Consider the following 72,089-nt stretch of genomic DNA (forward strand, 5'->3'; position numbering starts at 1 on the left):
AAAATGATTAATTTTGTTACTGTTGATTATATATAACAAACTTAAGCTTCAGATCAGCAAATAGAACACAACTATGTGCATAAACTTTCGCGTGGGAATTTTAAAATTTTGCTAAAATTTTGCTTATTTTGTTATATATTTTTTTTTTTAATTTTTGTTTGTTTATAAGCTCTGCAAATTAGTGGTCGTAATTTTGTAAGTTATTAATTTCACTTAATTTAAATTATAGAAGCTTCAATAAATTTGCTAATATTTTTATAATGTCTATGGGATGCCTGAAAGTAAAACCGAATGTTCAAAAAGCTAACGAGAAAATCGCTTGTACTTAGAGCTTGTCCAAGAGCAGCTTGAGAAATGCTGCACACAAAAACTTTTTGCTAATTGCAAAACTTTGAAACATTTTCCATCTTATGCATAATTTGTCCCCAATCTTGCTGTGTTGGCCATTTAATCATTTCATCAAGCACAAGCCAGGCAACCACAACAGCGAGAACAAACAGCGCAAAAAAAATGGCGGCTGGGCATAAAAAGCGTAGCATAATTTTGTGCGCATTAATAAGAAAATGAAGTGAAATTAATTTTGTCAGGCAGTTAGGGGAGGGAAATGGGCTGTGTGGGGCGTGGCTGAGCTTACAACATAATGAAAACATATTATTTGACGTTAATTCTGCAGCAGCGACAAGCATATTAAAAATATGAATAACTAAATGCTAAAGATGATGACAATAATCATTAGCATATGCACCCAATGGTTGCCCCCAAGAACGAGAGAGCTCATTAAAAATGCCAGCCGGAGCGGGAACTGCAGCCGCGTAGGCAGTGCCAGTGCCACGCCTACAAGCTGCGCCTTAGCTGCGGCACGTCAAATGAAGAGCTTAGTTTTAATTAAATTCACAAGCAAACGCGCAGATTTATTAGAAAGCTCGCTCGTTCGCTCGCTCGTCTGTCTGGCAAACTTTAGGTACAGCTGCCACGCCCCTACACTCGCCAAACGCCCAAGTTGTTCTCATCATCAGCAGCAGCAGCAGCCCTTTGTCAATGTCAATTGTTGCGTTCGGCATCGTTATTCTTCATATGGCTGGCACTGTTATTGTTATGGGCGACTGTGTTTTAATGAATTTGTTTGCTGTCATTCACCAAAAAGGAAAATATTTTGCGCGCTTCTCTTGCTGCTCTGGCAAATTATAAAAAATTGCCAGTGCGTTGACAGTTTATTGTTTTGTCAACAGACACACAAAATGATGGAAAAGCGTGAGAACAATTTTTTAAATAAGCAAACAGGCTGGGAAGAACAGAGAGAGTTCAAATGAGTTCAGTTGGCAGTTCACAATAATAAAGTTTGCTTCAATAAAGTTTATATTGTAGATTTTTATTAGCATAATATATTTAATGTTTAATCAGATTATGGTAATCTGCACTAAACAAATTGCTTAAGCTTATTTTTATAAAAAAAAACAGTCAAAATGTTTTTCAAGTTTCTGCCCGAGTTTATTTTATATTTTCCAAGCAGCTTACACTTTTTAAAGTATTTTAATTGTCTTAATAAATTAAAAAAAAATAAATGCAATGCAAAAAATGGTTCAATTTGCAATTTAATAAATATTTTTACATTTTGTCATAGCATTTTAAATTTGTAAATTAATTTTAATAAAAACAAATGCTTTTGCTTATAAAGTTGACTAAGTAAAATTATTATTTCTAGTGTCGCTAGTACAAAAGTTCAAGCTACAAAATGTATGCGAAATAATTCTTAAAACTGAGCAAGTTCGAAAATTCATAAATTCAAATATAAAATTTACAATTATTGTATAAATTTAGTACAAAAGTGTTGGATTGTATTTAGCTCACTTTGTTTGATATTTTTGGCTCATATTGCTTTAGCTTGATTAAGTTTGGATTAATATAAGTTGAATGGCCACACACTTGTAAATTAGCTGCTATTAATATAAATTGAAATTAGATTGTATTTTACTTTTTCTATTAATAATATAAATATTATATCTCACGTTACAATTCGCACAAATGAATGAGCTGCACTCAATTTATTTTCCACATTCCCTTAGCTCTCAGTCCTTTCATTCTCCATCATCATCAGCATATCATATTGCAACATATTTGACATTTTTTGCAGCAGTGAACTAGAAACAATCCACTAGCCAAATTCAAATTAGTCAAATATTAGAAACTCGACATTTTTGCCAAAGCGATATCTCATGTAAGCTAACAAAAAATAAAAAAAAAAGGACACGTAAGTGAAGCTCAGTCAACCGCAAAGCAGCAGCAGCAGCAGCAAAAATATCAGGCAACTTTTTGCATGCCACATGTGTGCTGTGCGGCACGAGAGCGAGAGAGAGACAACACAACTTGCAACAACTGTCAAAAATGCAGTTGAATTGCATTGGCATGCAACAATTTGTATTCATGCACTCTTCGGAGCTGTAGACATTTCCATACGACATTTGCATACTTGCCTATGCATTTTTATTGGTTAAGCTGACCGAGCACACACATACATATGTATATAGAATAGAATTTTAGAATGCCATTTAACAGTTTTACTTGCTACAGCCGCAGAACTGTCAAAAAAAAAAAAGAAGGCAAGGCGTGGCTAAAGTAAAAACCTTTTTGCATTTAGCAGCAAATTATTAGACATACAAAAAAGGGTCTTATAAGTAAGTCAAAGTATAGTATTTTTTGTCTGTATGAACGAAAAGATCTCAGCAACTATAAGAGCTATACCTAGCAAACTTGCAATGCAGCTACGTCTATATTCTAGGCTAATCATTATTAATTTAGTATTTTCATATTTGCTTCAATTCGCAAACTAAAACTCGAATTATAATATAATTATTTATTATACAACATTTCAACGCTAAAATTTTAATTTTATTGCTAAGTATATCATTTGCTTAGCTTCAGCATAAGTATCAAGTCTTATAATGTCGACTGTGCTCATAATGCTTTGTGCATATTTTATTGTTGAGAGTTGTGAGGGGGGGATTAGTTGCGCCTGAATTTGCTGCCACGCCCACACCTCACTCAAAAGAGTTTTACCTTTTTTTTTTTAGTTGTTTTGCTGGTCAATTTGAAACAATTGCAACTTAGCTTCGATTATTTCGAAAACGAAAATAATTTGCTATCACTTTACTATATGCATATAGCTATTGATCTGGGCAATGATTTTTTATAAACTATGCTTGCTTTGTAATAAAAATTAATGTGCGACTTTAATTTTATTTATTTACAAGAAGTTTGCCTCGTTGCTAAAGCTTCAAGTTTATGTTTTGGCCTCATTGACAAAAAGTATAAATTTAATTAGAATTTCATCTCAAATAACAAACAACAAGTTTCTAAATAAATACAATATATTAGTTTTCAGCACTTGCTTGTCAGAAATTTCGCACTTGTTATCAACTTGAAATTGCCAAAATGATCTTTCATACAAATAATGAATATTTTGTAGTTTCTGGGAGACAAAATAAGAGTATTGCTATAAAATAAACATGAAATTTTGTTTCATCTCAATAATATATGTTTTCGAAGAATTTTTATTTAATAGCCCTTGGGTCTTATCATCATCTGTACGAATGTCAAGTCTAAAGTGTAGAAATCATAAACTACATCGAGATTACTATAGAAATAAATAGAATTTAGCAGTTTGTTATAATTTTTTAAAGTCATTTATACTTACGACCGAAGAACAGTTAAGTAAACCACCAACCACTCGCGTAAAAATCAGCAGCACAATTATCATAATAATCCATTCTATCATTATCACCGATCTGTGGGTAGAGAATTTCATATTCTATAGCGCTTATTTTTATCTTTAGCATCAAACATGCGTTTCCAGCCATTTCCAGAGTAATTCACCGACACCTTAATACTTCGTAAGATTGCGATTCATTCCCAATTGTGAAAATTGGTATAACGTTGCATAGGCGCGTTATCGTTTCTTGAAAATCCTTCCAGTATGTATGTAGAGTTCGTGTGGCTGATATTTGATCATCTGGTGCAGCCTCTCCAGGCCGAGCCAAAAGCTACCGCGCAGGTCACCAAATCCATTTCTGTACTCCTCCCATGTTCGATTGAAGTTCACAGAGCCATCCACTCTGCGTTGAATGACTGCCCATCCCGGGCCAGCGAACTTTGAATCACAGGGCACCTGGAAGGCTTCCGCACCAGGTACGCGTATCGTTTGAATATCACTTGAATTACCAAAGGCTAGACAGCTAGTCGGCTCAGCTGGTTCGGTAATGCACTTGGCTAGCTTAGCTTCCAGTGTCGTAAGAGTCCTTTCCTGTGCATCACAATCAACTGCCGAATTAAATTCCACATAAAGCAGCAAGAGCACAAATGATAGGAAACACTTTACTAAATTCATGTTGAATTAATCAAATGAACTATTCAAGAGCACTACTTAAAAGAAACTCAATTTTAATATTGATGATCAGTCATTGAAAGCATAAACGTATTATCAGCATTATTTTATAATACATTTTATATATTTTGGAATATGACAATCTATGCGCGTGTTTGGCATTAAGTGATCTTTGACATGAGATACTTTGCAAAGATTTGAAAACTAACGAATTTATGATTCTGTTGCTATGTATGAAGTAAGCAATATACTTTATACAAATTGGTATGTATATTTTATATTTGCCTAATAACATAATAATACGCAATATGTTGCAATCATAATAAATATTAATAAATAATAAATAATTGTTTTCCAGTAAATTAAAACTTTTTTTCTGCTGTAGGTTTCTTCTTGATATTATATCATATTATTTTTAGCTATGAACTTGAATTAAAATAATTTATAAATATATATAAAGCACTTAGAAAAGAATGATGCTCTAAATTAAGGCAGCTTGACGCGGCAGATTGAGCAAAGTTAAAGTTACGTTTGTTATGTATTTTTGTTTAATACATATATACACACACACACATGCAAGCTACAGACATTTGCGCATAAATATTTAAACCGAATGCGTTTTCATTCCGCACAACGGTGCAGACATTGCCAAATAAAACAAACTGCCAATGAAATTCATGCACACACATACACTTAACACACACACACACGTTAAAGTGTGTGTGTATATTTGTTGAAAAAAAAACAGTAAAACAAAGCGACGGCCGCCAGTCGCCATTTTGCCGGCACACGTTGCGTATGAATAATTTATTTAATGAACTTGCACCGTTCGCCAGGCTCAAACAGTCATTGTATAAAATACACACATGCATACATATCTTATGTGTGTGTGTGTGTGTGAAGCTACAGACGTGCTATAAAGTACGCTTGTTTGTCTTTGTTTTCGGGCGATTTGTTGCCGCCATCGAGCGATAGTTCTTTAAGCTTTATTTGCCAGAGCGTTGCCTCAACAGTTGTAGACAAAAGTCAAGACTGTATATAAAATATATATAAAACAGTTAGCTTTCATATATAGCAATTTAGTTGAATATATAATATATATATATAAGTTACTTAGCATTATTGTAATTTTTTTCATGCTTAAAGTTTGCAATGATCTCGCGCTCTAAATTTAATTTAATTTTAGTTTATAGCTTATAAAAAATCTAGCTAGCCTATGAATTGAATATATAATATATAAGTTAGTTAGTTGACTATATAAAGTATTTTTGTTTTAATTTAATTTAAATTGTTGTATGCTTTAATTTTACAAATAACTCTCGCTAGGAAATATGTTGAATATATAAGTTAATTGACTTACTATGTAAAAAAATATTTTTTGTTTTTATTTAATTTAATTTCTTATATGCTTTAGTTTACTTTAGTTTTTCTTAGTAAACATTAGTCACTACTATATATAATTGCTTATAAGGAAATATTATTTTAATTTTTATTTAATTAAAAATTTTTTTTTTTGCTTAAAGTTTACAAATATCATTTGTTGAATATATAAATTAGTCTTATTAATTATATTACTTAGTTATTTATTTCTTACAAAGAAAACTTGCAAACTTATTTTCTGTTTTCACTGTTTTAATTTATTTAATTGCTTAGCTTACTATATAAAGAAATATTATTTTAATTTATATTTAATTTAATTTATTTAGAACTCTCGCTAGCAAACTTGTTATCCGCTTTCTTTGCAGACACAAGTCAAGACTATATATAAATCGTTTAGTTTGCTATATAAATAAATATTGTTTTGAATTTTATTGTATTAAATGTAATTTAATTGTAGCTTAAAGCTTACAAACAACTCTCGCTGAAATGTTTTTGTTATCTGCTCGCTTTTCGTTACCATTGTGGCCATTGAAATTATTTATTTAGACTTCATTTTGGCGAACGTACGTGTAGTTGCTACACGTTTTAATTTATGTACTTGCAACCAATTGACTTTGGTCAATGTGGGGTGGGGTGGGGGGACAGCCAAGCAATTAGCACACTCATTTAGCAGCTAACTAAGCATTGAGCACATTCCTCTATGCAGGCTTGACCGCAGTACTAAGGCTTTGAGAAAAGCAGTGCACTTAATTTGAAATTTTTCCAATTGCCCAGAGACCGCAACCGCACAGATGCTGGCCTGGCCCCCCCTTTTGGTTAATAGGCGACTTGCTATGACAGCTATAGATACTTTTGTATAGCCCAACAATATGTTGTCACATTTAAATATGCTTCAGCAACTACTCAAGCACACACACACACACACACAGACGCTTAAGATATGCCAAAGATATCTTTTGTCTCTGGCAGCTGCTTATTTGTTTTCGAGCTTTTGCTCCTGTCACAGGCTATTCAAGCATGCATTTATGTGTGTGTGTGAGCAGCTGCAGCACTTCATTATCATCCATTTTATAGCATTTCTGCATTTGTATCTGTAGCTGTAGCTGTAGCTGTATCTGTATCAATTTCAGCATCTCTCATGTGACTTGTGCCAATGACAGCCTCAAGTGTCCGGCAATATTTTGTCATATTGAATTTCATTTTGCATATGCAGCAACTCTCAACTCAACTCAACTCAACTCTTGACTCACTTTTGTGTCCTTGCTAACGAATGATACTCCAAGGACAATTAATCAAGTGTGCGCATTGTGAAAAGGATTCATCCTTGACTTGCATCAAAGTTACCTAAGCATTTTGCAAATTAATTAAATTTACATAGACGTAACAAATAAATATTGTAAATATTTATTTGACAAAAACTTGGGCGCAGATTTTAAAAATAGTAAAACTAAAACAAACAAATAAATTAATTTAATTAATATATTAAATAATGATACGCTATTATTTTTCACATATTTAGTTTTAATTTAATTAATTTTTAATTAAGAAAGAAAAACTAAACTAATATTTTCTTATTAACAAAGCTCTTAATTTGATTTCTAGTTATCAAGCATAGGCTAGCTAATTGGCTCTAGAAATTGTTTATTAAAATCTGAAACAAATAAATATAAAAAAAACTAAATGCAGCCCCTATAAATTCAAATTCTTTAACAAATAAAACTGCTTTCATTTAGTTTGTAATTTAAGCTAAAAATAATAAAAAATACAAAAGTTTATTTTAAACGAAGAAAGCTTAGAAATTGCTAAAGCTTAAACTTGAGATTTCAATGAAAATTTTTGATCGTTCAGCATATGGCAAATATAGCGTATTATATTAAATGTATTTACTTCAGTTGCTCCACTTAAGCAATATCATAAATAATGCTAAACTTGCTCCCATTGGGCATTGTGTTTAATTCCCCGAATTGCGCGTCCCTTTGCGTGTTGCACAGATGACTCAGCGAGAAAGAGATATCCATGTGTGCGCTTTGGTCATTCACCGCGCATTGAATCTTCAAGCCACATCAGTTCATCAATTGATGCCAGTGGCCGTGATATTTTCACATGCTGTTGCCAGCACACGAAGCAACAAATCATTAAAAATGCATTTTCAATTTCGTTGCAAGCACCACCACGAGATGAGGCAACAACTGCAACAAAGCAACAAAGGCGCAACTTAAAACAAACTCGTTTCAGTTGTAATTCTCGTGGCTCTGCCAGTGTCACCGACGCTGCTGACGCTTTGTCTTTTGTTGCGAATATAACAAAAAAAAAAAGAAGAAAATAACGTCGCTACAACTTTGGGTAACCCACAGACTATGAGACTATGACTGCCAACTGCCAACTGCAACATTTCCATTCTCTCCCTATCACTAGTGTCAAGTGTCAAACTGGAAACTTCCTCGAGAGCTGCACACACTTGAGGATTTGTTGCCAGCGAGCAAACAAACAAACAAATATTGCAACTGACAAAGTAAACTTTAAGCAATTACAAAATTATTAATTAAATTAATAAGTGCATAAGGTTATTTATTGCGTTTAGTTGAGCTTTGAATACTTAAGCTCAATTTATTATACGAAAAGGTAACAAATATTACTCAGACTAAGGATCAATATGGTATTATTTCTTCAGTAGGCCCATTGTTGACTTTGTTGATGAAAAGTATTCATTAAATTCACTAACATTAGTTATTGCAGCTTTGTAGTTTAAGCAAAGCGTCAATGCTTTTAAGCATTTAATATGTAGGTTGCTATTTTAGATTTAAAAACAAAGTAAGCGGTTGTTGGTAAATTTACTGGTGATTGATAATTGAATGATCAACTTTAAGAATATTTCAACAATTGCCAAGGCCCAAGTCCCAAAGCATTTGCTCCATGATTGGAGCATATCGTGGGGTAGCAACCAGCAGCAATGAGTGCCAGACTGTGGCCTTAAGTGTCTGCCAAAAAGCAATTGAAGAGCCTCCGTAGCTGGACCTGCTTAGCCGAAGCGCTGAAGCTTGAAGCATTGAACAGGTGCTTAACATAGCCCAAAAAAAAATTGAATATGCTGCGTTTTGTTTGTTGTTTGTTTGATAAATTTGATTTTAAGCTGTAAATAGTCAAAATGGGAAATGTTCGAGGCGTAATTATAGTTTTTTTTTTTGTGGGTGCAGCAGTGCTGGGCGGTTGGTTGACTTCTTCTAATGCCAGTAATTAGTTGGGCTAAGCAAAGTTGGTAATGCGTAAATAGTAAGCAGTTCTGAAAGAATTCTTTTATATGTATATACTTTTAAGCAAAACAAAATGGCTGTTAATTGAAATGAGCTCTCAAGTTGTTGTTTGAAAGCGATGAGATCTGTTCTTCTTGTAATTAACCAAAGACTTGCTCTGACATTGATATTAACAATAAGTGCTATATGATCTGAGTCTAGGTTCCAGCTTTTGACAGAATTTACTACAGTATCCCATAATATAATGCGAAATCAATGCAAGTTGCTGTGTGGCTTGATACAATCGCAAGGATTTATCGCAAAAGTATTTTAATTTATATGCCATTATCCATTGGCTTCATAATTCGCATTTATCACTGCTTAGCTGCTGCTTACATATGTTCAAAAAAATTCTTTCAAAACATTAATTGTTTAGCTAACAGTTTGTCAAATTCAATTTTACATGCTATAGACCAAAGCCTGTTTAGAAAAAACAGTTCAAGTCCCAACTGCATTTGATTTTAGGGCTTGTCTCTTTGTTGCACGATTTACTTTAAATTACTTTTATTTGCAGCTCGTGTTGTCATTTTTTTTTTTATTTTTCTGTTTTTATTATACAATTTTAATAAGGCTGCAATGCAGCTGCGCAGACGCAGACGCAATCAAATTAACAAACTTACAAACATGTGTTTGGTAAGTGCAGCAGATTCTGCGAAATGTTGACAGGAAACTGGTTTAATTGGCTGGGAACGAACGTGGGGAGCTGCACTTGCTGCCTGCCTGCCTCTCTCTTTTTTTTTTATCTGTTTATGATGACACTATGCCCACTTGGCATGTGTGGGCGTCTACTTGCTCCACCCGCATCGCATAAATCACGCAGCTCATCGAACTGAAGTTCAATTCTCAATTCAATGCAATTCAATTAGCAGCAGATATTTTAGCAAGCTGTACATTTTTGTCGCAGGCAATCAGATAGAAGACGCAGATAGCAGTAAATTTATGAGCATAGCCATCGCCACTCCAAGTGCAGTTCGCCAAGCTTATTTTGACAGCACCAAACAAAAGCAAACAGACTCGTTGCCCCAAGAGCCAACGCGTCGCCCGCTGTTCACACTTTGCAAGCTTTCGAAAGCTTGCTTTAATAAATTTATAAATAAAAACTCGCTGATGATGATATGATGTAATAAACGCTATTTTAGCGCTTCATACCATAAACAAGCATTAAAACTCAAAATACATATTTCAATACAATAAAATACAGTGATCAGAGATGTATAGGACTACTGACATCTAATATTTCGGATCTTGCGTCCCCGCATCTTACGAAGAAGCTCCTGTGCTCGATGTAAGATTTGAGTATTATTTAATTATTACATTTAGCTATTTTATGTGTAAAAATTAACAATGAAATATGCAATTTTATATACAAATCGTTTTAAATTCTCAATAAATTTATTGACAATGCGCAGCAACTGACTGAATTTAATATTTTGTGCATTTGCCAAACACTTCAACTTGTGTTTTAACTAAGTTTGTGTTTTATATAAGCAGACACGCGTTCTTATGCCAATTCACTCAGCTGACTGCACGTGCGAGTTGACAGCAGCACTTCAAAGTAGCAACTTGCAATTTATCTATTTTTAGTGAAGCCGAGAAGATCAAAGCCTCACAGTTGCCTTTGCCAATGAGCTAAAGAGCCGTTTGCCTCTCGCTCTCTCGTCGTCAAAAAAAAAATCAAATTAATTGCAGTGGCAAGTTGCAAGTTGGGTGTGGCAGGAAATCGATGCGCAGAGGCCAACGCTTGCCACTGATCGTGTGACGTGGCATGCAGCGAGAGGTGTTAGAACTCAGCTGTGCAGCAAATGCAGCGAGCTGTGGCACGTTCCCGTTGGATGCTGTATGCCAAATTGTGTGGCACGCTGCACATGCCACACAATGCGGCTGCGGCTGCGGCGGCGGCTGCTGCTTGTCACGCGACTTTCAAAATCAATTTCAGTCGACAATAAATAATTTCTTAATAAATTGCACATTCAAAATGCAACTTCCTGCAATTAAAGGCGGCCTGGCACTGCACAGCAACTTGCAACTGCCACAGCGCGCAAGCGAGCAATAAAAAATAATTGAAAATTCAGTCACGTAAACGTTTTTCCAGCCGCCGCCGCTGCCAGATCCACGACTCATTAATCCAAGCGGAGCAAACTCGTCAGCGTCTCCGCCGCCGCTTATCGCTGGCCAACAATCAACAAGCTGAGTGTGGGTAGGGGAGCCGTAGCCGTAGCCCCTGGGACCTTGATGAAGGGGCGTCGAGGGCGGGCACATATCATATTTGGGTTAAAAAGGCGTGCATGCAATTTACTATGAAAGATCAGCGTGATTACAAGACAAGTCTCCTGCCTGACGCCGGGGCTACGGCTTGTTGCTTATTGCCTGTTGCACGTTTGATGGGGGGCATGCGGCAAGTTCAGGGCTTCAAGCTCATTAAGCAGCAGTTGCTGCAGACTGCAACAAGTGGGCGTGGCATGTACTAAGACAGCTTCAAAGTCGAGCAGACAAGTGTAATTGGCCAGCGGCAGAAAATACAGAAAATATTTATAATATAAAATAAAAATAAATAATAAAGAAAAAAAACTTATTAATAATAATTCAACTGATAGCTTTGTTAACTGTTTTCACTCTTATCGATTTAACTTACTATTTTTATTTAATATAATTTCATTATTTGTATTAATATTATTATTTACTTGCATATTTTAATGAAACTCAATAGCAGACAATTGTTTTAAAAATCTTTTACCTTTTTGTTGAACAATATTTTGCACTTAGCGATAACAAAAAATAATTACCGATGTCAAAAATTAACTATCAATAGATATAACGATTGCTTTTTACTTATTACTTACTTATTTTCACTCAAATAGTTTTAAATTAATATTATTATTAGCAATATTATAGTTATTATTATTGTGATTAGTATTATTTGGATGTTTCAATGAAACCCAACAACAGACAAAGGCTTTAAAACCCTTTCGTTCATCAACAGTTGCAGTTATCGATAACAAAAACTATTTATAATTAATTATAATTATAATAGTGCTAACTATAGCTTTGTTAGCTATTTTCACTCTCATCGTTTTAACTTATTATTTTATTTGTATTAATTTCATTATTAGTATTAATAATCGTATTATTTATTTGCGCAGCTTAATAAAACTCAACTGCAGACAATCGTTTTAAAAATCTTTTACTTTTTTGTTGAACAATATTTGCAGTTATCGATAACAATAAGTAATTACCCATATAAAAAATTAACCATCGATAGCTTCCTTTGTTAGCTATTTTCACGCTCATAATTCCAAGTTAATATTATTATTAACATTATAATTATTGGTATTATTATTATGTATAGTATTATTTATTTGAATATTTCAATGATGCTCAACTGCAAATGGTTTAATGGTTTAATGGTTTTAGTCTTTTAACTTTTAGTTCAACAACATTTGCAGTTATCGATGATCTATATATCGATTGGGTTTAACGCTAAGCTAAGCAGCTCAATTACTCTTAGCTGCTTTACTCTTAGCTTTTGGTGCTCTCTTTGTGGCAACTTCAGTTTTGTTTTGATATTTTCCTTTGCATATTTCAATCAAATTCAGCTGCAGACTTTGTTGCTGAACCGAGCAGCGGAACTTGCATGAAAATTACACGCACCAAACACACAAACTAATTTTCCAACAAATTAGACGCGCAAGTAGATGTGCCCACTCCCACCCAAACCAGCCAAGCACATTTAGCCAAATTCTACTGCTCATAATTTATTTGCTGTGCTTTTTTATTTCTGCTTCGTGTATTTTTTTTGCTCTATTGTCCAGCACAGTTCGTGTGCGTAATTTGCTTTGTTAAGTTCTGTTATTTTTTTTCTTTCGGCTAAAAGTTTACTTCAGCCATGGGTGGAGCATGATAATTGCTTAAGTGGGGGGGCCGCAACGCTCGTCTGTGTGCAAGTGTGCGTAAGGGCATGCGTTAGATTTTTTTTTATGACAAGCAGCCAGCAAGGTTGAGCTGCATTTGATGTGCGCACATTTTCCAGGCGCCTGCATTGCTGAGCAGCTGTTTGCCCAACCCACCCACAAGCTTAGTCAAGCGCAGGTCACGTGACCTTAATTAGCCAAAAAATATATCTACACATGTTGCTAAAAGTAAAGTAAGACCCTTTTTAGTATTTAAGTCTTTGTGTTGTTGCTTTTTGTTGCTCAGCAGACTGGCAACGGCCTTTGCTTAAGTCTGGAAGCACTTGAAAGCGCTTTCAATTGCATTTAGCACTTTAAATCACTTTGCCCAAGCGGACAATCATTTAATTGAGTTGCACATCTCGTGTTCAACTCTTAAATGCCATAAATTTCAATTATTTACTTAAAAACACATTAACATTGAATTTGTTGCCGCTGCAAAGTTTGCCATAAGTAAATAAGCGTCTTAAGCTTAGCTATGGCAACTATTAATCAACAAGCAAAAAATTTATTTATTTATTAAAAATTTTTTTTATTAAATTATAGTTTTGCTTAAGCATTTTTAATTAAAAAATATGTTTAAGCAAGCTTAGTGTAAATTGAATTAACTTTTTAAACATTGTAATTAATATAAACTTATTTTTGTGCATTTTTCAGTATTCAAATTATATAAAAAAAAATGGTAAGTTGCCAAATTAGGCATTTAATATATACAGTGATTTATACAATTTTTCCAAGATTTTTTACTTAAAACGTTTGAGTTTAAAAATAATTATTTACTCCTTATGCCAAATGCATGAATAATTTTTTTTTGTTTAATGTCAACAAAAAAATATACAAGCTCTAAAATTAAACATTTACAATAATTTTGGCAATTTTTCAAAGCCCAAATTATTATTATTTTAAAAGTTTAATTAAAAAAATAATTAAATAATCATTTTTTGCGACATTTAATTTAGCTAAAATAAAATCGACAAGTTCTCAACTTAAGCATATAATGTCTATCATTACTTTGGAATTTTTACAACACCAATTATATTTTAATTAACTTGATGAGGTTCTTTACTGCTATTATTTAATATGCTATTTTACTAACACTAAGATACTCGTAGTGCTTGCTAAAGATTAACTCTAAACTGTTAGTTTCACTATTTTTCAATGCTGTGATGTGGTCGCTTCTCTGCGATTCTCACAAGGTTAATGTGCATGTTTCTGCTGCTGCTTGGAATACAAAAATGCATTTACGCTTAATCACACACGAAGGATGCATATTTTACTTTACTGTGTGGGTGTGTGTGTGTGTGTACCTGAGTTTTCTTCCTCGGGCAACATACTGGTTCATTAGAAGCTGCAGAGAGACGAGCTCGCTGCTTAACCTCTGCCGCTTCAGCTCAGAGTCTTTCTCGCTCTCTCTTCATCAGCAGCAGCAGCTGCTTATGGCGCTGCTTGTTGTTTTCAGTTCATTTTGCCAGTCGAGTGTTTTTTCATTTCATTTCACACACACACACACACATTTTGTTTTTGCTGCTGCTTTCATGGACAAAGAGAACCGCACGCTGTGAGCAGCTTTAGCTGAGCTTGTGGCACTTGCAGCTTTCACCAATGCCAAAAACATGTGTATGTGTGTATCTCTGTGTGTGTGTGTGTGTGCTACTCCCATTAGCCAAAGGATTTATATTACAAGCGTACGGTATAAAAAGCGCCACAGGATATTTTGTTTTATGCGAATTTAATTGTACTTTTAATCCACAGTTGGGAGTCCAGTCCGCCACTCGCACTCGTTTGTCGTTTTCTTAAATAGCAGCGCTTCATTTATTCATAAAAAAATTGTACATGCTGCGTTTGCATCGATTTTAAGAAATAATTTAATTTATTTATTATTAAAAGGTTCTTTACAAAGTCGAAACTAAATAAGTTTGCTCTAGTTTTGAGTTAAGTTATTTTTTTTTAATTTTATAGCTTATTGCAAACTTAAAAAAATTATAAATTTAGCCTTTTTAATATTTGTAATAATCCAAAAATATTTTTGTAATTTATTTTTAATGTCAACATGCATGCTGATATAAAAAAGAGCATTAAAAGTTTTAAAATTACATTTTTTTAATGCTAAATTACTTGCCTACATTACTTTCATTTAAGACAAGGCGAAATTATTATTACAAAAACTATTAGTATTATTATTAAAAATTATACATGCTGCGTTTGCTTCGATTTTGAGATATAATTTAATTTATTTATTATTACGAAGCTCTTAAATAAGTCAAAACTAAATAAACTTGCTCAGGTTTTGTGTCGATGTCGCCAAATAATTTTTTTTAATTTTTTGCTTATTACAAACTAAAAAGATCGATCCAATTAAGAAAACCTTTTTTTTAAATTAATTTTCTTATTTAAAAGGCGAATTTATTATTACATTAAATAATATTCTTATTATTAAAAATTGCACATGGCTGCATTTGCTTCGATTTTGAGTAAAAATTTAATTTATTTTAACTTTAAGTTTACGCTTGGCCAAGTTAGCAAGTAAACCTTTTAAAAACTCTAAACTAAATAAACTTGGTCAAGTTTTGAGTAGAAATATCAACGGAAATATGGCAACACACACAAACACAAGCACACACACACATACATACACGTGATGGCAAACACGAGCTCAAAGTGCGCATATCCTGCTTAGCCGGGTTTTTCTAATGTGCTTTTCTAGCTGTGGTTTCTCCACTGAGCTTTTTCCTCTGCAAAAAGGGACAATTTGTTTAAAGGTAACACAAAGTTTTGGCGCTCTTATTTATATATATATATGTTATATTTTTTTGTCGAGGGGAAAAACTTGAAATGCTTTGCATATAAAGTTAGGCGGCAAAAGTTGAAAATGTTTGTATGAGCGGCAAGGCAAAACAACAAAGATAAAGTTCAAAGGAAATGTGGCACAGGAAACGCAACAAAAGATACAGCATATGAAAAAGAAAGAGAAAGAGTGTGTGGAGGGGGGAGCAGAGAAATATGCGCAAGGCAAACAACGTAGTGGAAGTTACAAAATATAAAACAAAATATTAAGAAAGTTATTTCAGCAAAATGAAAGTTGTGTGTTGCGAATGCATAAATTTTGAATTATTTCATTTGCTCAATTATTTAATTACAAATAATTCGCTATAATTTGCGCTAAATTAAATAAATTAACTACGCATAATTCAATTTACTGCAGTTACTTAAATAGATTTTATTTTGTTGTTGTTACATTTTCATTGTTTGTTATTTTGGCACCCGCAATACGCAAAAGAAAAAAAAAACATTTGCATAATTTAAGGCGTAATTTTTAGCGCGTTACTTTAAATTGATATTACAAGCGCAATTTGTGTATATAGCTCTATCTCTCTCGCACACACGCTCAGCTTCTCTTTCTCCCTGCTCTGTGCCTGTGCCTGTGCCTGGGCGTTAAGTACATGGAAAAACTGTGCCATGGCAACTCACATTTTCGTTTCGTTTCGCCTTTGTTTTGTTTCGTTTCGTTGTGTGTGTGGGAGTGTGTGGGGGTGTGTGTTCATTTATTTCCTGTTGCGCCTTAAGTTATGCAAAGCGTATGGCAAAATGAACAAGAATAATGCGGCTGACAGTACAATGTTCTGTTCTGTGGCAATGATGATGTTGCTAAGACAAACTACATCCAATCGTCTCAGTTGCGAGCAGCGACAAACCCAAATGGCAATAACAACAAAAGCTTAAGAGCGCAAACAAAGGCAAACAATAGGCAAATTGCTTAACGAAATTGATAAAATACTTACATAAAATGATGGAATATTTTTTAAAGTCTCCTAAGAAAATAATGATTATTAGCAGGCAAAACTTCAGCACAAATTTACAATTTGCTTTTAATTTTAATGTATTATGTTTTAGGCTTAATATTTTTTTATTTTTTTACTAAAAATTGTATATTGATTTTTTTTTTTTATTTTGTAGCAATCTTACAAGACTTAAACTTTAAGCTGCATATTCTGTAAATATTTAAACAACGAATTTTATGGGTTTCATTTGTATTAAAAATTTTAGTTTACTTTTTGTTCTTTATTTTAAATTTACAATTTTTCTGAACATCTTAAAAGTGCTTTAAGAATAATTATTTTTATTTTATTAATGGAGATTTATTTTTAAAAGATATTGCACTTTTTATGAAATACAAAATAATTTTACTTTTCGCTCTTTACATTTTTTGGAAATTAAATTCTAGTTAAATTCATTAAAATTGTGAAAAGCTAATAAATCTTTAAAATTATTACTAGCTTCTGAAGCTGAAATATTTAATGATGTGGCAAGCCTAAATAAAATGTTATGCTGCCATTTTACCAGATACTTATCTACAATTTTATTGCGCGTAGTTAAAGCAATAAACTTGGCTAATTAAAAGAAATGTTGGTTTGCTTGATTTGTTCACTGGAAATTAAAATAGATTAAAAGGCGCCCCATAATAATAATTCAAAAGCCAAACAAGCTGAGAGCTTGGCACAGAATTTGAATAAAAATGTAAAACGCCCTCGTCAGCTCATATTGTGGCCCATTGTTGATTAACATTCAGCGGAATCGTAATGAAAGTAATTATTTTGATTACATTTCTAACGTATGCGGTAGTCAAGCTGAAAGCCAAAAGGCAGTGCTGGTATCTATAGTATGTGGCTTAATGGGCGTGGCACACACCACACACCACACACACATCAACATTAAAAATGTATTTTAATGTGTGTGCCGCCATTTTGACTGTCTGTTGTCATTTTTAATGGGGCGTGCGCCCCACCTGACTAAGCCAACATTGTAGTATGTATAAGAAGAAGAAGCAGAAGAGAGCGGAGCGGGGGGCAAGGGCAAAAAACAATAACATTAACTTAACCATGGCAATAGCTACATATGTAATGTAATATATTACTTATGCTGAAAATGCTTAGCTAATTACTTGTGATTTAATTTGAATTTGTAATTAGCCATGGCCAAATGTCATTTTTCTGACAGTCAGAGCTTCAACTTTTGCTGCAGCTTTTAGATTGATAAGCGTGGTATATTCAATTGATTGCCAACTGTTTGCAAAAAAATCACTTAAAATCTTACGCTCGAGGCAACAAAAGCACAGCTGATCAAAAGTGGGAAGCTCTGTACTCGAGTTTCTAACAAATGGCTGCAAGCCAAAGCTGTTGATAAAGCGCACATTAAAATATATATGTATATATAGATACGTATCTAAGTATCTTGCAGATACAGCGCTACACAGGTGAGCGCAGGATGAGCGCATTCAAATGAAAACCGTGAGAATCAAAGCAGCAGCCAAGTGGACCGTAAAGCTTTCAGCTCTCCATGCTGTCCAAACCAACAAAAAAAAAAAAAGAAAGAAAAGAAAAAACTGTCCGCCCTCGCCGCTCAAGTTGTTAAGTTTCTTTTTTTTTTTCGCCTTTACGTTTCATTTATTACGCAGAGGTTTCTTTTTCAATATATAGTATATACATATATATTTTTTGTAAATTAAGAATTTTCTTGCTGCTGCTTTAGAGCTGCTCAATGACTGTCTGCGTGGCAACTTAACTGACTGTTGGCGTTATAAAAGCCAAAACGCTTCATTGCACAAACATAGTGAAGCTCCGGGCATTTCTAAAGGCCCCGTTGTTTAGCATTCCCGCCAAAGCAACGGCATGCCGTTATGTAACGGGAACCGTTCCCTCACCACACACACACACACACACACACAGATAACTTTGTTTGCGGCTTCAACACTACAAAATTTCTACCTTGCACTATGGGCAAAGTGCCGTAAATTTTTCCATTATTATTTTTATTAAATATTTTAAGTCGTTTATCGATTATAATAGCATAGAATAGAAATAATTTGAATACATTTTTACGCTGCACTATGCAAAAAAATCTATAATTTTGGCAATGCAATTGTTTTCATTAAATATTGCAATTCGGTTTTACTTTTTTGCACAACTGAATAAAAATAAAGAATAAAAATAGCTTTAAAACATGCACTGTGCTTAAAAAAAACGAAATGTTTGCCATTTATTCAATTGTTTTTATTAAATAATCTTTACTTTATTAGATTCTTTTTTATCAACATAAAATAATAATAATTTTAAAACATTTTTACGCGCTTTCAAAATTAGGTATTTCACATTTGCTTTAAATTTTACATCAAATTGTGAAATTTTAACATTTTTTAGTTTTTCAAAATTTAATATGAACTTAATTTGACTAAATTGCTTCACATACTGCAAATAACTTAAGTAATAAACATTATTTTAAGCAATTTATCAAATATTTTGTTGTACTACTTTAAAGAATAAAAGTAGTGTGGTCTGAAAAATATTTAATTATATAAAAATAGACAATGAAATTGTATTGTAAATAAGTTAAGTACACAAAATAACAAAATTCTGTATTAATCTTATTAACAACTGTTTCAATTTTTGTCTCTCTATCTTTAAACTTAGACTGCATGTCAACATTTTCAACGCTTTGCCCATTGTACCTTGGCTCAAAGCAATATCATTTCTGCCTACATGAGCATAAACTCTAAGCAGGTGCGTATGAGCAGGTGGGTTAGGATGCGTGCAGCTCTCGAAATGAAATTAATTAAAACAATATAAACAAGACAAACTCTCTGACAAAAATGGAGCATGAATATTTGACTAAAGTGAACTGTGGGTAGAGTAAACGCTTTCACTTAATTTGTTTCAAAACAATTTTTCATTTTAAATTATAACTTTATTTTTGGCTATCATTGATATTTTGGCTTTCCTTATTGCTGCTAAGCTAAAGATAAAAAAAACAATTTTATTTACTGCCATTGATTTTTTATTTAATTTAGAAAAAACAAACTATTACATTATTTTACAATTTTTATAAATGAAGTCATTATTAGCTTTCAAAGTTTTTGCTATAATTTTTTTTTTAGTTATGATTAAATGTTTGCTATAAAATTTAAGCATTTCTTTACCTTATTTTTATAAAAAGTTTTATTTTTGAACTGGCCTTATCATCATTTGAACAAACTTTAGTGGCTTATGATGCCAGGCCAGCCAATTTATTGTATTCTCCTGATTTTCGCCAGTTTTTGTATGTACATACAATCCATTTAGATTGCTGAAAATATGAATATTATTTAGTTGGCTATTCAATTCAACACAATTATATTGCATACCAAGAATAACACTTCCTTATAACCACCAGCCAGATGAGTTCGCCTTGTTCCGCAGTTTTCAACCATCCTTAATAATCATTATCACGATCTGGGGTAGTGAACTTCATGTTTAAATGTCCCGCATGATGACGTTTTCTTATTCCTAGTGGAGACAGCGAATTCCCAGTACTTTCCAGAATAAGTCACCCACAAGATCAATAAGTTCGTATAATTGCGACTCACTACCAACCGAAAAATTACTATAGCGTGCATAACGTTTCTCGCCGCTAAAATCCTCCAGTTGTATATAAAGCTCTTGTGGCTGAAATTTGGTTATTAGATGCAGTTTTTCTAAGCCAAGCCACAGCTCGCCGTCCAATTCGCCAAAGCCTTGCTTATACTTATTCCATGTTCTATTGAAGCTCACCGACCCATCCATTCTACGTTGGATCACGGTCCAACCGTTGCCAGCGAATCTTGAATCACAGGACACCTGAAAGGCTTCCGTGCCAGGTAAACGTATTGTGTGAATATCACTAGAATTACCAAAGGGTAGACAACTAGTCGCTTCAGCTGGATAGGCAATGGACTCATCCTTGCCAGCTCCTGCATTTGTTCCTTGATTCTTAATTTTAAGCTTCAGTTGCTCAATTTGATTTTCATATTCCACTAAGTCTTTCAGCATCTGATCAGTTTGATTTTGAAAATATCCATAGCAATCCTATAAAAAAAGCAAACAAATGTATTAAAACAAATTAAACGAATTATTTTAGTGCACTTGTTTACCACATCGCAATTAATTGCTGAATTAAATTCCACATAAAGCAGCAAAAACATAAACGATAACACACACTTTAATATATTCATGTTGAATTAATTAAAAGAACTCTTCAAGTGCAGGGCTTGAAGTAAACTGAATTTTAATATGGAAAACTATCGAGCTTATATACTTGATGTGGTGAAAGTACACGTCAGAATTTGCGCAAATGATCTCTGACCCGGAACATATAATCATTAGCTTAATGAAATGATAACCTTAATTATCAATTTAATTATTAAATAAGAAATGATCTTTGACTTGCACCTGTGACAAAGCAATAAATGTTAAGAGATTTATTAGTTCAAGGAATTTTCGAATAATAAATTATATAATACATTAGGGTGGTTCTTTATATTAATTTTATAAATTTTATTATTTATTTCTTTAATTTTATTTCACAATTTTTTCAAGTGAAGTCATTATTAGCTTTTAAAGTTTTTGATTATACATAAAGAAAAAATGTTTATAGCTTTTTTTCAGTTTTCATTAAATGTATTGCAATAAAATGTTAGACAATATTATTTAATTAAAATGTCAGCATTCCAATTTCCTTTACAATTATAATAAAGTTTTATTTTTAAACTGGTCTTATCATCATTTGAACAAATTTTAGCTGCATCAGATGCCAAGTTCCCCAGAGTATTGTAAAGTACTGTTTTTCGTTAGTTTTTGGATACACCTCCATTTAGATTGCTGGAAATATATAAATTATTTAGTTGGCTATTCCATTCAACACAATTATAATGCATACCAAGAGTAACAGTTATGATACCACCAACCAGCTGAGTAATCTCTTGCGCAATTCCCATTACTAATATCATTATCACGATCTGGTGTACTGAACTTCATATTTAAATGGGCGGTATTTCTGTTGGGTATTTCACTGAGTGCGGGTCCATCAGTTCCAGTAAAGTCACCCAAAGATAATAATTCGTATAATTGCGACTCACTTCCAACTGAAAAATTGCTATAGCGCGCATAGCGTATTTCATTATTAAAATCCTCCAGTTGTACATAAAGCTCATGTGGCTGAAATTTGGTTATTAGATGCAGTTTTTCTAAGCCAAGCCACAGCTCGCCTCTTAAATCGCCAAAGCCTTGTCTGTACTCATCCCATGTTCTATTAAAGCTTACACTGCCATCGATCCTGCGATGAATAACGATCCAACCGTTGCCAGCGAATCTTGAATCACAGGGCACCTGGAAGGCTTCCGTGCCTGGTAAACGTATTGTGTGAATATCACTAGAATTACCAAAGGGTAGACAGCTAGTCGGTTCAGTTGGATCAGCAATGGACTCATCCTTGGCTAGCTTAGCTTCTAGTGTCGCTATAGTTGTCGCCATCTCACGAATTTTAGCCTGCAGCTTTTGCTCTTTTGTTTCTTGATTCTTAATTTTGAGCTGCAGTTGCTCAATCTTATTTTCATATTCCACCAAGTGCTTGAGCATGTGATCAGTTTGAAATTGTAAATATGCATGGCAATCCTATAAAAACGCAAACATATGACTTAAAACAAATGAAATGAACTATTTTTGGTGCACTTGCTTACCACATCGCAATCAATTGCTGAATTAAATTCCACAAGCAAAAACATCAATGATAACACACACTTTAATATATACATGTTGAATTAATAAAAAGAACTTTTCAAGTGCAAGGTTTAAAATAAACTGAATTTAAATATTAAAAGCCAACAAGCTTATATACTTGATGTGGTGACTTCAGAATTTGCGCAAATGATCTTTGACCCGCATATAAATTCTTAGCTTAATTAAATGATAACCGTTTTATCAATTTAGTTATCAAGAAAGAAATGACCACTGACTTTGAGTAATAAATTTACGAGATTTATTAGTTCAAGGAATTTTTGAATATTAAATTATATAGCAACATTAAGTGCATTATGGATGTTTGATATGATTGGCAAAATGGTAATGCAATTGACAGTGTAAAAATAAAATAATGTATATAAATTTATGAGGTATTTTAGAATTTTTATAGCATTTTCTTTCATTTGCATAAATTTATAATTTAATTGTTATATATTTCTGCTATATTCTATAATAATGTCCGAAGCTGTGTTTGCTATATTTGTTGATTACTGTAGCAGCTGCAGCTCGAACTCAAAAGCTTTGCAGCTTTACGAATGACATAACCCATTGAAATATCTAACTGACTCTCTAGCTAGAGTTTACAATTTAAGCTCATTGTCTGCCAAGGCGCATATCAAATAAAATGTATAAAGAATGTATATATAAATATATATATATATATAAAGCTCAGTCGGCAAGGCAAACAGTGCTTGGGGTTGCTGCTTGGCAAAAAGTGAATCAAAGCAAATAAAATAAGCAAATTATGAAAAGCAGTGGAAGCCAAATAAATTCATCTCATGTCGGCGTGGCATGCCGCCTGCCTTGGCTTGGCTTGGCTTGGCTTGGGAGTCGGCCAAGATTGGACATTGATAGCGTACGTGGTCAGGCATATGAAGAAGCTCAACAAGCAGCCCGAGCCCGAGCCATTGTTTTAAATATTTATATGCAACTTCGCAGAGTAGTGACAGTTGTTGTTGTTGTTGCTCTCAACTATTATTGTGGCGGCAGTTAATCTTTTGTTTTGACAAAAAGCCACAAGCGCTACCACTTTGTACTGCATCTTTGGCTCACGTTTTGGCAATGAACATGGCTGAGAACACACACGTGTGTTTATTTTTATTTGTTGCCAGGTGTCTGTGTCTCTGCTTGGTGATTTTGCTACAAATTTATGCTGCCACACACACATAAATGTCAAGATTGTCTGCTTCATTTCGTTGATTGAAACTTTGCAATGTAATTGAAGACAAAAAAAGAACTGCTGAATTTTATTATATAAATAGTAATTTAAGATATTTACTCAATCAAAATCCAATTGCAATTTTCTCAGCTGTGCTGCATTTTAATTAACTCAAGAAAATTGTTGAGTTTTTAATTAATTTTTTATATGTCAGCTTGGCATATGTTTGACAATCTTTTTTATTTCATTTATTTTCTCATTTCTATTGCTTAGCATTCTTTTTCTTTTATTCTCTTTAGCTAAGTAAACAGCATTACAGCTTCTTGGCAAATCTATTTGGCAAGCAAATTATCTATATAATTTCTTAATATTTTTTATCTAAATTGAAATATTTTTGAGTCTATTAATTTTTAAAATTTATTTTCATCATTTTTAATATTAATTTGTTTAATTTACATGCATATATTTTTTTATTCTAAATTCTTATTTTTAAATCAGCTTTTCAATATTCCAAATATTTTACTAATTCATTTTAAATTAGCAACTTATTTAAGCAAATTATAATTTTTTTTATAGTTTTTATCTAAACTCAACAATTTTTGCGTTTATTATTTTTTTTAAATTTATTTTCATTTATTTTATCTTAATTTGTTGCATATATTATTTTTATATTTATTAAATCTGCTTTTAAATATTCCAAATATTTTACTACTTCAATTAAAATTATTTTCTTTGGCCATATTATATATCAGAACATAGTTCGCTGTATTTGCTGCATTTGTTTGAGTTTTTAATTAATTTTTTATATGTCATCTGGCATATGTTTGACAGTCTTTTATTTTTTCTTGTTAGCTTGATTATAATTCTTTTCCCTGGAGGGCTCACTGGCTGTCACATCAAATGCTAAGTAAACAGCATCATTAAAAGGCGGCGTATTCTTGTATGTGCGCCTTTTGCCTAACACCACGGTTGTTGGCACTTCATTCAAATTAAGCATACGCCGTGTGGAACGGCCAGGCAAACCGCACGTTGGGCACGTGAGCGTCGCTGCCTTAAATGTTAATCGCATTTCTTGGTAGCGCGCTCGCTTGTCCTGCGACTTCGACAGCGTCAGAAACTCAAGCAAAAGGGTTTCCTTTTCTATTTGTGTATTTTGTTACTTTTGCCTTTTCATCCGTCCGTCCGTCCGTTCGTCCCGCACGTCAGCCACTCATTTGTTTTGTCTGCTGTGTGCGCTGCGTTTGGCCACAAAATGAAAATGGAAATTGGTTTTCTCGCTTGTGCGTTGTCCAACCAGCAACTTTGGCATAACAAACAGCAACAACAACATTAATTTAAAATGTAAATAAAGTGACAAATTACCTGAATTAGTGACACAGCATTCAGCGCGTTTTCACGCTTTGTTTTCCAGCAGCCCCATGACTCATTTTTTGCCTTTTCTCACTTTTTTTCTTGTTATTATTTGTTTTTCTATAGAAATGAGCAATGCTTACTTTTTGTTGTTGTTTACTTTGGTAAGGTGAGTGCTTAGAGCGCTGTCAGGCTAATTGAAGTGTCTTTAAAAATTCTAATTCGATATTAAATTAATTTCAAAATAAATATGCCATACCCAAGGCTTTAAAAAGTATAAAAATTGCTATGATTTATCTAATGAATGAAAGTTAAATATTATGCAAATTATTAAAGCTTAGTTCAGTAGAAAATATTTAAATAAAAGAGAATTTTTACATTATTATTTTCTTATTATATTTTATATTGTCGTTGACGCATAAAAAATATTTTAAAAAACTTTTAGTATATTGAAAAAATAAGCTTAATAATTTTGAAAAGTGAATCAACAATTTTAAGATAAAATAAATTGAAACAATTGCTTTGATGCTATTTTTAATAATATCTAACACCAAAGAAAAGTTTGCTAAGCTGTAAAATTCATGACGCTTCGAAAATTTTGTAGCAAAAAAATATTTAAATTTTAAACTAATCAAATATTGAGGGTTATTGCTAATAAGCATTCAAAATATGCAATCCAATTTATTGTCAACTAAGCTATGATATAGATTTCTATATGTTAAAGCACTAAAGCAGCCAACTATTAAATTAAATTATATGCAAACGCAATATTGAATCAAGGGCATTCAAAGTTCCTACGCACACAGCTGTCGTGTAAATATTTAATTTACAAAATTCCATAATAAAATTGTTGCCTGGTATGATGTCTGGGCTGTTGCTGTTGTTGTTGTTACTTTAAGACAGCTGGGGTTTCATTTTCGCATGCCAATTGTTTGGCAAGTGTCAAAATAATAACAAGCCAACCCCGCTCTGATAAACAAGCAACTTTCACCCCCACACTCTGCTGCCACCCTCAAGCAGCAGTCAGGACTGGCAATGCCAAGTGTCAAAATATTTCGGCAATTTTTTTATGTTAATTTTCTATTAATAAAATAAATATTAAATCAGTGAGGCGGGCTAAGGGTGAAAAATGTCGCAAGACAGCGACAAAACTTGACGATGACTATATTAGAGCAGCAGCGGCAAAACCACTAATTTATCCCCAGAGAAAGGGAGAGAGAGAGAGAGAGCTAGAGAGAGGGAGAGGGAGAGAATCTGCTGGGCACAGCTGTTGCCTGAGCTGCCCTTAAGCTGCAAACACCCTCTGCAGCTGAGTGGGTGGGTGGGTGGTTGGCTGTATTCTTGTCTTTGATTTGAGCCAACGCGACAATTTAAATTTCATAAATTTTTGCTTCAGCCTAGACCCAGAGCCAATTTGCTGTTGCTACTGCTATTGCTATTGCTATTGCCATTGTTATTAAATTTTATGCTGCAAGTCGTTGGATTTTCATAGCTCTGCGGCATTTTGTTTTATAATTGTTATGTTGCTGCTACTTCTAGTTACGAGTACTGTTAACCCTTTGGCGTTTTATTTGCCACGCGGCTGCTGCTTAGCGGCTCATTAGCCAAGTTTTATATTACAGGCCATAATTTGTGTAGGCGTTGTGCTTGTAAAACTTTTGGCCATAAACACACACACACACACACACACACACACACACACACACAGGGCACAGAGATGAGCTCGCGGGCTTGAACAACGTTGCGTGTTAAATTTCCTGAATATGCAACAACAACAAATTATTAACGCTTCGAACTTGGCAAATATGTTTTTGCTGCTTAAATTTAAATTGTTGAACTCATCGTTAAATGGCAACAAAATTTCGTCTGGCCCCAAAACAATTTTGCCTGCAGCTATTTGGCATTTCATATTTGCAGGCGCATAACTGTGTCCTAAAGCTTTTGCAGTTGCAACTAACCCGTTGCTGCAACGGAAGCTACTTGTTGGGTTAATGACGTCGTAAAAATTGCTCCTGCAGCTGCTGCTGCTGCCATGAGATCCTGACACCGTTAGCTGCCTGTCCTGGCTCTCAGGTATAATAATTACGACTGCCAAACGGCGCCACCTAACTGCTGCTGCTGCTGCTAGGGGCATATAACTGAACTCAACTGCTGAGCAATCCAATCTATATGGCAATGAGACTCACTAGATTTTCAAATCTTCATCAAAGTAGACTACATTCAGCTTTTATGCTATTTAAAATGTATTTACAACAGCATTACTTGTAGGACTTTCAGCTTGAACACACCGTACTGAAAGTTTTACTAACAAAAAATTTCCCCAGTTACAAATTTCAGCAATATTCGGTTTATTTTCCTATTTCTGTGAAGCTAAGGTAACTCTAAAGCAATGAAAAAACTACTTGATAAATAATTAGAACTTTTTTATAAAGCGCTAAAGAAAACTATACACAATGTGCGGTGGTTGTGGAGGCTGCGGACCCTGCGGTGGTTGCGGACCCTGCGGAGGTTGCGGACCTTGCGGAGGTTGCGGACCTTGCGGAGGTTGCGGACCTTGCGGAGGCTGCGGACCTTGCGGGGGTTGCGGACCCTGCGGTGGGTGCGGACCTTGTGGTGGGTGCGGCCCATGCGGGGGCTGTGGACCCTGCGGAGGCTGTGGACCCTGCGGCGGTTGTGGACCCTGCGGAGGCTGTGGACCCTGCGGAGGCTGTGGACCCTGTGGGGGATGCTGGTGTTAGCGGCCCAGACAAGATCTAAATGTATATGTGCTAAATTTCAGAACGAAATAAGGAGAAAAATATTTGCAGATGCCATTACACCTTGTTGCAATAGAATTTTCGGAAATATTATTTTAATAAAATGACCAATTTGTGGACCTTATGTTCAAAATATTTCTGTTGGGTTTTAATTTTTAGACAAAGCTGGCTTTTTCAAGCTCAAATTCAAACTAAACAAGTCTTCTGAAATTTCATAGTCATTACCTGTAAGACTTTCAGTGAATTCATTCCGTACTGAAAGTTTTTGTAAGCAAAATTTAACATCTTAAAATTTAAACATCGTTTGTTTTTCAATTTCTGTGAAGCTTGGGTAATATTTTAATAAATTTGTATAAATATAATTATTTATTATATGTCATTCAGTTCAAAACTCTACGCAAGATGTGCAATGGTTGTGGTAGCTATGGCTATGGACCCTTTGGTCCCTGTGGTCCTTGGACGGGTGGATGTGGAAGCGGATGCGGAGCATGGAGCTGCTGTGGACCTCCATGTGGAGGTTGTGGACCCTTTGGTGGCTATGGTGGTTGCTGGTGTTAACTGAACAGATCAAAGCTGCTAAGTTTCAGAATGAAATTAGAAAACAAATGTTGCAAACAATTTTTTAACTAAAATGCCAGGTTTTCGATTTATTAAATTTTCTTTGCAATTACTTTACATTTACAAAAGTTTTATTTTTGAATTGGTCTTATCATCATTTGAACAAATTTTAGTGGCTTCCAATGCCAAGCCAGCCAATTTATTGTATTCTCCTGTCTTTCGTCAGTTTTTGTATTAACATACAGTCCATTTAGATTGCTGAAAATATAAATGTAATTTAGTTCTATTCAATTCAACACAATTATATTGCATACCAAGAATAACACTTCTTAAACCACCAGCCAGATGAGTTCGCTTTTCCGCAGTTAAAACCATCCTTATAATCATTATCACGATCTGGGGTAGTGAACTTCATGTTTAAATGTCCCGCATGATGTGTTTTCTTATTCCTAGTGAGTGCGGTTTCAGTATTTCCAGAAAAGTCACCCAAAGATAATAACTCGTATAATTGCGACTCACTACCAACCGAAAAATTACTATAGCGTGCATAACGTTTCTCGCCGCTAAAATCCTCCAGTTGTATATAAAGCTCTTGTGGCTGAAATTTGGTTATTAGATGCAATTTTTCTAAGCCAAGCCACAGCTCTCCGTCCAATTCGCCAAAGCCTTGCTTATACTTATTCCATGTTCTATTAAAGCTCACCGACCCATCCATCCTACGTTGGATCACGGTCCAACCGTTGCCAGCGAATCTTGAATCACAGGACACCTGAAAGGCTTCCGTGCCAGGTAAACGTATCGTGTGAATATCACTAGAATTACCAAAGGGTAGACAACTAGTCGCTTCAGCTGGATCGGCAATGGAATCATCCTTGAATGAATTATTTGTGGTGCACTTGTTTACCACATCGCAATCAATTGCTGAATTAAATTCCACATAAAGCAGCAAAATTATAAATGATAACACACATTTTAATATATTCATGATGAATTAATAAAGTGCAAGGTTTATAATGCTCTGAATTTAAATATTGAAAGCTAACAAGCTTATATACTTGATGTGGTGAAAGTACACGACAGAATTTGCGCAAATGATCTTTGACCCGAACATATAATCTTAGCTTAATGAAGTGATAACCTTATTATCAATTTAATTATTAAATAAGAAATGATCTTTGACTTGCACCTGTGATAAAGCAATAAATTTAAAGAGATTTATTAGTTCAGAGGAATTTTTGAAATCAATAAAAAATGTTTTTGTATCCTGAATGCTGTAATAATTTAAACTTTTATTATTTATTTTCTTTTTTTATTTCAACAATTTTTTTGAATGAATAGTATGTGCTGCTTAAGCTTAAGTTTTTGAATTATACATAAAAAATTGTTTATAGCTTTTTTTCAGTTTTCATTAAATGTATGCAATAAAATGTTAGACAATATTATTTAATTAAAGTGTCAGCATTCCAATTTCCTTTCAATTATAAAAAAGTTTTTCATTGTTGCAATGCTAATCATTTGAACAAATTTTATCTGCCATCAGATGCCAAGTTCCCCATGTAAAGTACTGTTTTTCGTTAGTTTTTGGATACCCTCCATTTAGATTGCTGAAAATATAAATGTAATTTAGTTTGCTATTCAATTCAAAACAATTATAATGCATACCAAGCGTAACACCGCCTATACCACCAACCAGCTGAGTAATCTCTTGCGCAATTCCCATTACTAATATCATTATCACGATCTGGTGTACTGAACTTCATATTTAAATGGGCGGTATTTCTGTTGGGTATTTCACTGAGTGCGGGTCCATCAGTTCCAGTAAAGTCACCCAAAGATAATAATTCGTATAATTGCGACTCACTTCCAACTGAAAAATTGCTATAGCGCGCATAGCGTATTTCATTATTAAAATCCTCCAGTTGTACACATAAAGCTCATGTGGCTGAAATTTGGTTATTAGATGCAGTTTTTCTAAGCCAAGCCACAGCTCGCCTCTTAAATCGCCAAAGCCTTGTCTGTACTCATCCCATGTTCTATTAAAGCTTACACTGCCATCGATCCTGCGATGAATAACGATCCAACCGTTGCCAGCGAATCTTGAATCACAGGGCACCTGGAAGGCTTCTGTGCCTGGTAGAATTATCACTTGAAATATCACTAGAATTACCAAAGGGTAGACAGCTAGTCGGTTCAGTTGGATCAGCAATGGACTCATCCTTGGCTAGCTTAGCTTCTAGTGTCGCTATAGTTGTCGCCATCTCACGAATTTTAGCCTGCAGCTTTTGCTCTTTTGTTTCTTGATTCTTAATTTTGAGCTGCAGTTGCTCAATCTTATTTTCATATTCCACCAAGTGCTTGAGCATGTGATCAGTTTGAAATTGTAAATATGCATGGCAATCCTATAAAAACGCAAACATATGACTTAAAACAAATGAAATGTTGCATGTAAATTATAAATGATAACACACACTTTAATATATTCATGTTGAATTAATAAAAAGAACTTTTCAAGTGCAAGGTTTAAAATAAACTGAATTTAAATATTAAAAGCCAACAAGCTTATATACTTGATGTGGTGACTTCAGAATTTGCGCAAATGATCTTTGACCCGCATATAAATTCTTAGCTTAATTAAATGATAACCGTTTTATCAATTTAGCTATCAAGTAAGAAATGACCACTGACTGAGTAATAAATTTACGAGATTTATTAGTTCAAGGAATTTTTGAATATTAAACTATATAGTAAATAAGGGTGGTTTTTATTTAATTTTATAAATCAAACTATTTTTTTATATTTTTTTTATTATTTTAGTAGTATCCATGTAGGTTTTTTCGTGCCCACAAATTTTATCTCAGGTTGCATAATAAATAATTTTGAACTACAGTACTATGTGCATATATATTATGTTTGTTTATAAGTAATCATATATATAATTGTGCATTTCAATTCACAATAGCTTATTTATTTTATTTATATTTGTGTATTTAATATATTTAAATATGCCCGCTTATCGCCCAAAATTGACCCCAAGCAAAAAGCAAATGCACATATTTTTTTATAAACAATACATTTTTATTGTCGAGAGTGTCAAGCAATTTTAACAGCACTTATTGTTTATAGCTTAGTTCAACCATTCGCTAGATTACAGTGGGAGCGATCAAGCTGCAAAGAAATAATTAAATTTATTAATAAGTTTTGCAGTAACAATAAACGTTGTATATTTATATATATTCTTATATAAGAGAGACAGCTAACATGCTGTGATCAATGCAAATTTTGATAGCTCAGGTACTTTGAATCGGCCGCCTACTGGGCGTGCAAATTGCTGTTGCGACAAGGACAGCAATATGGGCATAAAGCAAAGGCGCAATTGCTGCTCACTGCAGGCGGTCGCAGCCCCCCCAGTCAGAGCAGAGGGGAGCGAACATATAAACAATGAAGAAAAGGGCACGAGAAATTTTGTAATAAAAATCTTACAGACGGCACACATAACATCACATGATAGTTAGAGTGGGTGGGAGTGGGCGGACTGGTTGGTTGGCCGTGCTATTTTTAGATTTTACTCTAGCAGCTTTTTCTTTGACGCGTTTCGCATGCGTTGGCAACAGTAACCAACGAAGTTGGGGGCTGTAGGCGGGGACAAAATGAAATCCGGCTTACCGTTAGCACCTACAGCCCACACAGCTGGCAAGGAATTCAAATTACGAGCTTTGTTTACAAACGACCGGAGCGACGTCAACTCTTTGCATGCGAGTTATTGAATTGCCCCAGCACAGCTGCCATGTCAAATTTTTATTGGCTGAAAGCGCGTTGCCGCTTTTGCTTGTTGTTGCCTTACCTTTTGGATTTTGTAACTATTTTGTGCATTTAAAAATAAAACACATTCTGCCTCCTGATTTCATTCCAAAGCGCTTAGCACGTATATAATCCGAATGGCCAGCTAGCTGGACCGCTAGGTCCGCAGCCTATGGGACCGCAGCCGCTGGGTCCGCAGCCACCGCATGGACCACCACAGCCGCCATATGGACTGCACATGCAGCCGCCATTTTGTCCACAGCTGCCGCCAGCAGCTGTCCAGGGACCCCAGCAGCCAAAAGGTCCATAGCCACAGTGTCCACGGCACATTCTTAAGTTTTTAGTGCTGCGAACACAAAAAAAAAATTTTAAATAAAATCTATATTACTATAAAATTTTGGTTTTATATAAAGAATTTTAATGAATTATTTTGTGTGCATATATTTTTTATAAACTGTAGACTTACCTTTAGGCTTTGCAGAAATAGGCGCACAAACAATTTAATTGTTTTTACTTTTTCAAGCGCAAAACTTTGTTGTAGTTGTTGAAATTAAATTGTAAAACTTTCAGTTTTTTGATGTATGCAAGCCGAAAGTTCTACAAGTTATGCTTATATTTTTTTAAATTTGAAATAAACTCAGTTTTTCTCAATTCCAAGGCCTGCCAATCAGCTCATAATAATTTTTCTCTAAGCTCGTGCACACATTTATTACAAATTTTATGCCCAAGCAACATGTCGCGGCAAATGGCAACTGGGAATGTCTTAAGGAAACTGAAAGTCATGTCAGCTTATATGTATGTGTGTGTGTTTGTTTATGTGTGTGTTGGTTTTACTTTTTGGCCTCGCATTCCTGTTGCGCTTACTCCATTTGGCTGTTCATGTCATGCTGTGTCACGTTATTTATATTTCTTGTAATTTTTCGACGCCTTCGAAACCCTTTTACAGAAAAGTTTTCGCTTGCAAAATTAAACATAAAAGCCAGCGTAAAACATTAAGTGCGCATATGTGTGTGTGTGTGTGTGTGTATGTGTTGTTTAATTATTTTGTTAAACACAGTCGCAAATTTACATTAGCGCCTTTGTCTGCGCCTCTTTGGCTTTTGGCTGCCACATTTTGTGCTTAAAGCAGTTTGACTAAGCCACTAAGCCAGCTAACAAAAAAATAAGCGTATATACAAGCTTACCCTTCAATACAAAAAGCTGCCAACTAAGCCTCAAAGCGTCTTGTGGTCAGTTTTTGTGACCAAATCTCCCCTATGTCCTTGACTTTAATGTTCGCTCTGACAGTTCATGGGGCTGTGACAGTAAGCTTAAGTGTCAGCCCATATATATATATTTTGATCCTATCTTCCAAGTGCTTAAATAAAAGTGACAACAATTGCTTTGTTTGCATTTTTATGGCCTTTTTACTAGCGTTTTGCAATATTGTTGAAATTAGTTATAATATATATATCGATACCACATGTAGTATCTGGTTATAGCTCTTTAGTGCATGGTGGTCGCTTCATTGTGGGCATCTCTCTCACTTTTACAGCTGCGGCTGCACACAGCGCGTATTCTCGGGCAGATCGCAGATGCCCTTGAGTGCGTTGAAGTACTTGTCGCCACAGCTCACCAGCAATGGCTTGCCGAAGCGGCAGATGTAGTACTTGTTGCAGCTGCTCAGCGAGGCCATCATGAAGCCATCGGGTTTGCTGCGGCACACGTATTCCGTGTACATATTCATGCTGTTGCTGTCCGAAGGATTGGCTGTCAATACGGCCTCGGGCAGAATCATGTTGCCGGGTCTAACGGAGGGTCGCTTATGAACAGATGAGGGTCGCACATTCACGGAGGCACCGTTGGCCATTGATCCAGTGCTGCAAACGGTCGTTGGCTCGCAGGGAGGAGTTGTCGTCTCACAGGGAGGAGTTGTCGTCTCACAGGGAGGAGTTGTGCAGGTTGTGGTTGTGCATGTTGTTGTCTTTGGAGTAGTGCAAGTTGTTGTTGTTGGTGTGCATGTTGTTGTCTTTGGTGTAGTGCACGTTGTGGTTGTTGGTGTGGTGCATGTTGTAGTCTTTGGTGTAGTGCAAGTTGTGGTTGTTGGTGTAGTGCATGTTGTAGTCTTTGGTGTTGTGCAAGTTGTGGTTGTTGGTGTAGTGCATGTTGTTGTCTTTGGTGTTGTGCAAGTTGTGGTTGTTGGTGTAGTGCATGTTGTTGTCTTTGGTGTAGTGCAAGTTGTGGTTGTTGGTGTGGTGCATGTTGTAGTCTTTGGTGTAGTGCAAGTTGTGGTTGTTGGTGTAGTGCACGTTGTTGTTGTTGGTGTAGTGTTTGGTGTAGTGCACGTTGTGGTTGTTGGTGTGGTGCATGTTGTAGTCTTTGGTGTAGTGCAAGTTGTGGTTGTTGGTGTAGTGCATGTTGTAGTCTTTGGTGTAGTGCAAGTTGTGGTTGTTGGTGTAGTGCATGTTGTAGTCTTTGGTGTTGTGCAAGTTGTGGTTGTTGGTGTAGTGCATGTTGTTGTCTTTGGTGTAGTGCAAGTTGTGGTTGTTGGTGTGGTGCATGTTGTAGTCTTTGGTGTAGTGCAAGTTGTGGTTGTTGGTGTAGTGCACGTTGTTGTTGTTGGTGTAGTGCACGTTGTTGTCTTCGGTGTTGTGCAAGTTGTGGTTGTTGGTGTAGTGCATGTTGTTGTCTTTGGAGTAGTGCAAGTTGTTGTTGTTGTGTGTATGCATGTTGTAGTCTTTGGTGTAGTGCAAGTTGTGGTTGTTGGTGTACTGCATGTTGTTGTAATTGTCTCACATGGTGGTGTTGTCGTTTCACATGGTGGTGTTGTCGTTTCACATGGTGGTGTGGTAGTTTCACAGGGTGGTGTGGTCGTTTCACAGGGTGGAGTGGTGTAACAATCGGTACTGGATGAGCCAGCATTGACAGATCCAGCACTTGCAACAAATGCTGACGTTTGCTTAACCTCAACGCATCCGGTGTTGTAGTTCACACAGCCCTGCACCTTGGGATCGTAGAAACGAGAGCAAGTGGTCTCAATGGCAACGCTATTCTGACACTCGTAGAACTTGGAGCAACTGCCGGGCACAAGAGCTCGGAAGCCATTGGAGCGGTTCACACAAACAAAGCGACGATACAGTTGATTATTGACCGCGGTGACCGAGGGTCTGACAATAGCAGCTCCGGCGCTGGCGACGACAAGGGCCAAACAGGCAAGGACTGAACAAGATTGAAATGTTAAAGTAAAGAGATAAGTCCATTGATTTTAGCGCCAGTCAGTTTTGATTATTACCGTAAGAAGCTCTCATTTCCAAGTGATTGGAGAGCGGGCAGCTATTCCTTATGTAGAGAGAGAGGTAGAGGCTACCAGAAGACTCTGAACTGAAATGACAATGTTGCCGCTGGCAGTCGCTTTTATATGGTAGCCATAGCCAAGAAGCTTTCGGTCACATTCTCGACATAATCTTATCTATCAAAACTTGTACCAACCTTGATATTGACTGCTAGTCGGGATGCTGTAAGCTTGTTTTTGATGTCTAGTTGATAACTTATCGATAAAATAGTCTGCGCAATGATAACGATTATATTTTTAATTTATTTAATTGTTTTGCATACTCGAGCCGACAAGCGGAACTTGCTTTAACAACTTACGTGCTTCCTGCTATAAATGTCAATGGAAATCAACTTGAATTTCTGAGTTCAATCTGTATGATATAACAATGAGTATACGCAGATGATGCCAGCTGCCCCTACTGCGACCCATACGACGGCAAAGTGTCTGCAATATGCCTTTGTGTATTCTTGCACGGGCGTTTATGCGTTCATGTGGTCAACGGTTAGCGACGTTAATTTATCAAAGGAATTTACAATTGTTTAATTAATTAGATGCATGCACACACACACACACCACAGGCAGCCACACACAAACACGCACACACACAAATGCATGGCATGGCATTTGTACAATAAGCAGAACAAATGAGCATCACAATCATGATTTGCAGATTGTTCCTTTATGAAAGCTTAATGCAAATGTTTGAATTTTCATATAAGTATTTAAAGCACTTAGACTTGAAATTTGTGTTCTTAGATTAACAGAATTTTTATTGAATTTTCTTCTTTGTAAAACACTTCAAGTAATTACCTAAATAATGCTTATAAAAGCATAATGCATATATATATTTAATTGTTTTTGTATTTTGTTTTATCTGAAGTTAGAATTGTAAATTTATGGACTTTTCTGTTTAAAATATTCCGCAATCTTAACATTTCCGATACAATTTTCATTTCCTAATTTCTTTAAAACTATACTATAATACACTGAATAAAACTTATACTAGAAAATAAACTGTAAAGAATATTCATGATTATTTAATTTTTATAATGAAACTTATGCTGATTGTAGTTCCGACAAAAAATATTTCTGTCACAACTAAGAAATCATATTTTTAACTACTATGTAAGTTATTTTTAGACATGATTTTAATCAGCATATCAAAGGAAAACCTATTACATACTTTTTTGAAATTGATAACTAAGTGCTGAGGCACGTGGGCACGTGGACACCAGAACTATGAAAGTAAAGTTGTAAGACTTTGTTTATACCCATTGAAATAGAAATTATGCTAGCGAATTTTAAATCGAACTAAAACCAACCCTTAGCAAGCTTTGAGTTGGTCTCGTTAAAAGGCAAGACATTTCTTAACAAAATATTTCCAACACTAAAACCTTAGGAACTTAAGCGAATTTTTAGAGTAAAATAAAGATTTCTCTGGCAATGCTGTTAAATACATTTTTAAAGCATTGACTTATTAAATTCACAATCTACAATTGGGCATTTGTAGCTTTTGTTTATAGTATAACACATGCAAATTAAATTTAAATTAGAATTCAATTTGGTAAAACTAAAAATGCCATGCGACAAATTATCAAATAAACATTAAGCGTGGCCAACAACAACATCCTATGACAACATCAACAGCAGCAGCAATGGTAACAACAACAACTTGTTAGCCCATAAAAAGTGTTTGCTATTACCGGCAATTACATTAAAATCAGGCATAACAACAACACAACAACAACAGCAGCAACAACAAAATCCATATAATAAAACATTTCAACGAAATTGAATTGAATTTTCTGTAACGACAACCCTTTCAAGGTGGTCGCTCTCCGGCTCCGGCTATGGCCACATACAGTGGCGTTGAGGGCATTTTTTACTTTGGAGGGTAGGAGTTGGTGTAGGTGGAAGCCTGACCCAGCTGAAGGCAACAACTGTGCAAACATTTTGGGTCAACAATTTTCTATACCGTAGTATATATATATATAGTTCTTTTCTGTTGATATCGTTGACCGCCCGCAGCGCATTAGCCGAGTTCTTTACTCTTGGTTTGAGTTAGCCCAAAATCAATAGTTAGGTAGGTGTATATTTAAATTTTGGTTGGGCTTTAAATATTTCATGTTGCACTTTATTTATGCGACTTTATTTTACAGCTGACTAAATGCGTAGCGCATGGGGCAAGTGGCAAAAGCAAAAGCAAAAGCAAAGCAGCAACAAAGCAAGCCGAGTGTAAGAAACAAAAGAAATCACTTAACCCTTGAGCGAACTCGACACATGCGAAATTGACTTGAATTATCGAATTTCGTATTGCAGCACCCAGCAAGCAAAAAGTGGGCATGGTCTTGGGCGCATGTCGGGCGACCCTTTTATCAAACTTGAACTCAAGTTCAGACGACGCCAAAACAGGCAACAAAATAAACGTAAGCTGCATGCTCTGCCAATAAAAAAGAGCAAGAGCATAAACTATATAGCTGAGCAACTTTTAGTTAGAGTAGCGCACACACATGAAACATTTTTCAAGGGAAACGAGAGAATCAAACGGAATATAAATCAGTTTAATGATTTTCATGCCAGTAAAAAAAAACAAAATAAAGAAGGCAACGTTAAAAGCTGAGACAGAGAGCAAGAGAGAGAGAGAGAGTGAGAGCGCGTGGGTGCTGTTTGCATTGCATTGCTTTGCTTGCCGCCGGAAGCGGAAGTTGGCAAAGTGTGCGTTGCAAAAAAATATACAAAATGGACGCCTGACTTTAAAAAAATGTTTGTAGCTGCAGACTTAAGGCATGTGCGCTTGCAATTTCCTTATAAATTGATTGACGAATTGAATAACTGACCCAATTTATGCAGCAGCTAAATGAAGTGCAATTGAATTTTCGCCTCGCATTGCAACTGCAATTGCATTATCAGCTGCAGTTTGCTTTAAGGCCCAAGCAGCCAACCACCCAACCACCCAACCACCCACTCAATGGGGCGTCACTGTCGCCACCTGGTGTAGCGCATACCGCTAACCAGCTGCTGTTGCCATATCTCAACATTTAATTAATGTCACTGACATTTGTCAACTTGAATTTCATAATTTGCGCCTACCCCAGCAGCAGACTCGCTCTCTCTCTCTCTCTCTCTCTCTCTCTCACACACAGCCAAACCGGCGGCGTCAGCATGTGGCAGCCCCTTTTAACATTAGTTTCAATAATAAATTAACCTGTAACTCAAACTCTCGACTGCTTATCTGGCCATAAGTCAAGTCAACTCCAAGACTCAAGTCCAAGTCCAAGACTCTCAAGTCAGTCCAATGCCTTTTGCACTTCACTGAGTCGCGTACGCAGCGCAAAATTTAGTTAGCAAAGTGCAATCGACTGCATATGTGTGGTGTGACGTGTGTAACTGACATAAATTTATTTCATCTAAGCGCAAACTCATGCGTTTGCCTCTCAGCATCATCTTCCGGTGTCTGTCTGTCTGTCTGTCGCTCTGCTTTAGCTTTAGTTTTTGCTTTCTTTTCAATTATTTATCAGCATGTCGGACCAATGCGCTCTGCCTGACGATACAACAATAACCCCAATGTGTGTGTCTAACTTAAATTAGACACAGATACATAGCAACTGTCAGATAAACTAAACAATGATAAACTGCAAAAACTGCTTAAGCTTACTTAAACCTCAGGTAATAAGATTTACTTTATTGACAACGAAAATTAAAGCAAGACGTTTATGCTTAAATATATATTTGTACTCCTTATAAACATTAAAAGCAATAATAAAATAGCATATCTTATATATTAATAATAATAAATAATAATAATGTAGCACTTCAATAATAAATATACGCACTATTGTTTTATAAAAATATAAAAAAAACTCGCGAGCTACTCACAAAATTCAACCCAATGTTATATAAATAAACAAATAAAAAGAAATTTAATTACATTTATGTATATAAACTTTCCATGCTTCTTCTTCTATTCCTCAATAGAAAATTCGTAATTTATAAATAATCCAAGCCATAAGTTGTTGAATAAATATCTTTAACAAGTCGAAATAAAATATTTATTTATGCCGTGATATATTTTATATATAGAGAAAACTATATTCTTTAGCAGTAGCCCTGAGAAATTACATCGAAGCTTTTATTATAAATTTTAATATAAATTTTCTAATTATTATAAAGTAGATTTTGTTACAACTAATAATATAATTACTTTTATAAAATTGCTCTGCTCACAAAATCCAAACGATTTATTTAAATTGTTTTTTATATATACCAAACTTATTTGGCTTGAATATTGCTCAGCTAATATAATACGCGTAACTTTATTTTAAATTATAAAAAATGCTTAACGATTTATTATATAATATGCTTATGCATAAATGATGTGCTGCCTTTAATATTATATTATTGTATCAAAATTCCATGAATCGAAATCAATCAAACAGAGAAACGAAATTTATTGCGAATTGCATGAGCAACTTTAGTTCGTTAGAATTCCGTTGCCCACAAAATGTTTTTTCAACGAAAATGCGTTTGATATGTATTTTTGCACTTATTCCCATAGATAATATTTCTGTAGAATTTTAGTGATTTCATCTGTCGACAGCTCAGCGAAGCCCGCACAGTTGGCATAACCAATTTGCAGCATTGGTGCAGTCAAGATGCCATTGTAATCCTTTTGCAGAGCATCCAATGCCAGATTCATGCAGCCGTCCAAATCCAGTGACCATTTATGTTTATTTATCATAAACTGGCGGCGCTTCTCGGCAGCTTTGCCAATGGCAGCGCATTGATAAGTGCGAAAATCGCCACCAGGCAGCGTTTCATAGAGCTGAGCAGCGCCACGCTGATGGCCACAGGTGAGCAAGGAGACAGCAAAGGGACGAGTGCCAACTGTTTGGGTGTTCTCCTGCATAAGTTGGCTAACTGAGGTGACCAGCTTTTGAATAGATATGATCTCATGATGAGCAGCATCAAAAGCGGCCACAGTCTTGAGCGCATAATTGCCCATCACGCGATAGTCCGGCTCATGTCCGGCGTATACTATGCCCAACTTCTTGTTTAGACATTGCATATTCAGCAGCGTTTCGGGCTCCATCAGCGGCGTGCAGTCGCGTTTAATCGAAGCCAGCAAAACGCTATCGCAGCCAACAATTCCCACACTAGGCGCATTGCGATTCACCATCGCCAAAGCATAATCCACCTGCCGCAAACGCCCATTGCAATCGAACGTCGTCAACGAATAATCACAGAATTCAGCATTAGACATTTTAGCAAAGCATAAAATCAGTTACAAAAGTTTGTGCTTGGGATAGTTTCGACTGGCAAAGCAATGTAAACTCTTTCAAATTGATTATTACTTCTCTTTTCGACATTGTTGTCGTGACAACAATTAGCTAATGTGCGCTAGCAATTATGTAAACAGTTGACTGATAAGCTACAGTTGATGGTTAACATTGATAGCAGCAGCAGCCTCAGCAGCAATAATTTATAAAAATAGCAGCAAAGCTAAATGACGCAACTGACTAGCAGAGCTGTAAAAGATTTAAATTATTTTGTATGAATTTGAATTAAGCTTCAGTTAGTGCAATAACTCCATTCAACCTGATTAAATTCCAAACTTAATTCATTCTATATATATATATATATATATTCAATTGCTTTTCTGTAACGAAATGCATGCGAACGACAGAGCTTGTAATGTGTTATAGCGTTTAATACATAAACAATAAATTAAAATTATATATTTAGCATTATATTGAATAAAATGAAACGCAAGTGTATAAAAATGATATAAAAATAAAATTAACGTACAATATGTTATTTTTATATACATATAATGTATAAATTTAGCTTTAAAATTAAATTAAAATTTTATTATTATATAGATATTTTTCTGTATTTTTGATTAAATACAAATACCATAAAGCATAAAATAATAAAATTAGAATTTTTTTATGATTTAAAAAAAGTAATTAAATTTTAACTCTTGCTGGAATAAAAAAATTATTAAATACAAATTAGCGTACAATTTTTTTTATAGAAATCAGTAATAAATAAGTTTAGCTTTAAACAATGAAATTAAATTTATTATATATATATATTTTTTTTTAGTATTTTTTGACTTAATTCAAATTTTAAAGCGCTAATGGCAACAAACTGTTTGAATTACGTCAATACGTTTGAAAATATGCTACCATATTAATAAATGAAGGTGTCAATGCGTAACTAGATAAATGCAGCTGTAATAACTAACAAATATTGTTATTGATTTATGCGCTAAATTGCGCATACGCATAGTGATCATCAGCAGCAAGCAAATCCCTTAACAATACAAACAAAAAAGTTAGAGAAAGAGTGAAAGCAACTTAAGCACTGCAGTCAGCACATCGAACGTTCCGAAAATACAAGAAAAACATAAAAAGCGACAAACGAAACGTGCTCATATGCATGTGAGTGTGTGTGTGTCTGTGTGTGTGTGTGTGACGCTGGCATAAAAATGACTGAAATATGCACACACGCACACCTTTACGACTGCTGAAGGAGTAAAAAAAAAGTAACGGTGCAAATGTACAGTGAAATTTACACGCTAAATGCGTCCCCAAAGAGAACAAGCCAAAGTCATTAAATGTTGGCCAGCTACACACACATAACTGCACATATGAGTGTGTGTGTGTCTGTGTAGGCACCAAAAAGGTTTTACATGTCATTGCGGCAACACATGCCTAAAGAGCCAGAGCCAGAGCCAGAAATTGACATAAATACATAATGAGCAGCAATTTCATGTGCTATAAGCCTTGCCCTGCCTCGCTCACCGCTCTCCCCGCACTTTTCCAAGAAAGTCCTCACCCACTTAAGCATTGGGCGTGGCCACAGTGCGTATGCGTTTGATGCTTGTGGCAAAGAAATCAACAAACGGTAAACTCTTACTTTAATTTCCCGCTGGAATTGGCCCCAAGAAAATGTTTTGGGCTAAGCGCTAAGGCAAGGCAGCAAAGCAGCGTCTGCTGTAGCGCCTAGTTGTATGCAATTAATGTGGTTCTACCTAAAAAAAAACCAAAACTACTTAAGAGTAGCATATGAAATTGCAACCGACTAACCTATACACTATTAATTAATAAATTTAATTCAATATGAGCTTGCATTTATTTTTTTTACAATTACAGTTTTTAATTGTACTCCAATTACATTTAAATTTTATATTGCTCCCATACAGCATTTTATTAGAAAATACAATTTATTCAATTACTAATTTATTAGTATTATTTTTATTTCATTTTCATATTATACATTCATGTTAACTCCACTTAGAAATTCGTTAGAAGCTACAATGTATTTTCTTTAGAATTAAATTTAAATTTATACATATATATGAATATGTAATAGAAATAATACTTAGCTTGCATTTATTTTCTTTACAATTAAGTACTTCAAATGCTAAATTAAATATACTACAAATGCTATTAATACTAGATTTATTTTTTTAATTTTTTAAACTGCACCTTAATTCATTCATTCGTTAGAAGCTAAACTGTATTTTCTTTAGAATTAAATTAAAATTAATAAACTTTTTCTTGCAATACTTTCATATATTTATTAAAATTTATTTTTATGATTTGCATTTCACTCATAAGTTTATTACATACTAAACTATATTTTGTTTATAATTAAATGCTTATTACTTTTTTTTAAAATTATAAATTTTCTATTTTTATTTAAGTTATTTTTTTCATTGAACTTTCGTATTTTTGCCGCTCACTCATTAATATATTTAAAGTCAATTCTTTTCATACAGTTAACATACCCGCAGCTAGTTTAAGCCAAGCAGCCTGCTCTGCTCTAATATTAAGGCCAAATTGTTGGCTGACAGAGTTCACACGAAGCGAAGACGTAGCGCAAAATTCCCGTGAGACATTATTTCAATTATTTATTATTTATGTCGGAGTTGAGGGGGGGAGCACATCATAGCGCACACTAGCCATATGTGTGTGTGTGTCTCGCTCTATGTGTGTGTATGTGTGTCTTGTCCTGCCGCTTGACAAATTTGCGACATATCCTGGGCTGAACTTTAATGTGGTCGAGGCCAGCGTGAAGTGAAGCCAAAGGCAGCGAGTGAGCGAGAAATTTCGTTAAGAAAATTATTTACATTTGCAAATTTTATGAGCTTTGTTTGGGAGCGTTAAGGCAACTCTCAGATGGCTGCATGTTTAATGTAATGCAGCACACACACATGTCTCTCTCTCTCTCTATGTGTGTGTGTGTGTAGGTGCTACACCCACTTTAGTTGAAGCTGCCGCCTGTCTTGCTCTTTGGATTCCACGTGTCGTACTTTTTAACCGTATTAAATTACATCCCTGTTGGCGTTTATTAATGGCGCAAACTTTTAATGAGAATGTGCATATTTAATTGCAAAGCCAAGTGAGTGAGACAGCGCAAAAGAGCGAGAGAGAGAGAGAGAGAGAGCGATGAGCGAGCGCGACTTCATTTTCAGCTCGCTAGCAACCGCTAAGCATTTTTTTTTTCTGTTTTTGTTGCTGTTTGTTTAATTTTTTTGCGTTCCTCACTTTTCTCACTCGCTCTCTCGCATCTAGTGAAGCCATATTTGTTTACCTGGGTATACGACGGAGTGCTACTTAGCGGCAACATCATCAGCATTAATGCGACCGGGTCGGGTCGGGTCGTCATCATCATAATCAGCGTTAGGTCGACCCCCACGCAAATTGTCCGTTTGTTGCTTTGTTGTTGTTCGACGCAGAGCTGAGCACATTTCAAATGTGTACTAATTCCAGCAAGGTCATTAAAACCTAGTGAAAATAGCTGCAAAATTGCTGTGTGTGCGAAAATGTGGTTACTTTATGCCAAAAGGACACCGGCTACGGGTTAGACAGCATCAAATGTTGAGTAGTTAAGCGCCATGGCCATGAGAACTAAACTCAAAAACTTTAATTTGAAATTAACAAATACTCTATATGCTAAAGTTTAAAGTAAAATTGCTTGCAAGTTTAAGCTTAGTATCAATTATTAGGCATTGCAAATAAGAGTTGTGAATTTAGAAAGAAACAAGTGCGAGCAAAGTGAATTAGAAAAATTCGAAAGCAGCAGATATTATGTTTTTATTACTATAACAAACTTTTAAGCTATTAAAATCTTAAAAAAATTATGGTTGACTATTAACATTAAATAAACTATTAGTTTTGGATAAACTTACAGAAATGATTCATATATCTAATGATTCATATCTCTTTTGAATATGTAAGCTTAAAATAAAACTTAATTATTTATGCCAAATAAATGTAAAATTATTTTAATTTTTATAATTAGTTATAAAAATAATAATGCCTGATTATAACTATAGGCTAACTATAGATTGAAATTTATTCTTTTGCGCTATTTTTTGTTTAGAAAAAAATACTTATAAAATTGAGCAAGTAGTTTCAATTATAAAATCAAAGTTATAGCATTAACTTAAATATTTGTTACTTTAAAAATAAACTTTTCATTTCTATGACAAAAATTTAAGCAAAAATACTGTGTCAAATTGAATTATGTTCCAACTACTACTACTGCTTATTATATTTATTTTATTTCAATGCTCATTTTAAATGCTTAAGCTAAACATAAAAAATTATTGAATGTATTTGCAATTGCGACAACATTGTATTTGTTTGCTAATAATTTGGCTAAAAGTGCGCGCAGCTAAATATAAACAAATCTATCGAGAGATACGCAATTGAAATAAAATATCATTGTGGCCGTGTGGCGCAGCCAAATGAGCAACCAAATTGCATACAGCAACTGTGTGTGGCATTGAGAGGTTTGTTGCACATTGAATGTTTAGACCAGGCAAACAATTAAGAGAGAGAGAGAGAGAGCGACTGGAGAGCTGCGAGCGCAGCCAACCGAACCGAATGGTTGCCAAAAGAAATGTGCATATGCCAGAAATGTTGGCGTACCGGATGTCAGAGGCGCCAATATAGCTCTATTTCCGTTTTGTTGTTGTTACCCAACTAAAAAACACAATATATATATATATGTGTGTGTGTGTGTGTGTGTGTGTGTGTGTGAGCATTGCATATGCTGCGCACGGGGCGTATACGTTATGTGCTTTGGGTTCAGTGCTCGGGTGTACGCTCATAACAGTAAACCAAAAATTGTCAAATAAATGTATTCAGAAAAGCGTCGACGTCTCTGCTCGCTCGCAAAGTGTGCAATGGTAATGGACTTTTAATGTTAGTACTTTTACCCCGTGTGTTAGTATGTGTGTGTGTTTTGTTAAGAATAACGTTGGCTGCCAAATGCGTTAGCAATATTGTTGCTTTATAAATATAAATTGTGGTGTAATGGTGCCGCTTGAATTTAAAACGCAAGCATTCATTTCATTTGCTATAATTCTAGTTAGCAAATTAATTGAGCCTAAGCCATTTACTGATTTTAGTAATTCCAATTAAACTACAATTGAAAGCTAAGCTATTAATAACATAAGCTGCCATTGTGTTATGATATAACAAATATTTTAATGCAAGTAGTCAGCTGTCAATGCGAATAAAAATTAAACTATATAAATGAGTAGCAAATATTTGAATAACAATGCAATTTTAAGCTCAAATTTAATCAATTTTTAAGACTCAAATTACGGTCATTTTCATTTTAATGCTATTTAATTAAAGTAGCTTATGTATCAAATTAATTTATTGTAAAAGCTTTGCAAGTCAATTTTTTTTATATAAATAAATATATTTAAAAGTGAGCAATACTTTGTTGATTTTTGTAACATGACAGTGAACTGAATTTTGAGCTTAACAGCATCGTAGCTTAACAGCAGCAGCTTAACATAGAAAAAGTAGCAGCAGTTTAACAGCGACGATCGTTTACATTAATAATAAGCAAAATGTAGAATAATTATAATTAGAAGCCAGCATAATATAAGAAATAATATCAGCTTATAATACACATATATAAAATAATAAGTCGATGGCCTTAGTAGCAGCACTCACCACTTTTAGTTATTATATTAGCTTGTATAATATTTAATCTTGTAAATAAATATTAAATAATATTTTGCTTTCCATTTTTACACCATGCACACTTAAAAATTATTTAATTAATAACTTTGCTAATCAAATATCTTATTATTATTTTACAAAGTGCGCAAAACTTTGCTGCTTTTCTTTATAATCTTACACTAGCTGCAGTATGTTTTGTTATACATTTGATTATACATATAAATTGCTGCCACACTGTCTAGCTTATGATTGCTGTCATATAATAAAATCACACTCACACCAGCAAGCGGTGGCTTTCATGAGAGACTAACACTATTTAAATGTTGCTGCTGCTGCTGCTGCTCTGTTCTCTTTTTTTTTCTGTGGTCCTTTTATAATGCATGGCCACCACAGCATTAGCAGGACAAACTGTCTGCGACTGTCTGCGCATTTAACTCGAACTGTCTGAGTGACTTGGCCAGGCGACGCTGATGGCTTCTGCCGTTTGCCACCCACTCCCACCGTCGCTGTGGACGGGCTTAATAAATGGCTGACATTTAAGGCACATTCCCCTGGCTTACATTTTTTTCTCCAGCGCTCAGCTTTTTGTTTTACATTACATGGCAGCACCCACACACACACACACACACACACTGCGTCCTTTCTCTGTCAGACTCAAGCGTTAAAAATACTTTGCAACTTCCGGTCGCTGGCTGCGCTTTGACTGCCAGCCCAGCCAAAAAAGCACGCTCATATATCTGCTGCTCGTCGTCTGTTAATAACCAAACACGCAGCGCAATAGAATACGTAGCAGGAGCAAAAAAAACTGTACAAAGCGTAGCCGTATCCTTCGTCGTCAGTCGCTGTCCGCGCAGTTAAAAATGTTGCATACTTCATGGCGGCTATTGGGGATTTCTTTTATTTATAGCTTGACGCGACGCTTGCTCTCACTCTTTCTCGGCTATATATCGCGCATATATATGTATGCTTTGCCCTCTCATATCCGTCGTGTACGGTCGCATTTCCGTTTCAACTTTTTCGGCCGCTCATGAAAAATGTTAAGCGTGTGGCAATAGCAACAGCAACAGCAACAATAATCATAATATGGCAGCACAAAAAATTGGCCACTAAGGTCTACAGCGGGCACGGGCACGGGCACGGGCACTTGCAAAATATGCTCGAGTGGTTTATAATTTTTGCTCCATAGTTTTTGTCTGCGTGGGTTTTTGTCTTTCGTTCTGGTATCCTGGGGTTAATGCCACGCTAGATGAGTTGACAATTGGCGAGTTGGCAAGGGCCATCATTTGTTTGCCATTTCACGGTTCGGCATTTACATTATTTTCAGCAAGCAGCGACATTTATGAGCATATGTAAATTTTAAGTGCTCTTAATTGAAGGGAGCGAGTGAGTTCAGCTTAAAGTTGTTTAAATTGCTTAAAAGCAACTTTATATAATTCTTAAAATATTTAATTTATTTTCTTGTTAATTGATAAACAAGCTGCGGTACACACAAAAGAATTTTATGCATAATTTTTAAATACTGTGCAAGATAAAAATTCGTAGGAAGAGAACATAATTCTCCACTCCATATGTCTTTTTATTTGACGTATAAAAAAAGCAAAAATAAATCGAATTAAAAACACTCATGGCCAAATTATAAATCTCTTTTGCTTTTGTTTTCATTTCAGAATCGAAATTTCCAGTTTTCAGTCAAATGGTAAGTACAAATTCCATGAAATTATAATAAATACTGAACAAACATGTGCGAAAGTTAAAACTTGGCTAAATATTGTTTATGGCAAGCTGAGATGTTCAATATTTGTATTTAAAATGTGAATCAATGATTAATAAACAATTCTTTTGGGTTTTGCTCAATTATTTAATGATTATGACTTTAAGAAATTTAATACTAAGGCGAGAGTTTTTTTAAATAATTACAAATAATACGGCATTATTTGAGTTATTTTTTTATATAAAACACAAAAAATGAAGCTGACTATTTAGCAAAAAAATAATTCACGCATTTCAAAAAATACTAAGCTATTTATCGATTAAGCTGCTTTTAAATTGCAATCAATTAAATTGCAATAATATAAAATTCTTCAACTAATTAAAGCGCAAAGTAATTAGTAATTAAAACTATGCCTGACATATATTCAATTGCTAAATTACTTATTTAAATCGCTTGAGCATAAACTTCATCAAATGCTACGTTGCCAACGAACAAAAGAAAAAGTTGTATAGAAAATTGATACAAAGCTTGCCTAAGGCAAGTGCAGCTTTGTACATGTCTGTGCTTGTCTGTGCATGTCTGTGTGTGTCTGTGTGCTTAACTAATGAGCATAAATATTGACTGTTTGCCGAGGCACTTGACAAACTCGAATGTGTATTGAATGCATTTGAAAATGTTGTAATGCAGATTTGCGAATGCGCTTAATTCAATTAAATAGTTTAAACGGCTAATTTATGTAAACCACTCGACAGCCGCTGCCAATAGCTAGAAGCTTTGGACTTTGTACAACAAATTTTGCCGCATTGTTTTAATTGAATTCAAGTTTGACTCTCCACATACAGTGAATGCTCTCGCATAACTGATAAATAGACAGGCAATTCAAAATGCATTTTTGGTATATTATTGCATAACAAATTATCAAGCACACACACACAGTGGCATTTATAAATGCCAAATAAAATGGCATTATAATAAATTGTGTATGCGCAAATTGTCAATTCTGTATTATATTACGGCCATAAGAGCTCTCATGCGTGTGTGTGTGTGTGTGTATTGCATTTTAATGCCATATCAATTGATATTTCAATTAATTTTCAATTAAAAATGGTTTCAATAACTTATAATGCCCAATCGTAGCAATGGAAAAGGGCGGAAGCAAAGGATTCACAGCCACTGATTTGTGCTGAGAGCTTAAAGCATACAATTTGTCAAGCGTGTATACTTAATATGTATGTATGTGTGTGTGTGTGTAAATTGGTTATTATATATCCCTGCGGTTTCATCGACCAGACATTGGCTATTGCTGCTCGACTAATTCATTTCTATGTAAATCGATTATAACATATTTCTATAGCTGGATTATTAATTCGTCTATATGGTCTAGTATAAGGCTTAGTCAAGACCTAGTACAATTTTGATTCTGACGCACTTCGATTGAGTAAATTTTGCTGCTTGTTAAAAGATATAAATAGATCGCTTACTAATTGATGCTAAGATATGTAAAAAAATTCATTCAGTGCTAAAAGATTTTTGCTGGATTAATTATATATCAATTTGAATTTATGTTAGGCTTAGATTGCATTTATTGTTTTCGTATGGTGAACATATTTCTATTTGAATTTTATTGTATTTATTATTCAAACTAAATTCATACTTTAAATTGGAAGCTAAATCGAATTTATTCGTTGAATGAAACTTCTTGGAATTCTATTATCAGCAGCTAACTTATGCTCTAGTCTTGGAACTATTTCAGTATATCCTTTTTAGCTCACGCTTATACATAAATTTAGTAAAGTGCTTAACTAGTTTAAACATCGAACATGTGAATTAGTCGCTGGCTATTCCCTAGACTCGTTCACATTGCACTAGTTGCTGCTATCACAAGCAAAAATCGCAGGGTAATCGTAGCTAAAAAAAATATAGCAATATTTATTTTCAAGTCTTTTATTATGCGTTGCGTGATTATTAAATACAAGTAAAAATTGTATTTTTTGGCAAACAGCAATTTCCGCTTAACAAATATGCATAAAACGCATGTAGTTAATTTTTAGCAATAATAATAAACAATTAATGTGCACGCTTTGCATATGCAAAGGCTTTAAATAATTATTTTTGCAATAACCCAACAACAATTAGGCAAATTAAATATTTATTTTTACACTTGGCATTCACTACATCAATTTATGTTTGTTTAAATGCAATTGCAATTGTCTGCTCTAACACTCACTGCTGTTGTTGTTATAGGGAGTAAATTGTATACCGCAACAACAACTAGTGTAAAATTTCAGTAGACTAAAATAAACAAACAACTGCCACTTTGTCAGCTTCACACAAAACAACAATTTGGTCAACCAAATGCACAACAGCGCGAACTACAATTAAAATACAAACCACTAAAATAAATTAGTACCAATAACTAAACTATATTAATTAATCGCTAAAGCTATGGCATTGATTCTTTTGTAAAATTACGCAGCCAATGCTGCGTATGATGAATAATCGAGACAAATTCGTACGCTTCACTTGCATTTCAATAATCAAGAGCTTAAAGCGCTTAAGCCGGAATCCTTTGTAGGTTATTTTACTCGCATTTGCCATTTGGTTGTTGTCTGTTTGAACATTTCCGCTTAATGTGACTGCACTTCCGTGAAAATTTAATTAAAAACTGACATTTTCTTTTCGCCTGTGTGTGGTCTCTGATGCCAGCATATGAATATAATGAATATTTTTTTTATACATATAACAACAACAATACAAATCGAAACAATATTAAATATACATATGCATATGCGTAAGTACTTGTATTTACGTATACGCAATATTTTTATTTAATTAAGAACAATTGCAATTGTGTGTATGCTGGCGAACTGACATATGTTGAAATACCGAAAAATTTACAGAGAGGTTAAAAAAATGCATACAAAAAAATATTTATGCTTCGCAAGAATTTATTTATTTATTTTTTAACGTATGTGCAGGCAAAATAAATCTAAAGAAAATATTTAAAAATGTAACAAAATGTATTAAATAAATATTAACATGTTAATGTTGTTGCCATGAAAATAATTATGAATAATTAAGCATATTTATTAATTAAATATTTATGTTGCATCGAAAGTTAGCACAAAGTTATGATATAAGTTATGATTAAAGTTATGATATTTATATTGTTATTGTAACACGCCACATTTTTTTATTAAATATACGCGTGTTTTAAATATGCCACAAAGGAAACGTTGACCGTTGGCCACACCCCCAACCAAAATAAAAATTAAAATTGAAGTGCAGCGACACACGAAGCCAAACTGCAAGCGCATGAAAAGAGCTAAAGTAAAATTAAATAAAATTCAACACGTAAACGCGAAAAAAATATTCAAGTAGCTCCGGCGCTTTTGGGGTCGACTTTAACAACTTGCTGCACACAAAATTAAACAAGCAGCGCTCACAGTTCGCGTAGAGCGAGAGAGAGAGAGAGAAAATTTGCAAATTATAATTATTTCATACCTGGGCCAAAAGGCAAATTTGCGTTTCACTCGAACGGGGACTTGGGCCGCAGCCCGTAGCCGCAGCGGATAAAACGCTTTACAAGCTGTAACCGGGCACTAGAATCTGCAGCTCGTCGAGTCCCTATGGCCACCAGCAGGCTGGCAAAGTGCGCGCTCAAGAGCCTGCGAGGCGGACAAAATGGCAGCCAGTCGCCGCCTAGAGTGGGCGTGGACGTGGGTGGGTGTGACAGGTCGAAGCGCTGGGCTTAACTTCAATTACGGCTTAAAACTTTCAATTAAAAACTTTGCCGCGCGTGAAAAAAAAAAAAACAAAACTTAAGCGTGTAGAAATAAAAAAGACACAACAAAAACATTTAGTTCAAGTGGCTAAAAGGAAATGCATTTATAGCGAGCGTAGATAATTTGAGCCCAGCTGCCAACAGTTTTGCCGGCCAATTAGCAACTGCTTAGCATTTTATCAAAATTCACAGAAATTTCTTTAAGCCTTAGCACAGCTTTAATCGCAAGATGTTGGCTGAGACTTTTTTTTTGGCCATATGGCAAAAATGTTGGCAAACTTTTTGCTTAAATTGCTCGCTCAGTTTCTTTTGCAGAGAATGCTCCCACTCCCTCTCTCTCTCTCTCTCTCTCTTTCCCACACAGAGCAGGCTGAGAATGCATTTTTAATGAATCCCCATGCTCTCGAGTAAAGGTAAATGTAACAACGTAAAGGTGAGCAAAAGAAACCAAGCTAAAAATAAAAAAGAACAAACATTTTCCTCACTAGCGAAATGCAACAGAAAATGTTGCAAAAATTGAAAAGCGCAACTTTGACTTTGCTGTGGGTGTGTGTGTGTGTGCTTATGTGTGTGTCTGTGTGTGTGTTTTGGTTTCTCGTCACAGCCGCTGCAGCTTCGCAGGCAACAAACTCTTAATTGAATTAAACTTTTTAGCTGCAAAGTACAAGCAGCTAGTACAAAAAAAAAAAAAAATTGCAGCATGAAAAAAATGCGCTGCAGTCTTAAATACGCTTTTTAAATAAATATTGCAATTTTCACAAGCTTTGCATCAATCAATTATAAAAAATATTGACGGTCAAAATTGTGATACAAATCTTTATTTAATTTAAAAACTTTATTAAAGAAAAATTATAAAAAGCAGTTAACATAATTTTAGCTATTGTATTGAAAAAATAGGCCTAAAAAAATCAAATTGTATTAATAATTTAAACATAAAATATATAAAATTTAAGATATTTATTTAATTACTGTAGCTAAATTTGAAGATTATTTTTCGAATTATTAGGCATAAGTCTGAATAGTTATTTATTTTTATTCATTTATTTGTTTAACGTCGAACAAGTGCAATAAAATATTTCAGCATATTTTTTGAAAAAAAAAAATTGAACATTTAAATATTGCAAATATTACTTAGACCCAGCCTGTAAATAATAAATAGTTAAATAAGTTAAATATATTCCTTAAATCCGTTGTATTTTAAAAGGCTATTGATTGCATATTTAATGCAGTTAGCGTATTTCTAATTCGTCTACATACATTTAATTTGCTTTTGTTACATTTGCATTTCTATACACACTTCTTTCATTTTCTGTGTTATAATTTATTTTTGTTAAATTGAATTGATTTTGGTGCGGCAGAGCGTTGGAGGCGCCACCAAGCGCCAGGCACCATTTAATTGAATTTGTGCGAAAAAAAATTATAAATTCAAACAAATGCGCAGAGCGAGCGGCGCGCGGCTTCATTTTGCGCAATTTCCGCACTTTAAGTGGCATTTTGTGAAAATTATTATAAATTATTTATGGCGCAAAAACAATAAGCAACACTGTATTCCGCATTCAACTGCGTCAGTCAAAAGCAACAACAACAACAACAGCAGCAATACAATAAATGCGCATTAAAATTGACGCACGAATAGAAAATGTACAAAAATTAACTTCATTTCCGTTTGTGCGAGTGGAGAGCGTCAGAAAATAAACATAAATATGAAATTAATATGCCCGCAAAATTTTCGAAAAATGGTTCAACGCCCAAATGGCCGAAAAGGGCTTAAAGGTGGCTTTGGCTTCATACCTGTTTGAAATTATGCAAAGTGCTGCTGGCTGCGGGCATATTGAGGTCGTTATAAATTTTAATTAAATTGCTCGTTGGGGTGGGGTGGGGTGGATGGCAAATGCCTTAGATTGACATATGTGGGTCATAAAACTCAAAATGGCAAACAAATTGAGCTGAGAGTCGTGAGTATAAACTCAAATTTTGACTTTCTAAGAGTTACAGCATTTGAAAAGAAAGCACACACTTGGCATAAAGTTATTGCTTAGCCCTAAATTAATTACACTGTGCTGCAGAGCTGCGACTGTTAAATGCATAAACTAATTAAAAAGCAAACTAACCCGACCAATCGGTCCATTCGATCAAATTTCTAAAAAGGTGCCAGTAATATAAAAATATTTTTCTTTAAATTATTCTTAATTAACTCATAATTTGGACTTCAGACTGGAGGATTCGCACAAAATAATACAATACAATACAAATAATACAATGCATACAATTGTCGCCACTGTAGTTGTTCGCTTCTTGGCTCAAGTTCTGAGCACGTGGTGATCAGCAATAATTTTGTGTAAATAAATAAGTTTTGCTTAAAAATTAAAAAATTCTTAGCTTATCAATTTGCAGATGTGTAATTTCCAATAATATCAGCTTTTAAATATATTTATATTTTACTTCAGAGCTCTTTATATTTTTTTATTATAAATTTTGGAATTAAAGCTTGATAAGCTTCATTTTTAATACACTATTTGTTTTGAAATTAAATCTGAAAGCTCTATTGATTGCAAAAATAAAATGCAATTTATGCATATTCTATTTTTATAAACCATTTTTGGTTTAGAATAAAACAAAAAATTAATTTTATTATTCAACGCAGGCAGCGAAAAGCGATGGAGCGAAATCAGCGCTGCTCTCGTTTCATTCGCAGCAACGAAGAGCAAACGAGCAAAAGCAGCGCAGCTTCTCGTTTCATTCGCAGCAGCGAACAGCGATCGAGCGAAAGCAGCGCTGCTCTCGTTTCATTCTCGCTTGTAAACACGGAGGCTGACTGATGATTGGCTGTCGCCCACGGTCTCTGATTAGCTTGCGCACTCGCTCTCTCGATTTTTGCACTGTGAGCAATATGTGTGTGTGTGGGGGGGCTAGCGAATAGAGCAGCAAGCGCGGTTGGTCATTTGTGTTTGGACTGTTGACAATTGAACAGGCACTGAACGAGCTCTCGGAATAATAATAATAGATAATTTATTTGCAATTAATCTGTTGAGCTCATTTGACCAATTGAGCTTACCACAGTTGTAGATCCTTTTTTATTATTTTGATGTGCAGCTACCTATGATATACATAAATATTATAAATATGTTTAAGCTTGTTACCCGCAGAATTAAATAATAATTTAAATTGACAAAGTTTTGGTGTTAGATTTTTGCAAGTGTCTTGATTTTTTAAATACTAAATAAAAGTTTACGTACCACAGCACCCAGCTATTTATTTTATTTCAGTATATTTTTGATGAATATATTGTATATATTGAACATTAACTTTTAGCCAACAACAAAGCTGCGTAAAAATGTTCAGATTTGAATTTATATTTCTAATAAAGCTAACAAAGATTTCATTTACTAATTGAACATTAAACAAAAGTCCATAGTATATTTTATTTAGCTAAGCAGCGGCTTTGAAATGCCGCCAACACGCTCCCAGCTCAACACTCTGCCCAAGATATCGGGAGTCTATGGCGTGGCGAACGACAGTCGCCGCACCACGGCGCGCTCGACGCAGCTCTTGGAAGACAGCCAGACGGTCATAGGAAAGACTGCTCCTAAGGTGCCAGCCAAGAAGCGTGTGATACGAACCAATGAGCAAGAGCCCTGGAGCAAGGCCAGGTGTCCAAGCCGCAATAGGGCGCATAGGCAAACGAAACGCGAGGCGGCCATAGCCAAGTTCAAGAACATTGATTTCTCAGTGCGCGACTCCAATGCGCAGCTGACGGTGCAAACGCTGGAATTTCCGGATGCCAACATACGTCGCACTGAGCTGGACAAGCGCGATGAGTGCGGCCAGCTGTTGGTGCAGAAGCGCACCGGACATGACTTTGCCAGCTCCAGCAATTCGCATTTCCGCGATGCAGTGCTAACGGTGAATATGCGTGCCAAGAGCTGCACCTCACCCAGCATACCAGGCACAGAGGTGGTGATGGCTCGAGAGCAGAGCAGACCTACCTTGGGCCAGCGACCACATGGCGTGCATTCACAGGAAATGGTGGACTCACAGCATGAACGCTCGGACGGCTCGCGTCACTTTCATGGGAAACAGTGGCAGAAGCCATGCGAGGCAAGCTATGTGGTGGGTGCACCTCGCTCACATATTGGACGCTGTCCGGAGAACTATCAGAAGCTGGCCAAGCTATCGCCGGCGCGTCAAAAGTTCTTTCTAACGCAGGATCCGCGCAAGACGCACTGCCTCGTTAATCCTGCAGCGCTGCGGCACAAAGCGCTGAATGCTCAACAGCAGCAGCGACTGATTAGCAAGATGGTAAAGCATGGCGAGAATGTCTGCGCCAGCACGGGCTCCGAGTCCAGCGATTCGCACATTTGCGAGGTCATCGATCTGGAGAATCCCGTCAATCTGGACTTTCAAGGCATGGACTACAAGAACACCTACGAGAAGGACGAGCAGGAGCAGCAGAACCAGCAGACCTATTGGCGCGTGCTGCGCTACATGACGCGCCGACGCGCCATGCGCGACACCAAGGAAAATGTGGAGGCCGAACTGCAGGCGGAGCGACTGGCCATACCCGCTATATTCAATACCAGCATCAAGGATCAGCCGCCGCGCATTGAGCCGCCGCCGAAGCCAGAGAAACTAGCGGAACTGTTTCGCAGCCAGGACAAGCCCGCCAATGTGGACAAGATACAGTTTGAGCAAAGTCGTCGCACCTCACGCTACAAGGACATCTATTTGCGCAAGAAGCAGCGCGGCATACAGCTGGAGCAGCAGCGCCAGCAGGAGCAGGCAGCAATCAAAGAGATTGAAGCGCGCACTGTAGCGGAGCAAGATCTGCTGGAGGATGTGGCCAAGATCGATGATGACATTGAACGCAGTTTTCGCAAATTCGAGTATATACCGCCAGTTATAAGAAAGCGCAAGTTCTTCCCCAAGACGCTGACGGAAACGGAGCGACTGAAGCGCAAAATGCACAAGCAGAATTGTGTGCGTCGGGATGCCGCCAAGGTGACGCAGGAGTTCTTTCTGGAGCGCACGGGCAAGCAGAAGCAGCTGCCGGATGCGGCGCAAATGTTGCGCTGCGAGGAAAGCATTGAAGGCAGCGTTGGCTCCACGCCCAGCGAGCAGAGTAGCGACGATGAGGATTATCTCAAAGTGGGCAAGATAGGTGATCACTTTCAGCTGCGCGGCTTTCACTTCAAACATGGTGACGGGCTGCGCGGCAAGCTGCATCGCCATCAGATTATGCAGGGTCAACGCACCATCAAGGGCTGTCCAACGCGCGATGAGTGGCTCAATCAGCTGGCACCACGCAAGGAACCCATCAAGCTGGATGTGGAGCGCGGCATTATCAAACTCATCGATCCGGATGATCCAACGCTAGATCTATTTCCACCACAGCAAATGCTGTTCAACAAACATCACGAGCATAAGTCTGGCGTCAAGGACTTCATCAACAAGCCGCTGGGTCAGCATTATCATCGTGTGCTGCGCAAGAATCTGAAGCTGGTCAAGCCCAAGCTGCGCTACAATGTCAAGAAGTTCAATCTTATACGCTATGTTTTCCCAGAGAAGATTATAGTGCCAGATGCGCCTGAAATCGATGACATGGAGCTGGATACGACCAATGTGGAAACCACTGTAGAGTATCTGGCGCTCAAGAATAAAGTAGCCAAGGCCAAGGCGCAGAAGCAAAAGCTGCGCCGCATGCAGCTGCTCGGACTGCCTTGCGTCGAAGCCAAGCAGCTGCGCGAAATGTCGCTCTGCTATGCCAAGGAGAAACCCATCGATTTGGACTGGGTGCCGCCGCAAGAAGCGATCAATATGCCAGACAGGTCCAGCGAACTGGATGAGCAGCTTGAGCGCATGAGCGGCGGCGAGGACAAAGTGCCGCTGGCCAAGCGTGGCAACATGCCGGCGCCAGAATTTCGCGAAAAGACTCTCGTCATTCATCCAAGACGCAAGCGCGACTATGATGCGGAGCGTGTGCCGTCGGCTCTCTTCAATGATGCCATACAGCAGTCGGGTGTGCCCATGCTGGAGAAGATTATGCCGGACCAAATAAAGTTCAGCAATGTGCGCACCACACGACGTCCGTATACGGATAAGCTGGAGGCACGTCATCATCATGATCACTGGGATCCCACGCAGGTCAAAAATGTCCATGTGCACTACCAAACGAAGACGGTACAGCCCGAGATTACGGTGCATGAGGTGCCCGAAAAGCAGCCCATTGTTAATTTCATACAGGCCAAGCCGCCTTGCCGGGAGCATCTCGAGGATGAGCTTACCCTACCCCAATACGACTTTGATGCCATGATAGCCAATCACATGGCTGCCACGCGCACCGACGGCAAGGATGCAGCCAAGGTGGTGGTCCAAGACTTATGTCAGCCCTATGACTTTGTCTTTCACTCACGCGATCCCGAGGAGCTCAATCTACTGGACTTTCCGGGACGGCGACAGTACTTGGAGTTTTTGCGCGAAACACGCGAGGCCATCTATGAAACCAAGGACATGGAGCCCGGCGAGGAGCGATTGCTGGTGGATCGCAATGAGATTGTCGATGAGCTGGAGCATGACCTGAAGAGCATTGAGGGCTGCCTCAGCTCGCTGAGCAGCTCCGAATGCACTAATTTGTCCAATGACAGCGGCAGCTTTCTGCTCATCGAAGGTGATACCAAAATTCCGTTAGACTATATACGCAAACCCCTGGTGCCGTTTGATGAAATGCGTCGCTCGCGCTTCCAGGCGGAGGTTATCGATGTGGATGCGGAGGAAGCGAATCCATATCGCATGCTGCCATTCAGTGGACAGCACAAGGAACAGGCAGCGCTGCTGGGACCCAAGGATGCGTTCTTTACCTTCAGCTCACGTCTGCGCAATGGTTTACGTCTGCGTCTGGAGGTGCCTGTGCCGGATGTGCGCAAGACCCTCATGGGTCCCGGTCCTAACAAATACTATGGCTCGGTCATAACCGATTTGGATGAAAACTACATAGATGAGCTCAGAAGTCGCGCTACCATTAAGGCATTCAATTTCAAGACCGGAGTGGAGCTGATCAAGGTCGCCATGCGGCTGAAGTACGAATCGCTGCTGATCCAGGGACAAGTAGTGCGCAATAAGATTTATGATACGCTCAACGAGCGTCACTGGCAGGATATGAAGAACACCCAGCTGCTGTACGAGGGACTCTTTGCCAAGTGGGAGAAAAAGGAATACAATGCTGCCATGACGCAAGTGTATCAAGTGAAGACCTACTACGAAATCACCGATAAAATGAAGCAGGAATTTCGCGAACTCGAACGCGAGCTCATGATGCTCAACATGGACATTGTGTTTATCGAAGGACATTGGATACGCTGCGTCATGCTGCAGAACTTTCACTATCTGCTGGGCGAGGAGGAATGGCGCGATGAGAACGACTGGATACATCTGGTGCCGGTGGAGCGACGCGGCAAGGAAAACGAAGAAAAGCCGCAAGCCGAGGCCGAAGATGTCGAAGTCGAGTACGAACTGGAGGCCTACGATAAATCGATTGCCAAGCGCACTATAGTGAACATACGCGTGCGTGACAAGGACGACGCCTGGGCCATACGAGATTTCTACTATAATGTGTATCTGCGGAATTTGCATCCGGTGCTGCAGGTTTTCCCCAGTGCCCAGCACTTTCTGCAAGGCATTGAGAATCTAAAGAGCAAAACCTTTATGCTGCTGCTCGAGATGCACTACACGCTGTCCGTACACACGGAGCTGCAGGGTCGACTGGAGACCTTCGTGGACTGGTGTGCCAACGATCTGAAGGAGAAGCAGGAATATGTGGCACGCAAGTCGGCCAAGAAGTTCTTCATGGAGGATCGTGCAATCGAAATGGAGGCGCGCGTAATGTTCTATCTGGACAAGCCCATTGAGGCGTCGTTCAACGACGAGGAGTTTAATAAGCATCGCGCTATACCTTGCCGAGGTCTGGCGGCGTGTCGTTCCAACTACTGTTCAAGGCTCCAGTGATACCATACCCAATGCCTCCGATATGGTTGCCCACATTAGTAATGTCGTGCTGGAGATCTTGAGCAAATTTGAGCTTATGGATATAGAAAAAGTGCGCGAATTGGAGGCCACGCTGCGCAAGCGTCGACGCTACTATGAGAAGCTATCGTTCCAGGCCTACCAAGTGGAGCGACGCATTGACATGGAAATGAAAAAGGTGCGACGCAATCTCGAGCCGCCCTATAAGAAACCGAAGCGTGTGGGTCCGCTGCAGCGGCTCTATCTCAAGAAGCGCATCATCAAGCAGGTCAAGCCGCCAGTGCAGATTTCGGAGAACACGCGCAACTTCATACGCGCCTTCTCCGAGAGCGGCGAAGTGCCCGATGACTTTGCCCAGGACTCGGTGCTCGTTTTAGACAACCTCCAGGACCAAATAGTGCCCTTCTATTTCGATCATTTCCTCAAGATCAATGGCTACACACCCAACTACAATTTCAAAACGAATGTTGAGTCGCGCGACGGTCCGGAAATTAATCGCTTTCAAATACGCGAGATCATACCCGATGTTCTGCAAAAAGTCGAGCACTGGGAGCAACAGCACCGCAAGGTCATGGAGGAGAATATTCAGCGTAATCCCAAAATGTATGAAAATGTTAATTAAGAACGCTAACAATAATTTCCGACAATTTTAGTTCATCGACAAACAATTTCATAATTAGTTACAAATAAAATCGCACGTGCCTTAGGCCACTAAATTTAAATTCAATTTTATCTATTATACACAAAAATTAATTTGCTTTGACATAAATATTACACAAAATATTTTCATATTTTTTAATATAATAATTATTTTTTGAAAGTAAATTGCAAAAATTTAATTGCAATTTAAATAGTTATGTTGATAAATTGCATTTATAAATTATTGGCTTAGAAATATATACAAAATTATACGTTCTTATATATATATTTATATCAAAGCAAAATAGTTTCTGTAGCTAAAAATGTGTGCGATTTTATTTGTAATAAATTTGAAATTAATTGTCGAGAAACTAAAATTAAAAAAAATACTATTTAAACTTGCTGAAATGAATTTTGTAGTATTTATGTGTTTGTTAAAAATAAAAACATTTGGTTAAATATATTTTTATATTTCCCTGTTGCCAATATCAGTGTTCATAAGTCAGCTTATATATTTACATTGAACTCTTTTTAGCTTCGTTATGCTGTGTAGTTTTATTTTGGCATTTATTTTATGTATTTTTTTTTTAGCTGTTATGCTACAATAAGTTTTGAAATTCTGTTGGCGCAGCTTTCACTGACGCAGCTGTCGCTTAATGCTGCACTCACTCCTAAGCCTTTCTTGTCCAGCTTTTGGCATCGTCGTCGTCGTCGTCGCCGTCGTCTTCTTCTTGTTGTTGCAGCAGCTCTATTTGACTTGGCAGCAGCTGCATTGGCAATTTTCATTTTCTACCTGTCTATGTCCCTGTGTGTGTGTTTGTGTGTGTAGTAAGTGTGTCCTACTTCATTGCCACTCGTATTGCCCACAGTTCAGTCTGTTGCTATCTCTGTTACGCCTGCAGCGCTTTACGCTTGCTTTGCGCTACTTTTTATAGCGCAAAACTTGCGATGCTTTTGTACTATATTTGCACATAAATCACACAAGTTTCAAGAAATTATTTGCTGCTGCATTTTATAGTTGAATTTTATATCGCGTTCACTTAAGCAAGACCACTTTAAAAACAGCACTGAGCGCTGAACGAGTTTCAAAATAAAAGTTTACTAAGATGTGCAAAGAGCAGCTGAATTAAAAAAAAAATACAAAATTATCTTATTAAATATTCTAAAAACCTTAAACATTAATCATTATTTATTGTTTAATGTATTAGACTTTATTTAGCTTATAAATTAAATAATAAACTAAATTAAATTAAGTCGCAAGTTTTAAAATTAAATTTTACTAAGATGTGCAAAGAGCTGCTGAATTAAAAAAGTACAAAATTATAAGAAAAATATTTGATACTCTACAGTATTTAAGATAAATATTTTTCTTAGAAATATTACATTTAAATTAAGTTTTCAGTTTGTTATTAAACATCAAACAAAAATTTAAGCTAAATATTAAAGACAAACGCCTAAGTTTTTATAAAAATGTAAGCTAAAAGTTTTTAAATAGAAATATTTGAATTAAATAACTTACGTTAAATGCAATTTGTTGCTTGACTAAAATTGCAAACTTAATAATTTCAACTTGATTATAATTGTCTATTAACTTTTGTTTGCCAGTGTAATTTATAAAACATAATCTTTGAATTTTTGCTTACCTTTTTTCTTAGTATATCGGTTGTCAACATGACACTTGTATATTATTTTTTTATGCCTTTCATATCGCACCGACTACAAAGGCTCCCCCCACCGAATATTTATTTTCGCAACGTCACACAATTTCCATTAGTAGCTAATGAAGCATTAAAAAGTAAAGCAAAAAAGAAACCAGCGTAAAAAATACTTAACGCCATATTTCCAAGCAAGCTACAACAAGCTGCCATCAAAAAGCAAAGCACAAAAAGAAGAAAAAATAAATTGAGAAATAAAATAAAAAGGCAGGAGTAATATGCGTCTAGCTATAGCGAAGAGGGAGAGAGAGAGACAGACGGCCAAATAGAGAGCTGAATATAGCGAAGCTCGCTGAAATATAAAAGCATCACGAATTAAATACCTTTTAGCAATTAATCTGCTTAGCTAATGGACGATTTCAATGCTGACGACAACTCTGCCATGGAGACGGACGTGGTGCGGCTACAAAAAAATACTCAGAATATATATATATATATATATATATGTTTGTGTCTGTGTGTGTGTGTGAGCCAAAGGCACTTACATTAGGCTCACGGCTCGTTGACCAGGCCAATGCGCCCTGGCTTATGCTACACTAACTATTTGCAGACTAATTTCATTCAATAAACGCGCACTTCGACCATTGATGCTGCCGACTGAGACACCCCTCCTTGTCTCGCCCCCCACCCCATGGGTGCGCCTTGGCTCAGCTCAATGGTCAGCACTTGTATGTTTGCCTTTTGGCTGCTGCTGCCGCTGCTGGCGCTGACTGTTGGAATTGAAAATTTAATTCATTTTGTTACAATTTTAATTGACAACGCGCCAGTTCTCAATATATATATGTATATATTTCTTTTTTAATATCACTTTACAATGTTCGCTTTTCATGTCACAATTCATTTGCGTCGCAGCACTTTTCTTAATTAATACCTACATGACAACTAATGTCAAATTATAGCTTTGCAACTAATTAAGTTTTTTAGCGCTGACAATGACTATTAATGGAAGTGACAGTGCTTAAAGCTAATCAATAATACGCATTGTTATCATAGAAAAAACTGAGAAAGATTTTTTTTAATATTTACAAACATTTTTTATAAGTATAAGACATAATTTTGTGTAGAATTTTCTACTGAGCCAGCAAAATGCGTATATATTTATATTATTATAAAATAAAAGAAGAACATATAAAATCAGAGTAAAATCATTATGTAATTATCTAATGCAGACATCCTCCAGTCATAAACCCAGGCAGACATCAATATAATTTAAACTTTACTGTTTTCAAAGCATTTGAAAGCATTTCATTTACTTTTTTTAATTGGTTTGAGGCAACCAATGTTGTTTCTTGGAATTAAACTTAATTTTATAAATTACATTTTTTCGCTGCTTAAATATTTGTATTTAATTTGTCTAGAGTACAACTTGTAAATTCTTATGGCTGTCTTGATTGTCGACATTAATAAATAAGTAAAAGAAATAAACGTGATTGCCTAAATATTTAAAGCGTTGGCCAAGAGCTCTCTAAGCAAATGATATATGAAGCAGAAACAAAATGTCAGTTACATTTGGCAGCCAGCGTATCATATAATTATTTTATATACCATACCTGGCCGTACATAACACAAGTACTATATATAGCATATATATGTTATGTATATGTTTTGTATGTTTGCGCAACATTTTTGCTTGACATGTGTGTTGGGAACAACATTTGCAACATTTTCTGCTGCTGCTGTTTTATTTATATGACAGAACATCATATTTTATGTTATTATATATTGAACATATACTTATGTTGCATAACATGCGGCGCCAATTTGTATATGTGTGTGTTTGTGTGTGTCTGTGTGTGTGTGAGTCAGTCATATAATGATAAATCATGCTCGGAGCGCTGTCATAAACAAAAACATATGATTGAACTGACATGGGCAGCTCACCTGGTAAACTGGTAACCAAGTCATTTGTATGTGGTTTGCCAAGGCAAAATAAAATTTCTAAAAAGAGAGAATTGTTTTATAAGTATTATAAAACTGCAAACTCGTTTGCTGTGCCAGTTAGATAAACTAAAACTGTTTCATTTACAGTTTATGCAACGTGGCAGCAAAATGAAATGTGCTTGGATTTTTATATGCAAGAGAGCCGAAAATGAAATGAAATAAAATAAAATAATATATTTGGCTCTTGATTTATGCAGAGCAAGAGCTCCAGAGATTTTTATGTAGCCCATTGTATGTCTGTCTATCTTGCTGGCTGGCTGGTTGGCTGGCCTGTGTGTGCGTTTGTTATTAAATGAATTGACTGACGGACGCACACACACACACAGAAATACAGAGATTTAGAGACAGCGAGTGTGTGTGTGAGCGAGAGGTAGCGACTGACAGCGCAGCGTGTTGAGTCCAGGCAGAGTTGCTAGGTAGTTCATCATGTCATGAAAATTGTATGGAAATTTAATTGAAAACATAAGCCAAGGATAACAGGCACAGAAACACACACACACAGACACAAACACACTCTCAAGAGAGAGAGAGAGACTGGGACTACTCATTGCATTGTGGCCCACGCGCAGGAAGTGTACAAAATGATATAAATAAATAAACAAACTACAAGATAAAGCTATTTGCAATTTGATTGTCAATTTTCATGAGTCCTGGCAGCAGTCGCCAGCACATGAAATGAATGAAACTTTCTCTCTCTCTCTTTCTCTCTCTATCTCTTGTTCGCTCCTTGTCTCTCTGCCTGTGTTTTGTTTATCTTCGATTGCCTTAATCTGTCAGTGGTTTTAGCCATTTACTCATTGAGTCAGTCAATCAAATTTCATATGTAATTTTTGTTAGGCCAAAAACTTTTACCTCAACTTCACTACCCCCCTCCCCCTCTGGCCGTCTTCAGTCACTCAACTGTCAATTTTCATTTACATTTCGTGCCTGATTTGCCCGTAAATGGCATTTTGGCATATGCCAGAAGTTTTCCGCTCAGCTCTGCATACTTTTGCCACGGCGCTCCAAAGTTTAATTGCATATTTCAATTTTTCCAGTTTGCCAAATGCTTGCCAACAAATTTTCCACACAATTAAAAAACTGGCGTCAAATTATGGCGCCAACTTTCAACATTTAGCCCCCCACCCCCACCAAGCAAACTTCAAAAGCCTCAAACAAAAAATACCAACAACAAAAAAAAACCGAAGCAAACCTAATTAAAAACCGCTTAATGCTGAAATACGCCCGTGCACTGGCCGTGTGCTAATTTCATAATCCAAATAAAGTTTCAATTAATTTGGCCAGCGCAATATTAATTCTATTTTTTTGTTTTTTATTATTTTCTTGGGGGTCGCTGCTAGAAATTGTAGCTACCCTAGAGTACGGTAATTTGATTAACACCCCCACTAAACATTGGTGTACATAAACAATCACCAATAAATATTTACTAATAATTTTGCTTCGCTTCTTATTCTAAAACAATGTTTAGCAATTTAAATATTTGAAGAAAATTCTACAATACTTAGCGTTGCTGAACCAATAAATATTCACCGAAACCAGTTACACTTCAAACAAAACATTTGTGTGTTTTGGCATTGGAATATCGGTAATACCAATCACCAATAAATATTCACCAATACTTTTGCTTTGCTGCTTATTCTAAATCAATAACAATAGCAATTCAAATATGACAATCCCCTCTACTTGAGTTAAAACTCGACAATACTTAATGTTAATGAAATCATTGCTTACTTTTTATTGGTGAAAACACTACCAGCCGTACTGCAGGGCAACGTGCGTTTATTCAAACATGTTCAACTTGATTGGCCGAGTAATTATGAGAGTTCAGCTGAGCTGCGGCTTGTTCAATTTTTTTTTTTTGTGGTCATAGTAGTTGAGCGTTAAAAATTTGGTGTGCTTTGTGGTCTTGCTAAGCGAAAAGTTTCTATGGCTGATAAATTACAATGGCGTTGCAATGGCAGAGGGTGCCAGGCCAGCGAGCATAGGTAAAAAGTTGAAATTAGTATAGCAAATTATGCCAGTTACTTCGAGCGTGAAATACTTGCGCACTTCGGTGCATAGAAAATAACAAAAAAAATAAAATTACTCAAAATAGTAAACGCTCAGCATATTTGTATATTAAATTTAACTAATTTGTATATTACTTTTTATATTAAAATTTGAAAAAAACAGGTGAACACAAAACATAACGTATAATTTAAAAATCAATAAATATTTATATACAGAGATAGCGAAAATAAATGTCACAGTATACAAAATTGCTAACTCATTTAATAGAGAACGTATTCCTACAAATATTTATAATTTTAAAACTTATAAAATTGTAATAATCTTATTATTTTTTTTTTTTACAGAGAAAATTCAGCAACGAATCGCAGCAAAGCAAGTTGTAAAATGAATAAATTAATTCATTATTACTCTTAAAACATAAATTAAATCAAAAATGGGATATTTCTTTTAGTAGTATGTGATTTATAAATAAATAAATATAAAATAAATTTTTTCTTATTTAAAATTTTCTTTTATAATATCACACTACTTACGTATAAATTAATAATAATTTCATATAACAAACATTTTTATCTTTAATTTTTGAAACTTGCTGCGTTAAGTTCTCACACTCAAAAATAAGCTTAAAAGACAATTGCCATATCTATCTTAAGACTGTTGGGGCTGAAGACAAGCAAATTACGAGCCTATTGTTTAGGCAGTTGCCAAAATAAAAACGAAAAAGAAGAAGCAGAATAAGTGAAAAGGTCCAAGCTGCTGCTGCTGGCTGACGCTGGTCTAATGGCAATTTTAATGCGCACTTCCGCCGGAAGTCAAAATGTCGTAGGCGCAGCGGGTTGGCAGCAGCCAGCTTGAGATGCTCGAGCAGCAACAGCAGCACACGTATTACGTATACGCAGCTGGAAGGCTGGATGGGGTGTTAAAAAGACAAATGACAAACACATTTGCACACTATTACACAAGCGAACCGGGGAAAGCGCGTGCTTTCTCTTTTGTCAACTACTCTCACTCTCTCGCACTCTCTTTCGCCTTTTGTCGCAACAGGCGGTGCCCCATAGATAACTGTCGCTCTATTTTATACACACTACTTACATGGCAGATAAACACGCATGTAAATACGCCAAGCCAGAGCTGGCACACAAGTGGGTGGTGGGTGGTGGGTGTTTGGCTTGGCTGTGAGACAAAGGACAGAGCACAGAGCCATGGCATTAAAATAATGTTAAATTGCTTGTAGTATTTGATGCTGCTGCTGCTGCTGCTGCTGCTGCCGTCGCCGTTCGCCTTTGTTTGCTGGCATCTCATTGTAGTTGTCCTTTGGCATGTTCTGTGCCTGCCTTTTATCATTATTGTTGTTGTTTTGGCAGCGTAATTCATGCCCCACTGTAGCTGTCTGCATATTTTATTTGTTGTTGTATTTAAATGTGGTTAAGCGCCGTTCGCTCTCGCTTCCGTTTCGCATGCTGACCACTTGAGTTGATTTTTAAGTTGCAATTTTTGTGGGCTAACCAAACAGACTTGCAAATTGCTTGGGATTTGTTTGTGGTGACAATTGGCAGCTAATTGAGTGTTGGCTTTAATTTTAATTTATCATTTGACTGCCTTAAAACTTAAACCAAATATTGAATTGTTTGCCAGGTCGAGTGAGTGGCGCTGGCCGCGTCAAAGGGCTTTACACAGTTATTTTGCTATGCTCTATGGGGGCAGCGGCGGGCAGCGTAAATATTTATATTAACCACACAAAAGTGTATGCAGTCGCCCATATGCATGAGTAATTAATTTAATTAATTTGTTCATAATTAATGCGAATGGCAAAAGCACAAGCTGCCCCCCAAAAAAGCAGCGCACAACCCACTTTTACTTGCTTTTTTTTTGTTGTTTATAAAGTGCCATAATTTTCTGTTTTGTGGTGTTGTTTGTGTGTGTGAGGCCTGTCATATTCATATTGCCGTACTGATGCGACTTTTTACAAGCTATTTGTTAAATATGTCACTTTTAATATGCCACGCGCATTTTCACTTATTAAGTGCGCTTCATTCAATACATATGCACGTAAAAATAAAAAAAGTATGTTTAAGTACAAAATATGTGAAAAATTCAATGCATTGTGCAGTGTGGCGTATACGTGATTTTTAATCAACACACACACACACACACAGAGCAAACGATTCACGCACTCGCAGTCAGTTGCATTTAATTCATTAAAGTGAAGTATTTTATTTTATTACATAAACGCACACAGTGTTGCCAAACAGTGCACAGTGGTGCAAAAACAAATTTTTTTAAATGCAGCTTTTATGCAATTTTCAGTGCGCTCTGCTGCCCACAGTGCAAATAATAATTAAAACGTATAATAGTTTGCCAGCTGCACTTGATATGATGCTCACACACACAAACAGACGCACACACACACAGCGGTAGCAAATAGTTTGTCTGTTTCATGGGCTATGAGGCGTATGAGCGATTTGTGAATGTGTATACAATAATTTAAGTGCTTTATGGTTAATGCCACTTATGGTTAACAGATTGACAAACCCAACCAAACAGCCAGGCCACAATTTTATGCAAATTTCTCTCTATCTCTCTCACTCTCTCTCACTCACTCTCTGTTTGCACTAAGCATATGTCTCTCTATGTGTGTGTGTGTGTGTGCTTTGTAAAATATGTAAATACTTTGAGCCTGCTAACTGCAATCAGTGCAGCTTGCAGTGCAGAAACTAATTAAAATTATAAATCCACAAATAATTTTATGCATGCCCTTCATTGACTTTGGCCAAACGAGAAACAAAATTATACTGGCTTAAAAATTAATAGCACAGTAAACTTAATTTAACATTTCAAAGCAAAAACAAATGCCAAACGCATTAATTTGTTCAATGAAAAAAATGCTACACTTGATGTCAATTCAATTCGCTTGCTTAGTTGCTTCAATTTACTGTGTATGTGTGTGTGTGTGTGTGTGTGAGCTTGTTGCACTTTACAATGGCGCATAACAAAGTTTGTTTGCCGCTCTATGGCTGCCAATTTAAGCATTTTATGTTTGTGCAACGCGCCATTGCAAACAAACCTCTAATGCCAAAGAGCAGCAGCATGGCTAGAGAGAGGGGGGGATGGGGAGTGAGAGAGAGCTAACGCACCTTTCGTTAAGTTTACTTGGCCATATGGCTTACCTGTTATTGTTGCCATTTGAGCTGTGAGCAGAGCGCATGTTTAGCCAAAATTAAGAGCAGGCTGATGCTCTTAAGTTGCTGCTGCTCACTCTCTTAAATTCGATGCCAAAATTGGCTGCACTGGCAAGCTAGAGCCTAAACTTTTTCCAAAACATTTACAATATTTATTTTTTTCATTTGAAAAATATGTAAAATAAATGATGAATATTTATTTCAATTTGACTTGTAATTTTTAACAAATTACGAATTAAAAGTAAATCAATTGATTATATTTTATTTATATTTTAGTCTAAGCGGCTGATATTTATTTTAATTGAAGACAACAATACTTGTAATTTTTATAACTTAATAAATTACGAAATAAAAACAGTTTTTTGATTTAAGATAAAGTAAATAATATGATTATATTTTATTTTTATTTTAGTCCAAGCGGCTGTTGCGGCTGATTATTAACAAATATTTATTTCAATTAAAGCCAACAGCTTGTTATTTCATAATAAAATGTATGTATTAAAAATAGTTTAATTTTATTTTATTATAATAAACCTTAATAATAATTATTATAATAATTTATTATATGGTACATAGATTAATTTTGATGTTTAAAGCTCGCTGCTTGTTATGTGCATATTAAAAAAATGATTCTTATTGCATTATCTGTTACTTTTCATTCTTCTAATGCTTGCAATTGAAGCTGCAGCCTTAAATATTTAATTAAATTTTGTGCTCATAAACTGTTAACAAAATTGTTCTTCCATATTGCCTCGGACTTTAATTTGCTCTGGCTATTAATTAGCCATTTCAATGCCATTTGAAGCGACTGCTCACACGTCAATTGCAACCCTTTCCATAAATACAACAACAACTGTTGACAGCCAACAACAACAAAGGCGTTTGCTGGCAAAATACATTTAATGTTTGAAGTCAGTCAACTTGCAGGCAGACGATGTAAGTTGTGGCGGCTTACAGTGCGTATGAGTGACATTTAATTAGTACGACATAAGCGTTACCATAAAGTACACTTCGAATTGTATTTATTTGCAAGCAAACAACACGACAAACATTACAAACTGCAAATGTGTGAGTGTGCCTGCAAGTGTTTTGTGTATTTGCACACATTTCACACCACCAAACACACACACACACACACACACACACAGAAGAGTATGGGGGCGGCACACTTGAACAAAGTGTAAGACATTTATAAGCAAATATTTATAGCGCCCGCGATACAAGCGGCAAGAACTCTTCAGAGTCGGTGCGGGCGAAGTCGACAGTGCCTAACAAAATAATTACAACATAAATTAAGCAAAATAACCGCAGACGCGTAAATGTTACTTTCTGACTTCTGATACTCTCTGCTTGTGTGTGTGTGTGTGTGTGTGTGTGTGTGTGTAGCATATGCTACTTAAGATTTGTTATGCACTGAATATTTGATTATCCTGCAGCAGCGCTTTAATTAAAATACTAAGCCTAGCAGATTTAAATTAGTGAAGATAATTACTACACTAGCTTACAAATAGTTTATGTGTTTATTTATTTCTATTGATTTTGAGCTTCTAAACACTTAAATCATATTTAACAAAAAATGTTCACTGATTAATTGTCAAAATAGAATTTTATTTATTTGCTAAAATCAAATTAATAATCGTCTCTCTGAATATTTGTCATAGAAACGAGAATGAAAAATATAATCAAATCTGTTGTGTCTTTTTTTTTGAAGACTTTAGCATTATAAGTTTTCTATATTTGCGACTGAGATTCTCTTATTGCTAAATATTCACATTTATCAGAATGTATTGCATGTATATAGATCTAAAAATTTAAAGTTCATTTTATTTTTGGAAAGTATTCTTATCATTTTAATTTTATTAATTAACTTACCATTTTGCCAATTTATTAAGTTTATAATTCAAAATGCTATGTGCAGACATTAGGTTTACCACAGGTTCAAATCAGAGATCATTTCTAAATTGATAATGCGATTATAATTTGCATGTCAAAGATCATTTGCTGAAATTCTGACGTGTACTTGACACACATAAAGTTGATAAGCTTGGATGGTATGCAATATTTATATTTTATTTTATTTTAAACGCTGCTTTTGCTCATATTTATTCAATATGAATAACTAGTGAAAATAAAACTATTTAAATATTTATAAAAAGCTATATTGCTGCCAATTGCAGAATCAAATGAGAAGTGACAGCAAAAAAAAATAAATTTTAAAATTCTCTCAAAATAATAAATCAACTTTTACTTGATAACAAGCATTGGCTGTCTGAGGAGCTTGCGCTCTTACTTTTAATTCTTGTGTGGACTGTTGCTGTTATTTATTCGCTTCTTATAGTTAAAATAACAGTAATAGCTTCTTTTTCTGGATCTTCGTTTATTCAATAACTAATTCATTTTATTCACCAAAATTCAATTACCAAATAACAAAAAGTAATATTATTAAAGACAACTCGAAGCCACAAGCAGTAATTTTTAATTAACAAGGACTTTCACCTGCGGCATTTAAAGCAGCCTCAACTTTGCCAGTGGCAGCTAATGTAGTTCCTTTTCCTTTTTTTTTTTTTGTTGTGAATTTGATTTTATT

The 72,089-nt window shown here is 35.8% G+C and overlaps 7 protein-coding genes and 1 long non-coding RNA gene across 8 annotated transcripts; 2 read left to right on the forward strand and 6 right to left on the reverse strand.

The window, feature by feature from the left end:
* Positions 1–3,943: 3,943 nt before the first annotated feature.
* Positions 3,944–4,381, reverse strand: LOC117135023 (fibroleukin-like). The gene has a single exon (XM_033294832.1). The coding sequence runs from the start codon at positions 4,379–4,381 to the stop codon at positions 3,944–3,946; it is 438 nt and encodes a 145-aa protein (XP_033150723.1).
* Positions 4,382–20,311: 15,930 nt separating this feature from the next.
* On the reverse strand, positions 20,312–20,833 carry LOC117135024 (ficolin-1-A-like). Its single transcript, XM_033294833.1, has one exon. It carries the CDS (start codon positions 20,831–20,833, stop codon positions 20,312–20,314), a length of 522 nt encoding a protein of 173 aa, XP_033150724.1.
* Positions 20,834–21,561: 728 nt separating this feature from the next.
* LOC108600604 (ficolin-1) lies at positions 21,562–22,543 on the reverse strand. Its single transcript, XM_017988319.2, has 3 exons — positions 22,519–22,543; positions 21,720–22,453; positions 21,562–21,661 (listed from the first exon to the last, which is right to left on the reverse strand). The coding sequence occupies exons 2-3, from the start codon at positions 22,415–22,417 to the stop codon at positions 21,631–21,633; spliced, it is 729 nt and encodes a 242-aa protein (XP_017843808.2). The 5' UTR covers positions 22,418–22,453; positions 22,519–22,543; the 3' UTR covers positions 21,562–21,630.
* A 4,808-nt stretch (positions 22,544–27,351) lies between these two features.
* Positions 27,352–27,979, forward strand: LOC108604806 (keratin-associated protein 5-3). The gene is made up of 2 exons (XM_017994414.1): positions 27,352–27,463; positions 27,521–27,979. The coding sequence occupies exon 2, from the start codon at positions 27,542–27,544 to the stop codon at positions 27,824–27,826; it is 285 nt and encodes a 94-aa protein (XP_017849903.1). The 5' UTR covers positions 27,352–27,463; positions 27,521–27,541; the 3' UTR covers positions 27,827–27,979.
* A 3,476-nt stretch (positions 27,980–31,455) lies between these two features.
* LOC108603790 lies at positions 31,456–32,800 on the reverse strand. The gene is made up of 3 exons (XR_001915326.1): positions 32,667–32,800; positions 32,244–32,546; positions 31,456–31,567 (listed from the first exon to the last, which is right to left on the reverse strand). It is a non-coding gene; the product is annotated as an uncharacterized LOC108603790 (long non-coding RNA).
* Positions 32,801–33,658: 858 nt separating this feature from the next.
* On the reverse strand, positions 33,659–35,555 carry LOC108602408 (mucin-2). Its single transcript, XM_033294831.1, has 4 exons — positions 35,472–35,555; positions 34,922–35,398; positions 34,514–34,657; positions 33,659–34,309 (listed from the first exon to the last, which is right to left on the reverse strand). Exons 1-4 carry the CDS (start codon positions 35,485–35,487, stop codon positions 33,729–33,731), a joined length of 1,218 nt encoding a protein of 405 aa, XP_033150722.1. The 5' UTR covers positions 35,488–35,555; the 3' UTR covers positions 33,659–33,728.
* A 4,501-nt stretch (positions 35,556–40,056) lies between these two features.
* LOC108600517 (proteasome subunit alpha type-2-like) lies at positions 40,057–40,773 on the reverse strand. The gene has a single exon (XM_017988202.2). The coding sequence runs from the start codon at positions 40,771–40,773 to the stop codon at positions 40,057–40,059; it is 717 nt and encodes a 238-aa protein (XP_017843691.1).
* Positions 40,774–55,401: 14,628 nt separating this feature from the next.
* On the forward strand, positions 55,402–60,745 carry LOC108608346 (CG13991). Its single transcript, XM_017999693.2, is given in 2 exon segments — positions 55,402–59,946; positions 59,948–60,745. Coding segments are annotated over 2 exon segments (5,190 nt in total). The 5' UTR covers positions 55,402–55,449; the 3' UTR covers positions 60,641–60,745.
* Positions 60,746–72,089: the final 11,344 nt, after the last annotated feature.

Source organism: Drosophila busckii, unplaced genomic scaffold, assembly GCF_011750605.1.
Source record: "Drosophila busckii strain San Diego stock center, stock number 13000-0081.31 unplaced genomic scaffold, ASM1175060v1 hic_scaffold_46, whole genome shotgun sequence".
In the NCBI taxonomy this organism is placed as follows: Eukaryota; Metazoa; Arthropoda; class Insecta; order Diptera; family Drosophilidae; genus Drosophila; species Drosophila busckii.

Coding starts and splice junctions, on each gene's coding strand:
- LOC117135023 (XM_033294832.1), bottom strand. CDS start 4,381: ATGAATTTAGTAAAGTGTTTCCTATCATTTGTGCTCTTGCTGCTTTAT.
- LOC108600604 (XM_017988319.2), bottom strand. CDS start 22,417: ATGCTCAAGCACTTGGTGGAATATGAAAATAAGATTGAGCAACTGCAG. Junction 21,662..21,719: donor TATCATAACTGTTACTCTTG/GTATGCATTATA, acceptor ATATATTTCCAG/CAATCTAAATGGAGGTGTAT.
- LOC108600517 (XM_017988202.2), bottom strand. CDS start 40,773: ATGTCTAATGCTGAATTCTGTGATTATTCGTTGACGACGTTCGATTGC.
- LOC108604806 (XM_017994414.1), top strand. CDS start 27,542: ATGTGCGGTGGTTGTGGAGGCTGCGGACCCTGCGGTGGTTGCGGACCC.
- LOC108602408 (XM_033294831.1), bottom strand. Junction 34,658..34,921: donor AACCACAACTTGCACTACAC/CAAAGACTACAA, acceptor CTTGCACAACAC/CAAAGACTACAACATGCACT. Junction 34,310..34,513: donor AACCACAACGTGCACTACAC/CAAACACTACAC, acceptor CTTGCACAACAC/CAAAGACTACAACATGCACT.
- LOC117135024 (XM_033294833.1), bottom strand. CDS start 20,833: ATGCTGAAAGACTTAGTGGAATATGAAAATCAAATTGAGCAACTGAAG.